This window comes from Cryptomeria japonica, chromosome 9, assembly GCF_030272615.1.
Source record: "Cryptomeria japonica chromosome 9, Sugi_1.0, whole genome shotgun sequence".
Lineage (NCBI taxonomy): Eukaryota > Viridiplantae > Streptophyta > Pinopsida > Cupressales > Cupressaceae > Cryptomeria > Cryptomeria japonica.
In genome coordinates, this window is record NC_081413.1 from 667,014,984 (window position 1) to 667,087,072 (window position 72,089).

The following is a 72,089-nucleotide window of genomic DNA, read 5'->3' on the forward strand; positions in this document are numbered from 1 at the left end:
CCTTCTGCTTAGAAAAGGAAAACTAGAAAAACATAAACCCTAAGACAAAGGAAAACGAAAAAAGAAGTAACATATACATAGAATAAACTATGGCAAAAATGAAGAGAGAAAATAAAGGTGAGTACCTTTAAAAGAAGCGACAAAGATGTAAAAACATACAAGGATCTCACTACTAGGAGAACATAGATGATGCCAAAGATCTAGAGAATACAAAAAAAATAGAGAGAAGAAAAGAAAAATAAATTAAAATGAGCTTAAACATCTGTAGCATCCTAAATTGTAAGTTCCCTTACAATTTTGTCCTCATTTGGGCCCTCACCTTGGCATTTGTCCTCTAAGGCCTGATTGGAGCCCTGATTCTACTCACACCATGCACCAAATTCAATATTTTCATAATATGCAGTTTCTACCCCAAAATATTGAGTCCCTAATTGGCCAAGACCAAAGCACCCACACCTTGGTCCTCCCAATTAGGGTCGCCCATTTTGGGGCCTCGTAACGGTAACTTGATATGGGCAGGAACCTAAATCCTGTGTTAGCTCATGCTCAAAATTTTATTTTTTTTCAACCAAGCATGTATAAAAGGAGGTCTATGATGAATACTAAGGGGGGGGGGGTGAATTAGTATGCCAAAAAACTCTGCACTTAAACACTTTGCAAGACTAATAGTAAACCATTAAAACAGTTTAGTAGACAAACTGGTTAACACACATGCAAACCAAATAGATAATAATGCATTCACCCACAAAAGAAAAAACACCATAACATAAGAGATTTTGATGTGGAAACCCAAATGGGAAAAACCATGGTGAGATGGAACTCACAAGTAACTATCTGCAGAATAGGAACTAGACCGGTTAAGGTCAGATCAGTTAAGGTCTTACAATGTTCTTTACCAGAATAGATCCTCTTAGGAATCTCAATCTCTATTAGGAGATAAGTCTGATTAAAGACTAATTTGCTAGAGGACTTTAGATCCACAGATGTGAACCACCTTGTTAGAGGATTTACAAAAGGCTTTTGGGCCTACCCAGTTAAGGGCTACAGACTTGTCAAAGATGTGAGTAATCAACAAGTGTTTGATCTAGCTATTAGCACAGACTGCTCGGTTAGATCCTTGATAGCTCGTTCCTAATGCACTCTAGCATTACTTCAGTCTTATACACATTCATATTCTCTCCAACTCCTCAACCACCTTAAACCCTAGCAACAACATAAACATTTTCTACAACCACATCAACAACCTAAAACCCTAGACATGATGTCCTTATAAAGGAATCTAATTTCATATCGGTCCAATAGGATTACATAACAATTTCCTAGGTTCAATGAACCTAGACATAATTGGTACCATGACACAAAAGGCACCATTTAGGTGTTGGCACTGTTAAACAATCGGTGGATGGTAACTCATCACAAAATGTCGGTTGGTAACTCATCACAGAGTATTATCGGTTCATATAAAATTCCGGTTGCCAGTTTGACAAAAATGAAGAGTGGTAAAAATGTGTTATGCTGCTTTAATCCCTCGTACCGCTTGGGATCCACGAACTGCTTGGGGTCAACATGCCGCTTCAGACTAGGAAACACATTCTGCAAAACACCAATAGTCTAAAGACTATTATACAACATACCGGTTGGAAAAAATGTCGGTTGTGCTCTAACTCATACATATAAAGGAGATCTCAATGCAAGTGTGTGTCCATCAATGACAATCACAACATAAACATCAAAAATGCCAACAATCTCCCCCTTTGGCATTGATGGCAACACTTAGGAAAATAAAACTTTGACATCAAAGTGTTTTACAACAAAATCATGCCATTAGCAAAGTTGCTCCCCCTAAGCATATACACTATCCCTTTAACAATACAATGTATACCACTTTTGCATATAGAGCATAAACATTGAGATATTCAAAGCATATATCAAAATTTTGATTACCAGATACTTCTCCCAAATAGAATTCTTCTCCCCCTTTGCCAACAATGACAAAGTATAGCTGCACAACCCTGTTTTCATTTGATATTAAAATAATAAAAGTTTATGACAATAAGGAATAATACTTGTCAAAAATAGATTTAAAGTCCTGCAAGAATTGTTTCATCGACAAAGACCAGGACTCAAGTAGGGAGGTGGCTACTTCTTTTTCTGTCTGCATCTAGGAGACCTGTTCTTCCATGGCATCAATTGTGCTCATCTCTTGTGTAACTGTTAAGGCATCCAAGTTCAGATAGCACTTTTGAAGAATTTGCAGTCATGGGAGTAGAACCAGTTGTAGCTCCTGCAAATCTCTAGACCTGGTGCTGATCTCTTGCTCCATTTTTGTTGACTAGATGTGAAACCGGTGAATGGTTTGCCCATAAGTTGTAAAGGAATCATAAGGTGGCTTGAATGTGCTCATGTAGGACTGCAAGTCTATTTGAAGCTTTTGCTTCTGAGCTAGCACATCATCATAGAATAGATGGGGTTGGCAGATCTTGCTGAGTAGTAGATTCCCCTCATCCAGAGTGTCCCTTATATCCTTTTGTTCTTTCTTCAGTTCAGACCGGAGCTCATTCAACTTCTTCACTAGATCAATATTAAGATTTTTTTGATGCTCTTTCTTGACATGTGCCTCTGCTGCCTCTTCTAGGCTTTGCACCTGATCATCCACTACTATGCATAGGAGCTTAAGTTTAGCTCGAGATGAATTGGTGTTGGGAAGATTTGTACCGGGTATCAAATCGGTAAGAGTGTCCATAGCCGCTTGAATTACATCCTGCTTCTTCTTTCTTCAAATAATTTCAAGGTGCTCTTGAGCAACCTTGATGCTCTACATTAGCTTTGTTTCACTTGCAGACTGGAGATCGATAGGACTGGTGAGATCAACTAGTTTGGCTTGACTCTCAGTTGCCTTTGGAGTCTCCATCTGGGTGCTCTTCTCCCCTTCTCCTGCCTTGTCCTCTTCCACATTCTTCTTCTCTACTTCTCTCCTCTTCTCCACTTCCTTATCCTCCTCTTCTTTTTTCTTCTCTGCTTCTTTCCTTTTCTCCTCTTCTTTGTCCTCCTCTTCCTTCTTCCTTTTCTCTTCTTCTCTCCTCTTCTCCTCTTCTTTTTCTTCCTCTTCCTTCTTCTTCTTCTTCTCTTCCTTCTCTTCCTCTTCTTTCTTTTTTTTTTCATCTTCTTGCTTCTTTTTCTCTTCTTCATCCTTCTTCTTCTTCTCCTCTTCATCTTTCTTCTTTTTCTCTTCTTCATCCTTTTTCTTCTTCTCTTCTTCATCCTTTTTCTTCTTCTCTTCTTTATCTTTTTTCCTCTGCTTGGCCTATTCCTTTGTCACTTGCTGTCTGTCCTTGGCTTGCTTATCAACCTATTCAGCCTATTTCTCCTGTCCTATTGCCTAATATGACATTTCTTGAGTAACATCTTCTACGTCTAGGGCATCGACATCAATAGTGTCGACCAGTTCACCAACTAGATTTCCTTCATCATCAAGTACTTCATCCGGTTTGGATGTAACCGGTTCTTTCTCAGCTTGTCAGTTGGCTTCAGCCACTCGATGCATCTTTAGAGCTTCTAGAGCATGAGTGTGTATATCCTTGAGCACTTCCTTACCCTTCCCTTCCAGTAACAGGAGTCTTCTTCTTCTCATGAAGAAAAGACCTTTGTATTTGTTCATTACGTCGAACAGTTCCGAATTTGATACATCAGGAAAATGTTTAGCAAAATTTTTTTCTCTCATTTCCTATTCCTGTTCTATGGTAATGCGCCATTTATTGTCTAAGGACTTATACAAAAAATCTGGTGTTTCAGATCTAATTTCTAAAGGCGACCGACCATTAACACATAAATACTAAATTATTTCCTATTCAACCGCTTCCTTTTCATCATCATTAAAGTCATCAAAATACTCAATTAAATCATGTAGCAATATTCTCCTAATATTTTTTATTGTTCTTTGATAATGTGTCAAAGGTTTATAGGAGGAGATATCAATATTTACCAGTGCAGATGATGCCGGTTCATTCTTTGTCTTCTTTCTTGTCTGTCTTGCCTTCCTGGGCTGCTCCTCAGACATAGTTTCCTCTGAGTCTAGTGTATTTATTTTTGTCTTCCTTTTCCTCTCAAAGACTTTAGCTAGTGCTACTTCCAGTTTCTTCTTGGCCGGTGACTGTTTGGTCACTTTTAGACTTGTTGTTGTAACCGGTGCTGATGCTGTAGGCACTGCCTTTGCCTTCTTCATTGTAGGTTCTTTTCCTTTCTTTGCAGAGGGTTCCTTGACCGATGTAACCCTTTCCAGATAGGTTCCAGTCCTCTTTGCCTTAGGATCAAGAGGTGAGGCAATAAGAGTAGAGGCATACCCTTCCAGCATATCGTACATCACCTCATAGCCCATTGGCTCCACTTCTTCCTGTCTAGGCTCAACAACCTTCATTATGCATTTATCCACTTGGATGGTGAAACAGATATCATCTTCAAATTTCTTGATGATGTCACCTGATATCCTCATTCTTTGGCTCATTTTCCATCTGAACTCATGAAAATACTTGTTCAGAACATCAAGGTAACCAGTTCCAATTGCTTGAATGCTTTCCTTGATTTGCTTGGTCATCGGTTAGTCAGCAAACCATTGGACATCTCCTACTCCTAGAAAGTAGCCTTGGAAATAGAAGAACAACCCAACCAGTAGTTGTCCAAACTTGAACCTTAGTGCATTATCCTATTTGATTGACTTCATATTCAACAAGAGTTGTTTCTATATACTGGTGCACAGGTCAAATGATGCATCCTCCTTTATCATCCAGTAAGCGGCATTTACCGCTGCAACAGATACAGAGTTAATTCTGCTGGCAGAGAATGTGTGGTAGCCTATCACCATGCAGGCATACTTAACCAGATCATCCTTAATAGAATTGACTGTCATGCCTCGTGAGTCGCTCACTGAATCAGTGAGCTTGGACATTTCAGTTTTACTTATCGTCCTTATGGCTGGCACTTCCCCTTTGTTGTAGAAATCGATGACTGCATGAATTGCCTGCGACGTGATATCATGTGTTCTCTCTAGGTACATCTTGTCACCATAGACACTTCTCAGAATGATCCTTATATGATCCTTTGTGAAATCGTCCAGGAAGTAAGTAGCATTGTGGAGCTTCTTCTTCTCCAAAATATTATACTCCAGTTTGATCTTCTTATCCTTTCCACAAAATAAACCTAACTGGGAGTGGATAGCTAGAGACCCTAGGTCTTCAATCTTGCAATCTATATAGTCAGAAATTCCCTCTTCTACTATCACACTAGCCAGAACTTGTGATAGGGCATTATACTTAGACTTTCATGAATAAAACTTGCAGACTCGACAGATGCACTAGAACTGGTATGAGATGCGAAAGCCATGATAGAAATTTTAAGAACTCAAGAAATACCTTTTGAAACACGTGAATCTAGGGCTTGCAGATTCTCCTTCACTTCACACTCTGTTGGTTGCTAAATCACTGCTTTGTGTTCTCCACTTGACCGTTTGCAGTTTGAATTTGAATTTCCTTCGTGGTTTCTCAATTTCTCAAAATCTCAACTCAAATCGCCTTTTCGTCGCTCTGCTCTTTGAAAACTTTTCTCCACTCAAAAACTGATAGTGAGAGATGATTTGAAAAATGCTTTTAAGCATATTCCTCACCTACCATCATTAATGCTCCTCCATTAGGGTGTAAACCCTAATTTTCCTTTTTATCATTTCTGATCTTCTACCAAATGACAGGTATCACATACCAGTTAAGGTCTTTTACCAGTGTAAACTGGGGGTTCAAAACATTGCGTCGTTTTCTCCCCCTAAGCTTTTCTGAAGCTTAGTTTGTGGGTTCCATGATTTCAACACTAGGTGCAGAAAACGGTTCCTCTTATAACACTGCTAGTTTCTTCTTCCAGGATTTGTTCATGTCCGCTTGAACAATGTCAACATCAATGTTTCCTTCCGGAGTGACCAGTGATAAGTTGATGCTTTGACATGTTTTTTATCATGACTCTTAGGTTTTTGGCATCTTTGGGGTTGCATTGTGATAGTAAAGTTTTGTGAATTGACCATATGTAATCCATGTTTTAAATTTGAACTTACGAAATCATGTTTGAACTTTGTCAGTTAATTCCTAAAGCCATGCCAATTTATTCCTGCAGCCAAATGATTTGTCCCTGTGATATGCGGATTATTTAGGATAATGTCATATGTGAGTTAATGAATGTATTAATTGAGTAAGATACATATGCATGTCCTTGTATGTTGTTTTTGTTTTAGTGCAGATAATAATTGATGTTGCGGTGGATGATTTTCTTTCACGCCTAAGGACTAGAGAATCACGTGTAGATAATTGGAGATCAAACTAAAGGAGATCCGAGCAAGCGTAATGTATGACATAATCGGAGCAGTTATACTTCACCATGGGAGTTTAACTCTAGTGCATATTGAATTCACAAAATATCACTTTAGCATGCAAAGACTGTGGTTCGGTTTCAGATCCACGGTTTCTATAGCCAAGCTCTCAGTTATCTCCTTCATCTGACAATCATCCACCTCCTCTTCTGGGCATGATTTGAGTTGTCCATTGTAGTTGATCTTTTCTTTATAATAAGCTCTTCCTTCTTTCTTAGAGTTAGACAAGATAGAAAGGAATTGAGCAAAGTTTTGACAAGCATTCTGAATTTTCTCTTTTAGAATATGTAATTATTTTTAGGAAGAAATGAATAAAGAATATGTTGTTCTAATCTGTTAAAAGTATTTTGCTGGAAGTTTGATATCACTCATCCAAGGGGGCCCACTTGGTGAGTGATCCAGTGTTTATGATCATTGAAGTTAGTTTTTCCTTAGTTGTAGTAGAAGTTCATGACTGGATTGTTCCTGCAACCACTGGAAATAGATCTACTGACTGTTCCTGTAGCCAAGATAGAACGGTGTTATTTCTGTTATTTTCATTAGATCATTCCAGCATTGTTTTGTGAAGCTTTCATGTAGCCTTTTATGATTTTCATTCTTGCCTTTCCTTTCTGCGTAATGTTAGTTACTGCAGTAATGTAAAATAATCATTTAAGGAGCTTAGTGCATATATATTGCAGACCCATTTCAAGTTTTACGTTCCTGGATTGATAACTAAATCAACACCAGCCATGAAAATAGTAAACTCTACCATATGAATGTCCAAACTTTAGATTGAGATTTCAATTAGAGATATTATTATCATTATAGTTGGGGTAGACATTTTTGGCACTGTTGCCAAGGATGGTGTCAAGCTAAGAACCTTTTATGATTATTTTAGTTTCTAGTTAATTGTTTGAAATTTCATGAATCTACATGCATAGTAGAAGAAGAGATGCCAGAGGTAGATTTCTACCCACTCATCCTACTCATGCAGAAGATAATTTTCCAGATATAAATCCTTTTGTTGAACTTTACCAAGCCCCACAAAATTTGAATCACCCCGAGTCTAAGTTTCTAGAAGGTAGCCTTCAGTTCCTTTTTGGTTCACAAGAAGAAGAATTCCCTATAATAACAACCCCCACAAGTCCAATGCAAGGGAATCCTCCTCCTAGTGGGAGTAATCCACCACCACCAAGTCCAACGTTTGAGTTTCCCATTTCTGACCAGCATAATAATGCTAACCTCAAGAACATTCTAGCATCTTCACTTCCTAAATTCTATGGGTTGGGGATAGAGGATCCGGATACAATTCTGTTTGAGTTTGATGTTCTTTGTAGGAGTTTTGACTATACTACAGATGCCCATAGACTCAAAATTTTTCTAGACACTTTGAAGGAGTCATCCTTGAGATGGTTTATGAGCTTGGGTACTAGCACAATCAACACATGGGATGAGATGAAATAGTTGTTTCTTGCAAAATACAAAGATTATTGTAGAGGTATTGATCGCCATGGGGATGATATCTTTAGAATGACACAAATTGAAGATGAGAGTCTTGAGGATTATCTGGAAAGGTTCCTGTTTAGTGTCAAGAAGTCCAAGCATAGTACTCTTAATGAAGATTCTCTCAAATTGATATTTTTGAGGGGCATCAGTGATGAATGCACCGATTCCTTAGATCTTATGGGAGGAGGTGACATTACACAATCTACTTGGGCTGAAATAGGACAAATTTGCAAGAAGTATTTCAGATCTACTTCTAAGAAGAATAGGAGATTTAAGCCAGGGGAACCATCATCAACATCTGGAACTGGAGTTTCTAGACTGGAACTGAGCCATCTATTAAAATATTTCAAGGAGGACATTATAAACAATATAGCTACTCAGTTGGATACATTGGCAACTAAGAAGAAGCATGAGGAAGATGATGCATTTCTTGTAGAATTATGTCCTCATTGTAAGCAGCAGAAGAAAGATTACAAGTGTAAGATGGTTGCAAATGTTGAAGTACCTGATTTCAAACCAATTCAAGGTGAGGATGAACAAGTCTTCTATGTTGCTCAAAGAAGATCAAATTTTCAAAGACAAGGTATGCCACCCGATCCACTTTCCTTTTTTGGTTATAGTGGTAATTCTTATCCACCAAATAACCAATGGCAACCACAGTATTCTCAAAATTTTGGTAACTATCTACATTGGTATGGGTCACAAAGACAAGGACAACAATTTTCTAATCAAGTCTCCCAGTGGCAACAACCACAGGGAAATGGGTATCCACCTCAGGGTCAAGGGAACCAGTTTCAAGGGAATTGGCAACCTACCTCTCAATGGAGGGGAAACCCATCATGACCATCCCAATCTTCTGGATATCAGCCCCCTGCTCAGTAGCCACAACCTCCTACTTTAATGCCTCCTCCTGCAGCTACAACTACACCTCCTAAGCCAACGCAGTTGCCTACTCAACTATTGCCTAATCCAAATATCAAATCTCAGCAACAACAACAAGCTTATTGAGCTGATACTAATCAATACCCAATCTATTCTTTATCACTAGATTATATTCACCTTCAATCTAGGACAACTCTACCTAATCCCTCTCATCCGATTATTACTGAGGTACAAGAAGAGAAATGAATCTCTGATCCTAAAGATACAATACCTTAGAATCAAATATTACCACCATTTCCCCATAGACTAAAAGACAAAGAAGTTTCCACTAAGAAATATCAAAGCTTTGATATTCTTGATCAACTAAAGCACATTTGTGTTAAAATTCTATTATTGCAAGCAATAAAGGATGTCCCTATATATGGTAAGGCATTGAGAGAAGCATGCCTAAAGAAACCTGGCAGAAAGAAAAAGGATCCACAAACAGTTCATGTTATGGGTCAATTGGCTGATATTATGTTAGGAAAAATTGCCATTCCAAAGTATTCTGATCCAGGTAGTCCTGTTGTGAGTATAGTCATTAATGGCAGTCAAATAAAAAATGTTTTAGTTGATCTAGGGACAACCATTAATGTAATGACAAGGGAGGTAATGAAACATCTAGAGATCGATAGTTTAAGGGCTACACCCACAGTTCTCCAACTTGCTGATGGCTCTGTAGTAAGACCTGATGGTATCATAGAATATATAGCAGTTATTCTAGATTCTTGGGAATATCCTATAGACTTTATGATTTTATCTCCAAAAGCAACATTAGGGGGATATCCAGTCATTTTGAGTAGACCATGGCTTGCCACAACTGATGCATATATTGGGTGTAGATCAGGAGACATGACTATTTCAAATGGTAGTTCCACAAAAACATTAGCCTTGTATTCTCTAGCACAACCTCAGCTTGAGAAGCAATAGGCTCTTTGGCCTATCTTGGGAGAGGAATCTAAAGAAATTGACTCTATTAATCACCTTATGATGATTAATCAAGGACCACTCATGCAGTTATATAATGAAGAATCAATTCTTTATAAGGTCCTGATAAATGGATTAATAGAAGATCAAGAATTGTAGGAATTGGTTCCAAATATCTTGGGTTTGGACTTTCCTGCAACCACTGATATCTTGCATACCTTGTTGCTGAAGGAATTGTCTTATTCTCATTTTTTTGATATAAATCAGATTGATCTTACTATCAAGATAGAGGTGGAATTGAATAAATATTTGAACATCAATAAGAATATATCAGATACTCAAAAGGATAGCCTAGTGGACTTGTTGAAACTCCATAGAAATGTTTTTGCATGGGATTACAAGGATATGAATGGAATTGATCTATTAGTTTGTAGTCATTGTATTTACATAAAGGATGAGTGTTTCCCCCTCAGACAACATCAAAGAAGAGTCAACCCTACCTTGAAGGAAATAGTTAAACAAAAATTATAGAAATTGTTGAAAGTTGGGTTTATCTTTCCTGTCTCTGACAGTCAATGGGTATCACCTTTGGTGATAGTTCCTAAAAAGGGAGGCAAATGGAGAATATGTGTTGATTATAGAGCCTTGAACTTAGCCACAAGGAAGGATCATTTCCACTGCCATTTGTGGATCAGGTATTGGATTCTCTTACTGGTAAGAGATATTTTTCATTCTTGAATGGATTTAGTGGCTATAATAAAATACAAATAGCTCCCGAGGATCAGGAGAAGACAACATTTACTTGCCCATGGGGCATGCATACATATTTTGTTCTTCCTTTTGGGTTGTGTAATGCTCCAACCACTTTTCAAAGGACAGTGATCAGTATTTTTTCTGATATTTCTCAAGATATTATGGAAATTTACATGGATGACTTTACAACTTATGGCTCTGAATTTGATCAAGCATTGAGTAATTTGAAGAAAGTTTTGCAGCGGTGTGAAGAGTTCCTGTAGTAGTTTGCTCCACATAATGAAATAAAAGTTCCTGCAGCAACTGCCAATGATTCAGTATCAATTCATGAGCTTCCTGTTGCATTTGGGTAGATTGATAAAGGTGATGTTCATGTAGTCTCTGTAGTGAACTTATTTACCATATCATAATAAAATATTTCCATGGGAATATTGTTCTCTGTACATAAAGTTCCATCCACTACATTCCATCCCACTTTCTTACCTATCACTTCATTTCATTTTGCCATCATTTTCACCCAATTGTAGGTACATGTATATTGTACTTTATTTTAATTATGCATTTATTGGTTCATTATGATTTTATCCTTTTTAAATCCACTCCAAACCCAAAATATCGTCAGCCTGTGTGGACACGTGTTAGGTTAAGTTGGGGGGGATACTTTATGGTCCTTTTTCTAATGAGATTTATTATCAGTTTTTTGATACCCCAAATTGATTTCCTAACTAACATTACTTATGATGATTATTATTTCACGCAAGTGAATAATAAAGTCTGCCACCAAAATTAAGATATGTATGTAGATTTTAGTTTTTTGCAAAACTGTCAAACATTTTGGTGAAGTTGCGGAAGTATCAGAGTAAAAGATGGGTGGTGATCTAATTCGCCATGAGCCAACGGTCCATGAAGGGTTGCTACAGGATGTTGTCTATGAGCATTATTTTTGAAACCATGGCTGGTTGGATTATTTCTTGAAAATCAAGGATTACAACAATGAAATTGCTGGAGAATTCATGCATTCCTTTGATGAAGGAAAAGCTACAGTTAAAGGGTTGAGGGTAATTGCTATGGAGAAATGAATTGAAGAGGTCACAGGGTTGCTGCAGGAAGGAGAACTCTTTCTAGAATCAAAAGACGTAAGGAGTGCCAGGGTAGAGTTCACAATTTCCACTAACAGACCCTTAATGGTGGATAGACAAGGGACTAGAAGGGTTTCTTTACTAGCACATTGGCCTCAGACAGCTTTGTATGTTATTAAATATATTACATGTGAAGGGCGGTATTCAAATCTGCATTCACCTCATTTTAAGTTACTTAGTCATCTGTGTTATGTTCGGCGAGTTAATGTCCCTAATTTCTTATACCATCTCATTTCTATAAGTGCTAAAGAGACTCAAAAGTATGGAAATCGCTCTGTTAGCCATCATGGACTGGTTAAGTTGCTTGTATGGTGGTCCTTGAGAGATGTTTCACAAATGGAATGGGGTGTATTTGAGGATATTCTGCAATTTAGAGTTGATGATGCCCCTGTTGCGAATAATCCGTTGGCTCAAGAAGAGATTGTTGCAGAAGATCCTTTTGGTGAAGATGAGGGTTTGCTTGTTGTTGAAGGAGCTGCAATTATTATAGAAGAAAATATTGAAGCAGAGTCAATTGAAGAACAACCTTCTACTTCTCTTCAAAGAGATTCACCCATTTTGCAAAGGGAAGGAAAAGAGTTGGAAAAGGATGAATCAGATGAAGAATTTGTTATCCGGCCATAGGTAACTTAGATTCCTCCTGCAGTTAAGAGGTGTTGAACAAAAACAAAAACTCCTGTAGCCATTTCAAAAGTGTATGTAAGGAGAACAAGAAGGAGGACACAGAAGACTCAACCTATGAGTAATCCAATAGAGGTTATTGCAGTAGAAACTTCGGAAGAAGAAGATGCTGCAGAGAAAGTAATTCAAGAACCCTATGGAGGAAAAAGATGCTACAGAGAAAGAAATGCAAGAAGATGTCATAGAGAAATCAATGCAAGAAAACCTTGCAGAAGAAGAAATCCAAGAGGAAATTCAGGAAGAGGTTGTAATGGATAAGCTAGCAAATCTTGCTTCTGTGGCATTGTAATGTGAAAAGATTGTTGATGACGTTCTACAGCAACCTGAAGAAAATGTGGGAGATATGTCAACTCAGAATGAGGAGTTTATTGAAGAAATTCCACGGTATAAGGTAGGACCTATTAGACCTCCTTCATCCCTAAGTAGTTTATCTATTGATTTAACATTTTATAGGCAATGGGAAATAGAGAAGGATAGGTTGCAAGGGATAATTAATAAGCAGCAAAAAGAGATTGAAAAGAGAGATAATAGAATTGAGGAATTAGAAGCTAAGGTAGAAGTGATTTATGGTATGGTTCCTAAGTTGATGCAGTATAGGGCACCCCTAAGAGTTTATGTAGTACATTTGAAAGAGCAGTATCTGAACTTCAGACTAAACCGCATTGTTAGGGACCTTAATCCATCCTTGGAAACACCTGAGGAATTCTATCATTCTTATCAAACCTCTCCACATGCTATGAGGAATTTGTTATGTGAATTATATTTACATAACTATGTTGTACCCCAAGACAGAGAATAGAATCCTTTATTGTATATTGGGGATATCCATCTCAGAGCTTTAATTTCATGGATCCAAAATGAGATTATCATAGGGCCACAAGCCAGGGAGTTTGAAAAATTAGAGCTTGACTGTCCATTATCATTGAGAAGGGAATTAGAATCACCAAGGGTTCTTTATTATTATTGGCAAAAGATGCTAATAAGAGATGATGTTAGTAAGATAGTACTTCCAATGAGAAAGGAAGTCTATCAAGCATATGAGCATTTGGTTCAAACCCAGAGGACAACCACACTAGAAGGGTTAACTCAACACTGGAATAATCTACCAGATCATTTAAAACTAGGAGAACCTTACTCATTACATAATTTTCATGCAGCCATACAAAGAGCCTCTAGAAACATAGAGTTAGGCAGGGAGAAAGCCAACAACTAGTTGCTATTGATCTTTCAGCCTCCGATCCTTATGTGGCCACTTTTGGTATGCCAATCAACATAATAGAATTATGATGCAGTTGCAGAAGAAACAACTAGATGGTCTAGGTTGGAAAAAATGAAAGGATTTTATTGGAATTTTCCTTCCAAGGGAACATGGCAGGACACTATTGGTGATTTTAGAGTTTCAGTGAAAATTAGAAATTTTCCTTTTGCTACAAGAGCAGCAAACCCTTAAAGTTGGGGGGCATGATAAGTTGATGCTTTGACATGTTTTTTATCATGACTCTTAGGTTTTTGGCATCTTTTGGGTTGCATTGTGATAGTAAAGTATTGTGAATTGACCATATGTAATCCATGTTTTAAATTTGAACTTATGAAATCATGTTTGAACTTTGTCGGTTAATTTTTGTAGCCATGCCAATTTATTCCTGCAGCCAAATGATTTGTCCTTGTGATATGCAGATTATTTAGGATAATGTCATATGTGAGTTAATGAATGTATTAATTGAGTAAGATACATATGCATGTCCTTGTATGTTATTTTTTTTTAGTGCAAATAATAATTGATGTTGCGGTGGATGATTTTCTTTCACGCCTAAGGACTAGAGAATCACATGCAGATAACTGGAGATCAAACTAAAGGGGATCTGAGCAAGCACAATGTATGGCATAATCGGAGCATTTATACTTCACCATGGGAGTTTAACTCTAGTGCATATTGAATTCACAAAATATCACTTTGGCATGCAAAGACTATGGTTCGGTTTCAGATCCACGGTTCCTGCAACCAAGCTCTCAGGTATCTCCTTCATCTGACAATCATCTGCCTCTTCTTCTAGGTGTGATTTGAGTTGTCCATTGTAGTTGATAGTGTCTTTATAATAAGCTCTTCCTTCTTGCTTAGAGTTAGACAAGATAGAAAGGAATTGAGCAGAGTTTTGACAAGCATTTTGAATTTTCCCTTTTAGAATATGTAACCATTTTTAGGAAGAAATGAATAAAGAATATGTTGTTGTTCTGATCTGTTAAAAGTATTTTGCTAGAAGTTTGATATCACTCATCCAAGGGAGCCCAGTTGGTGAGTGATCCTGTGTTTATGATCATTGAAGTTAGTTTTTACTTAGTTGCAGTAGAAGTTCATGACTGGATTGTTCCTGTAGCCACTGGGAATAGATCCACTGACTGCTCATGCAGCCAAGATAGAATGGTGTTATTTCTATTATTTTCATTAGATCATTCCAACATTGTTTTGTGAAGCTTTCATGTAGCCTTTTATGATTTCCATTCTTGCCTTTCCTTTCTGCATAATGTTAGATATTGTAGTAATGCAGAATAATCATTTAAGGAGCTTAGTGCATATATATTACAGACCCATTTCAAGTTTTACGTTCCTGGATTGATAACTAAATGAACACTAGCCATGAAAATAGTAAACTCTACCATATGAATATCCAAACTTTGGATTGAGATTTCAATTAAAGATATTATTATCATTATAGTTGGGGTAGAGAACCGGTATATCATCAGATATGTTTTTTCTTGATCTACAAAATCTGGCAATGTGACCTGGTTTGTTGCAGTGATAGCAGACCAATCGAAGTGCTCTCCAAGGTCCATTATTCATGTTTCCATTCTTCCTTCTGCATGTTGGAGCAGTGTGACCATGACAATGATAGACCATATAGTTTTCTCTCCATCCGGTTGCCGCTTGATAGCCACCGCTTCTTTGCTGATGATTGAAGGCATTTAACTAGTTTTGATTCCGGTTCACAAAAGGTTCAGGACCAGTTCCTTGGGTCCTGTGAGGATATCTATCAATGTTGTTCATAACTGACCTGCATTCAAATGCTTTATGTCCATACTTTTTACATGCATAACAATTACTGTTGAATCTATAGGATCTAGGCTTATCATTTAGGAAATAAGGAAAATTGTTGTAAGCCTTACTACTACACACATTTGCAGTATGTCCTTCTTTAAGACAATTGAAGCAAACAGGTTTAAACTTTTGCTTACCTTCATCCTTTAATGTTGGTTGTTTCTTTGATGTTCCCGCATTTGTGCCAGAGGTCTCACCTTCCTCATGACTGGAATAACCAACTCCAGTGGTGTTCTTGACTGGTTTGGCAGATTCAAGCTTTTGCTCTAGCTTGACAATACTCTTGTTGAACTTAGCATTTATTTCCTTTGACTCAGAGAGTTCTTTGGAAATAACAGCATTAGTTTCCAACAGGTTTTCATTCTTAGAGATGGCAATGTTCAGTTCTCCTTGCATGTCTTCCTTTTCCACTTTGCTTGCATGGAGTTGAGCAGTTAGGGCACCAATCTCTTGTTTCAGCTTGGAGATCTCATGATCTCTTCCTTTCACCAGATCTTTAGCTTTCCTCCGGTTCTCAAGCTCTTGACACATTTAGATAGTCAGTCCTTCCAACTCCTTTCTCAGGTTGGAGTTTGATTCATTCAACTTATTTACTTTTTCAATTAGGGCTTCCATGTCTACTTCATCTAAAGAACTATTTTCAAATATCTCCATCAGCTTTTCAGCATGTTCTCTTCTTTTTGCTTGAAATGCCTTGTATTTGACCATAAGATCATCATAGGCTTGCTCAGACTGAGTGAGCTGATGTGTAAGTTCCCTTATAAAGTATTCCCCCATATATCTTTCCAAGTGGTTAAACTTATAGAAAGGTAGGCTATGATACCAATTGATGAATACTAAGAGGGGGGGTGAATCATTATGCCAAAAATCTCTGCACTTAAACACTTTGCAAGACTAATAGTAAACTGGTAAAATAGTTTAGTAGAAAAACCAGTTAACACACATGCAAACCAAATAGATAATAATGCATTCACCCACAGAAGCAAAAACACCATAACACAAGAGATTTTAACGTGGAAACCAAAATGGGAAAAACCACGGTGAGATGGAACTCATAAGTAACTATCTGCAGAATAGGAACTAGACCGATTAAGGTCTTACAATGTTCTTTACAAGAATAGATCCTATTAGGAATCTCAATCTCTGTTAGGAGATAAGTCTGATTAAAGACTACCTTGCTAGAGGATTTTAGATCCACATATGTGAACCACCTTGTTAGAGTATTTACAAATGGCTTTTGGGCCTACCCAATTAAGGGCTACAGCCTTGTCAAAGATGTGAGTAATCAACAAGTGTTTGATCTAGCTAGTAACACAGACTACTCGGTGAGATCCTTGATAGCTCATTCCTAATGCACTCCAGTATTACTTCAGTCTTATACACATTCATATTCTCTCCAACTCCTCAACCACCTTAAACCCTAGCAGCAACATAAACTTTTTCTACAACCACATCAACAACCTAAAACCCTAGTCATGATGTCCTTATAAAGGAATCTGATTTCATGTTGGTCTAATAGGATTACATAGCAATTTCCTAGGTTCAATGAACCTGGACATACTTGGTACCATGACACAAAAAGAACTATTTAGGTGTCGGCACCATCAAAAAATCGGTGGATGGTAACTCATCACAAAATGCCGGTTGGTAACTCATCATAGAATATTACCGGTTCATATAAAATGCCGGTTGTTGGTTTGACAAAAATGAAGACTGGTAAAAATGTGTTATGCCGCTTTAATCCCTCGTACCACTTGGGATCCATGAACCACTTGGGGTCAACATGCCGCTTCAAACCAGGAAACACATTCTGCAAAACACCAATAGTCTAAAGACTATTATTCAACATACCGGTTGGAACAAGTGCTTGTTGTGCTCTAACTCATACATATAAAGGAGATCTCAATGCAAGTGTGTGTCCATCAATGACAATCACAACATAAACATAAAAAATGCCTACAGTCTACCCCTCTTCTTTTGATATACAGTCAATCAATCCAACATCTGATCAATCAAGCAATCGGTCTTTTTTCAAGAATTGGAGCATAAGTGAAGTCAAGATTCAAGCATTGGAGATGACATTCATGTTCTATGTTTTATGAGGACTACATGAAACCCTAATTACTTGTGAAGATAAACAAAAATTCATAAAAAGGTATATCATTAGTGTTTAAGACATTTTTATCATTTCCCTTAAAAGGAAATCATTTTCATTACAACAATTCATTAACATTTCAATTATATTTCATGGTTAATTCCAAAACCAGGGTTTGACCTAAGGCAAACCCCTATCCCCAACCATTTTCCCTTCTCTATTGTGTGGAAGAACAAGTACAGAGCTACAATTTTCAAGATCAGTTCATTGTTCGCAGAGACGAACAAATTCCCTTTTGGAGGGCAGAAAGTTTGGAGGACTAGAGCGATGGGCTTTCTAGTCTTGATAATTTAGGACAACCTTTTGGGAATAGATCCAAATAGTCACATATTGCTGATATCTAGGTCCATATCTCTATTTGACAATTTTAACTCATTATTTATGCACAATTGCTTCAATTTCAACAATATTAATAAAATCAATTCAATTCAAAGGGAAAGAAGACGCACATTTAGAACCCCTAGAATCTAATCAAAATCTAAATCCGTCAAGGCTAGATCTATCAAATTCTATTGTTCCCTAATGTAATGGTCCCTAAGCAAAAACTAGTGGAACTTTACTAAATCATTGGGTGAAACCCTAATTTTTCACCTACTACAACATAAAAAAATCTAACCCAAGTCATAATAAATGCCAAAACGTGTGCGAAGAAGAGTGCATTTCAAGTTTTAAAACTCAAAATTCATGAAGTTATGACAAAAAGATGAGTTGTAAACCCAAAGTACATAAAATTTGAAAAGAAAAATGTAATTTCGGGATAAAACTCTGAAAATACATAAAAACAGAAAAACTAACTTTTGCCAATTTTTCAAAAGATAAATTAAAGGATCCAAATGAGATGATTTCTTGATGAACTTGACTATGCACGAGAGGGTTTGACAATCACCTCAACATGTGTGTTTAGAGGTCGTGGACTACAAAATGGACAAATTTCATAGGGGTTATTCCATTATTCAAGCAAGACATAATTGATGATAACATATAAAAAAGATTCATTTATAATTTTGCCTTTTAAGATGTGTATGTTTCCAATAATAATATAATTTATAAGGATGGATTATCTTATTAGTTATGTTAAAAATATTCTCCAAAATTAAAATAAATGATAGAGTTTTTTTGTTGTATACATAATTCTAGATACCTCGACTTACTTATTGAATTCATTAGAATGCTTAATATTTTCTTGTTATCACAATCTATTTTACATAATTAAAATGTATTATATACAATATTGAATACATAAAAGTTGACCAAGAAATTTAAATAAATAGAAAAATACATATGATAACATGAAAATGCATTAATTCAAAACCATGCCTAATAAGAGATCATATTATAGTCAATTGTATGAATATAAAAATCTTATTTATATTTGGTTCACATAATTATATTTTTCATTAAGGGTAAAGAGGGAGTTTTAAAAGGGTCCTTGTTCCTTTTACAACTAGCAAAGCATACAAACCAGACATAAATCTAATATGAGATCATATCATAGTTAATTGTATGAATAGAAAAATCATATTAATAATCTTATTACATAATTATTATTTTAATTAAAGGTAAAGAGGGGGTTTTAAAAGGGTCCTTGTTCCTTTTACAACAAGCAAAGCATATAAACCAAACATTAATTTGAGATATGATCAAATAAGAAGATAGAGAAATAATAAATTGTTAACAACATTGCAACAAGACATCAAGACTATATTAAAGAAAAAGGCAATGACTACCAGTAAAACTATAGGGAAATCAAGAGAATTGTTACTTCCAAATCTTCTTTATGAACTCTAGGTTATTGTTCATAAATATTTCAATTATAATAAAAAATTAAAATCCCTTATCCTACTTTTGTCTACGGGTCCTTATGTTAGGCTCTTCTTGGGAAGGAAGCTTTGTAGGAACACTACTATCCATTGAGAGGGGGGGTGAATTAGTGGATCACACTAATCACAGTTTCTAAAACTTTAAAGAAAAATAAGCAAATTAAAACATTAAAGCATAGAAATGCAATAACCCAACCACAACACCAGATATAGCTGAGGAAACCCCAATGTGGGAGAAACCTTAGTGAGAATAGATGATAGGATACACTATCCTAATCTAGCCTCACAATGAAAATCTGATTATAATATTTATGAGCATCAACTCAAAGGAACACCAATCCCTAATATTTTATGGACACCAATCCGAAGCAGCACCAATTCCTGATTTAGAAGCTACAACTTCAAGGAACTACAATCCCTATTTTGAGAATTCACTCAAACTAAACATGCAATAAGAAATACATATGATTACCCAATTATCGATGTGTTCTACAACTCTGTTTGTTCTTCTCTTCAATTATGTTTGATGTATCAATTCAGCTCATACTCAACTTTGTTCTTCAAATTATGGATTTCTCCTCTTCATAGTATCATCAGTTTGTTATTTTCCAAAAGAGACTATGTTCTATATCAGTTTAAACACATTATATGTTATATACTTTCTCTTTCATATTGGCCAATACTATGTCTCTCCATACTTCATCACAAGTCAATAAATTAGTTAGTTTTATCATTATCGTGCAAAATGATCTGTACAACTCACTTTGTTTCATTTTGGATCATTCATCTATTCGATTTCTTATCCAAGATCATCAATTCTATAAATCATCACAAATTGACCAATAAAGTTCGAACAAGTTTCATAGTTCTTTGATCATATCGACATGTGCAATTTCCAAAGCTACCTTGTTTACATGCTAAAATGAATTTCTTTAGATCATTAAATCTGGATCATCAATTTTCTTGGTTTGAGCAAAATGATTTGGTCATTTTTGCCATTATGGTTGTTTTAGGCACCACAACACCTTACAGCTTGCACAATCTCCTTGTGTCTTCTATTGTATTTCACCCTAACCACTGTATTGAAGAGACTTGCAAAGTCTTCTTATCGATGAACAAATGTTTTACCAACATGGTTCTTCACATTCTTCATTACCTGTTAACTAGGTTCTCAAACCATATTGGAGAGACTTGGAAAGGTCTCTCTTTGATGAAGTCATGTCTCATCAACATCGTAATAACTTATTAGTGCACATTCAAAGGTATTACTTTGGGTCCCACTTACTAAATGATTAGAGAGACATGTTACAAACTCTCATCAATATCATTATGTCTTTGTAGTATCGGTCATGCGAATACTCTCACATCAAAAGTAGATAGATCCATGAGTTGTCATGCGATTAGCCAAACATGCATAATAAGGCTAACCATGTAAGCTCATGGTCTAAGTCCTCAACATTTCGACCCATGCATCTTGGCATTGATCAATTGACCAGATCAAAGCACGATTGCACAGCTGGAAAAAGATGTACATTAATTCCATGTACACAACCCTATCTTGCAAACTCTTAGCACTAATCGATCAAAGAAACTTAGTTGTATCAGTGAGGGGAGTCTAATACTCTTATGGATAGCATTATGTCTTATCGATATAACATTACCACCACTATGGATTTCACTTCACTTACCATATCAATGTGACTTCAATGCATCAATGAAATTGAAATTGATTTTCACCAAAATCACAAACTCTCATCGACATGACATGCTCAAGTCATTCTCTAAGTCGAGCGACAAAAGCATGTGATCTATATCTCACTTAACCAATTGTGTGTCGAGCTATATAAATAGTCGTTAACTTTATCACACTAACAATTTGGCATAATAACATTGATATCTGATGGTGTAATTATTTATTCTTATAAGATATAAATATACTTTACTTAAGTTGACTTAGGATAATGCATCTCATCATAGTTTGGATATGAGACACTTAGGGAAGTGTGCACATAGGGATGATGGTTGTAGGAGAAATTCCACTTTTTGTGGTCTTATCTTGCTGCTACATTTCACATTCAGTGGGTGATCCACCTCTTATGGAATATTATATTATTTCTCCTACCTGCCCCTACTTTTTCTTACCTACCCTTGTTTCTCATTGAGCCACATGTCATGATTGTGTATTCACATATCCATTTGGCCTTGCCTATATAAGCATGCCCATATTTATTGTATTGGTTAATACAGTTGATCACTTTTGCATATTGATGAGAATAAAGTTTTTTCTTGTCAAATTATTGTCTCTCTTTTGTGTGCTTTTCATTGTGCCCTTGATCTTGGAAAAATCAAACATGGTATCAGAGCCATTGGGGCTTCATTGATTGGTTTCTGGAGACATCTTGGAAGGCTTCTAATTTTGGATCTGAGGTACTGTGCATTTTGGAGGCATCCTAGAGCATTTTCAACCTTACCATTACATCCGAGGGGCCGTTTCCATAAAAAAGAAGTATAAACTCGACCTATTTTGGTGAAAGTCAAATTTTGAGTGTTGGAGGAAGTTTCTACCCAATTAGGGTAATACGGTACGGTTATTTTTTTTTAAATAATTTTTTTATTTTGTGAAAAAATTAATTTGAATTATTTCAAAATTCATAGATTTTTTTTTAAATTGTAAAAGTTTTTTTTTTAAATCATATATTATTATCGGTGGGGCCATTACCCCACCCCAACCCGTACTATCAAACCTATGATTGTAGGTCCCACAGATCGTGCCCATCAAATGAGCATCCTTTCAGCTCTCGGTGGTGGTGTTCACCTGACCTTCGACAGTTCTCAACCACCTGACAACCTTCGATAGCTCCTAGCCACCTGACGACCTCTGGTAGCTCCCATCGGCACCGTAGTCTTCATCGGCACCAGCAACTCCCACCAGCACTGCTGCTCTCCATCGGCGCCGATAGCCCCCACCATCCCAACTAAACTCATTACCGATCGAGCTCCTGCCGCCACCATTTGGTGCTGCTCTGTGTCACCCCACTGGACCTTCCTCCTGTAGGTGGCCCCTCCTTTGCCACGTGGCAATCCACATAGAGATGCCACGCAGACCTGATATGTAGCCGTATGGATTTCCTAGTCATCAATCCAAGTCACCTTCCACATAGTCATTTCCATGTCAACATGCAGTCATCAGTTCATACAGTGCCACATCACCCTATTTGTATGGTCAGCAAGGAGGTGTGATGGTTTTATGACAGCTGGATGACCGTCAAATTTAACATAGTGATTTGTGTTGGCAATATGGAGGAATTGATTATGTGTTGCATTGATGTTTTGTCATTGATGTCAACAGTAGCTATTATGGTTGGTTACCAACAGATAGGTTTTGGTTACCGATAGAAGAACTTGTGTTACCGGTAAGGGTTGAAGGTTTTACCAATAGAGCTTTTACTGAGAATCTTTGACAGGATGCACAAGTGGTGTTGGTGCAGCTTCTAGATGGAGTTTAGGATACAGAAGGTGATCCTTGATTGTACCTTGACTGATTGAAGACATTGCTTTGGCATGGTCGACCCAGGTTAGGTCTAGTGCCTATCTATGTTATGGACCAATATCATGTTAACATGTTCTCTACATGTTACCGAGATGATTTATGGATTGGTTAATGTTGTTTTGGTCTAAAGTCGACATGGCATATCATTGTAATATGGATGTATGTAATGATCTTATTGTAATATCTTTTAGGTGGCTGACCTAATTGGTTTAGGCCTTAGGGGTTGTATAAATTGATGTAAAATCTCATTGTAGATCATGTGTCATGGTCATGGAATGAAATATCATATGTGAAGGAAATCTGGTCAATCATAGGTGATCAAATTGGGTTTATGTAGGAGGTCAAAGGCCTTCAGTATTGAGCTTAATCGGGACTGTAATTAGGCATGGTAGATGCTATCACTGGTAGTTAATTCTTTTGGATTGTTGTCCAATTATATTGAGGTGGTTATAACCTCTTTGTAGTTAGTGAGACTCCTTTGTAATGAGCAGTACACTCTAGGTAGTGTGCCTTCCTGTATTTGCAGGCCCCTTATTGTATCACATAATTTCTGCAAAAGTATCATCTGACTGTTGGTAGGCTTCCCATCGTAGTTTATCTGTTTACTGGGTTTTCCACGTACAAATCATGGTTTTATGTGGTATGGTTTCATTGTGTTAATTCTCTGCTTCATTCTCAAGTTTTATTCCTTACCAGTATTTGTTTTTGCTATTTTGGTATTCAATGTTTATGTGCTTCGGTTAAAGGTTATAAAGTGATTTGATTAATATAATATGTTGACAACTAATTCCCCCCCTCCTCTCAGTTGTCCATCGGTTATCCTAACAATTGTTATTAGAGCTTTGGTCCTCTTTTGTAGAAGCTTAACTGCTTGAGGTAGATCCTATGGCAACTAATACTTTAAATCCACCACTAACTATTTTCGGAAGAGAAATCCCTAAGCTTGATGGAACAAATTATGGGATATGGAAAATCTGATTGGAGACTCATCTTATATGTCTTGGCAAGGATATTTGGGAGGTCGTTGAGAAATGATATACACCTTATGATCTGGCATCTGGCAATCCTGCTCTTGTAGACTTGGACAAGAATATTGAAAATGATTGCAGAGCTAGAGAAGCCCTCCTTTGTGCACTTACTGATCATAAAATCATGGGACTGACTAATAAATCATCTGCAAAGGTTATGTGGGACAAATTGCAAACTTTGAATGAAGGTGACCCCACTATCGAAATTGCTAAACTTGATGGTTATCGAGTAAGATATGAGAACTTGAAGATGGAAGATAATGAAAGAATTGCTACATTTATGGAAAGAGTAAATGAGATTGTCATGGGGATTCAATGTTGTGGAGGATCTCTGAGTGAAGATGAAATAGTTTCTAAAGTCTTGAGAGCCCTACCACCAATTTACAAGATGAAGGAAACTACAATTAATGAATTTAGAACAATGGCAAACACTTTAGTTAATAGAGACATTCTGATTGGGAAATTATCTTCTTTTGAGCTTGAAGAATTTGGACCCTTTAGAGCTGTAAAGTCTGAACCTACCTTTCATGCATCATCATCTACTGGTAAAAGTGATTGGAAATCCTTATATGCAAAAGAATTGGAAGATATGAGAAAAGAGGATGAAGAATTTGAGCAACTTGAAGCCTTATTTGCTAAAGAGTACCTAAAGGACCGACAGGATGTAAGTATGAAGGAAAAGCACCTTTTAAATGTTTTGCATGTAATAAGATTGGTCATTTTGCATCTAGATCTCCTAAAAGGATTGCAAGATTTGAAGAAAGAGTTAAGAAATCATTTAAGCCTAATCAGAACAAATATAGATCCAAGAAAAACAAATAATACTACATAGCAGATGAGGAAGGAGTAAGTGATGACTCTAAGGATGAACCGATAGGAGACTCGGCTATTGCATCCGACAATGGAAAGGAATGGGTGTTCTATGCTTTAAAGGAAGATGAACTGGAACTGGCTATCAAGAATGAAGAAAAGAACCTAGGAGAAAAAGTTGAAGACAAGGATGAATGGGTAATTGATAGTGGATGCTCACATCATATGACTAGAGATGAAAGAAAATTCCTATCCCTGCAGGAATACAATGGTAGTCAAGTCAGATTTGGGGATGACAAAGCATGTATGATCAAAGGCAAAGGTATTATTTCTCTAGATGGCAAGCATAATACTGAAAATGTCTATTATGTAGAAGGTTTAAAGCATAATATTTTAAGTGTTGGTCAATTGGTGGACAAGGGATTCCAACATTAGTTTAAAGATAGAAAATGCAAAATCATTAACAAAACTGGTTTGGAGATTGCAACTGGTACTCAGACTGGAGCTAATATCTTTCACTTGAACACTGGTAATAAGACATGTTTGATTGTTCATATTGATGAGAGTTGGTTATGGCATAAGAGGTTGTGTCATGTTAATTTTGATTGTATTGTTAAGATCAGTTCAACAAATGCAATTAGAGATATACCTAAGATTATAAAGCCTCATAATCTGGTATGCAAGGAATGTCAATTGGGAAAGAAAGGTAGAATTTATTTTAAGAGCATACATGATAAATCTAATTATGTTCTTGATTTGATTCATACTGACTTATGTGGTCCAGCAAGGACTAGAAGCTTTCAAGGTGATAGATACTTCATGCTGATAATTGATGATTATTCTAGAATGATGTGGGTGACTTTTCTAAGTGAGAAGTCTAAAGCCTTTGAGAAATTCAAGATCTTTAAAGAAAAGGTGGAAACAAAAAATGGATTGAAAATCAAATGTCTGAGATCAGATCAAGGTGATGAGTTCACTTCTCATGAATTTAATAGTTATTGTGAGACATGGAATTAGGAGACAGTTATCTGCACCCCAAACTCGTTAGCAGAATGTAGTAGTGGAAACAAAGAATAGAACCATTTTGGATGCAACATGATCCATGATGATGGAAGCCAAATTGGCTCACATCTACTGAAGAGAAGCAGTGAGTATAATAGTCTACACATTCAACAGAGTTCATATCAAAGGTGAAACCGGTAAGACTCCTTATGAATTATGGTTTGGACATACACCTATTGTTAAATATTTCAAAATTTTTGGAAGTAAATGTTATATCAAAAGGTATGATTCAATTGGGAAGTTTGATCCTAGATGTGATGAAAGAAAATTTCTTGGATATTTAGTTAAAAGCAAAGCATATATATATTATAACAAAAGATTGCAGAAAATTGTGGAGAGCACAAATGTGAAAATAGATGAGCAATACAAAAATCAATCAATATCATATGACAGGGAACAAACCATGGAAATGATCATAATTGAACCGACAATGCCTCAACTAGCACAAGACACTGAGAAAGTTACACCGACACAATCAGATAATTCAACTGTGATAGATGATCAGAACAGTGAACCTAAAGTTCAGAAGACACCAAGGTATGTAAGGTTAAATCATTCTAAATATCAAATCATTGGAGATAGGAACAAGAGAGTTATGACAAGAAGAAGATTGACAAATGAAGAGGTATCTCTTATTTCTCAAATCTAACTGACATCTATTATTGAAGCTTGTAAAGATAAACATTAGTTAAAGGCTATGGAAGATGAATTAGATTAGATAGAGAAGAATGAGACTTGGACTTTAGTTCCCCAACCTAAAAATAAGAATGTTATTGGAACTAAATGGGTTTTTAGATATAAACTAAATGAGGATGGTCAAGTTGTAAGAAATAAGGCTAGACTAGTTTGTAAAGGATATTCTCAAATGGAAGGAATTGATTATGGTGAGACATTTGCACCTGTAGCTAGAATTGAAGTTGTTAGACTATTTCTTGCCTATGCAGCATATAAGAACTATAAGGTCTATCAAATGGATGTTAAATGTGCATTTTTGAATGGTGAACTTGAGGAAGAAGTATACATTGAGAAGCCTGATGGATTTTCACTAACAGATGACAAAGATAGGGTTTGCAGGTTAAGGAAAGCATTATATGGATTGAAACAAGCTCCTAGAGCTTGGTATGCAAGGTTGGATAAATATCTTTTGAAAATTGGTTTTACTAAAGGTAGTATTGATAGTAATTTATATTATAAGATCATTGATAATGATATTCTGATTATTGAAGTATTTGTTGATGATATTATTTTTGGAGGTGAAGATAAATTATGCATGGAATTCTCTAATAATATGAAGAATGAATTTGAAATGTCCATGATTGGTGAGATGAGATTTTTCTTAGGTTTGCAGATTACTCAAACTGACAAAGGCATTTTTATTTGTCAAACTAAGTATCTAAGGGAATTGTTGAATAAGTTTGGTATGGATAATTCCAAACCGGTAAGTACTCTTATGGTGACAAGTGAGAAATTATCTATCAAAGACACATCTGCACCGATAAATTTGATAAGGTATAAGTCTATGATTGGTGGCTTGTTGTATCTAACTTAGACTAGACCAGATATTATGAATTCAGTAAGTATTGTTTCAAGATATTAAAGTAATCCTAAAGAAAATCATGAATGTGTAGTAAAGAGGATATTCTTGTATTTCAAGGAACAACAAAATATGGCTTATGGTATTCTAGAGATGGAAACTTCGCTTTATGTGCATATACAGATTCAGATTGGGCAGGAAATACTGATGATAGGAAGAGCACTTCTGGTGGAGCTTTCTTTCTTGGAAAGAAATTGGTTTCATTATCTACTGCAGAAGTTGAATATGTTGTAGCAGTAACTAATTGCACTCAAGTCTTGTGGATGAAGCAGATGTTGAAGGATATCAAGGTAAATTGTAGTGAATCAATAGTTATCTATTGTGATAACTCTGCAACTATTGACATGTCTAAGAATCTGATATTTCATTCTAAGACTAAGCACATATCAATAAAGTATAACTTTCTGAAGGACAAGGTGGAAGAAAAGGAAGTCAAATTGGTTTATGTGAACACTAAAGAATAGATTGCAGATAAATTCACTAAATTGTTGTCTAAGGAATCATTTGAGTATTTGAGAGACAGGTTAGGGGTATCTACCCCTCTAGTAGAAACTTAATTGATGGAGCATACCATCAGTTCAGTATGCATCATGAACTTTATCCTTTGCTCAAGGTTGATGTAGTGGTGCTAGTACTTAGGGGGAGTACTCAACTTTGAGATTCACAAAATTTTAATATCTATGTCATATCTTTGGCATTGATGTCAAAGGGGGAGAGTGATATGTGAAAAATAATATTTATAGGAGAAATTCAGATTAGTTTCAGATTGAACTACACTCCTTAGGGGGAGTTGCTTGGATTTTTTAGTTTTTCATTGTTATATCTTCTATGAGAAATGTTTGGCACTTCTTGGCACTTAGATGTTTTCTTTTTCACATTTAGTATTGCCATCAATGCCAAAGGGAGAGATTGTTGGCAATAGGGAGGAATTGATTATGTGTTGCATTGATGTCAACACTAGCTGTTATGGTTGGTTATTGGCAGACAAGTTTTGGTTACCAGTAGAAGAACTTGTGTTACCAGTAAGGGTTTAAGGTTTTACCGGTAGAGCTTTTACTGAGAATCTTTGACATGATGCATAAGTGGTGTTGGTGCAGCTTCTAGATGGAACTCGGGATGCAGAAGGTGATCCTTGATCATGCCTCGACTAATTGAAGACATCACTTTGGCATGGTGGACCCAGATTAGGTATGGTGCCTATCTAGGTTATGGATCGATATCATGTTAACGTGTTCTCTATATGTTACCTAGATGATTTATGGATTGGTTAATATTGTTTTGGTCTAAAGATGACATGGCATATCATTGTAATATGGATGTATGTAATGATCTTACTATAATTTCTTTTAGATGGATGACCTAATTGGTTTAGTCCTTAGGATTTGTATAAATTGATGTAAGATCTCATTGTAGATCATGAGTCATGGTTGTGGAATGAAATATCATATGAAAAGGAGATCTGGTCGACCATAGGTGATCGAATTGGGTTTATGTAAGAGGTCAAAGGCCTCTGGTATTGAGCTTAATCGAGACTGTAATCAGGCATGGTAGATGCTATCATTGGCAGTTCATTCTTCTCGATTGTTGTCCAATTATATTGAGGTGGTTATAACCTCTTTTTAGTTAGTGAGACTCCTTTGTAATGAGAAGTATGCTCTAGGTAGTGTGCCTTCCTGCATGTGCAGGCCCCTTATTATATCACATACTTTCTGCAAAAGTATCATTTGATTGTGGGTACACTTCCCACTGTGGTTTTTTCCTTTATCGGGTTTTCCATGTAAAAATCATGTTGTTATGTGGTATGGTTGCATTGTGTTAATTCTCTGCTTCATTCTTAAGTTTTATTGCTTATCGGTATTCATTTCTGCTATTTCCGTATTCAATGTTTATGTGCTCTGGTTAAAGGTTATAAAGTGGTTTTATTAATATAATCCACGATTTATCCTAACAAATTGCTGACATCAGCCTGCATCAACACTTTTAAAAAAATATTTAGACTCCTCACCATTGAGCAGTTTGAATTTTTAGGTCAACTTTGAAGGCCCATAACTTGCTCAATTTTGATCCTTTTAGGGTGCAATTTTTTTTTATTTGGGCTAATTTTTTGTGCTCTCCACAGTGGTGTGGTTATTTTCTGATTTTGGTAAACAAGTGTTTTAGAATTGTTTGATTCTCTTAGCTATACCTATCTAATCCTCAATTTTCTAACTTCAAAGGCTTCGTTTGGGCTCATATGACCTCCTTTTCAGGTGCCGTTTATTTTTTAAAGTGCATATTTTTTGTCTACTTTCATAATCTGTCAGTAGTTTGCAGATATTTTAAGTGGATATTATACTTTCAAAAAATTGATCTTTTTGGCTTACTTGGTACTTGTAATTTGCTTGGATCTTAGTTTAGATCTCTTGCATTATCATTTTGAGTCTCTTTTGGCCTATTTGAGGAAGTTGTAAAGTTGAAATCAGAAGTCCACTTTTCCATTTTTGCAAGTGGCCCATTGTACACGCACTGAGTATAAAGTGCCAAATCATTTGGGGGAGGGGGTTCTTTGATTGAGTGAATTTGGGGGGGTGTCTTGTGTGATTTTTCCTCTCTTTCCTTGTGCTCTTTAATTTTTTTTGCTAGGATTCCTCATAAATTTGCACCTTTAACTCCACATAACTATGCATCTTGGAAAATAAAAGCATGGAGCAAACTAATGGAAAAAGGACTCACGCATTACATAGATGGAACAATAGCAGCACCAGTAGATCCTAAGATTGATCCTAATTCTTAATTAGAATGGCTCACTAAAAATTGCATGGCTCTTGGAACTTTTCATAATTATGTATTAGATGACCTCATTTTTCACATTGAGAAGTGTACTAGAATCAAAGAGGCTTGGGATATCTTTCAGAAATTATATGGTCAAGTTGATGAAATCAGAGGCTACAAGATTGACAATGAGCTCACCAAATTGGATCCCAAGAGTTTTGATACAATTCAAGATTATGTCACCAAGATAAATGAGCTGAGAGAAAAGCTTAAGGATTGTGGAATTGACAAAAAGGATGCTCAATTGATATTCAACTTGTTGGACAAGCTTCCACCTGAATATTCAGCATTTGTTTCTAGCTTCCAAACCCATCACTTGACAGTGGGGAGTTCCTACACTATGCATTAATTTAATGCTTTCACATAAATATTGATGTTGGAACAATCTAAGTTGTTGAACATGGGTATTCTCAAGTCTTTAAAGTCCAAGGCTTTGGTGGCTATTCAAGGGAGTCAAGGGAGTCAAGGCAAAGATTCCAATAAGAAGAAGAAGAAATCTAAGTCAAAGCCACAGTAGGAAAAAGGACAATCATCCTCTTCCAAGAAGGGGAATCTACCTAAGAAGGAAAAACCAACTTGTGCTTATTGCAAGAAGTATGGTCATGATGAGCATCTATGCCACACTAAGTAAGTTGATGAGTTGAGAAATCTCCTTAAGAAGAACAAAATCAATTTGCCATCTGCCTACAAAAAGAAGGAATTATCTCCTTCCACTTCCTGACAATCTAAGGGAAAAGGGAAAGTATTTGTGGCTACAACAAGTTCTTCACAACAGTGGATACCTCACTTGGGTGCCTCTTATCACATGGGTTATACAAAGGATCAACTTTCTTCATTGGAGCCATCTAAGGTACCTCACATTTACATAGGTGATGATACACAAGTTGAGGTAGAAGGGAAAGGTTTGGTTGCCATGGATGAAGGAACATTTGAGAATGTTCTTTATGTTCCTAACTTGTCTACCAATCTTCTCTCTATCTACCAAATCACTCACTCTGGGAATGGGAAAAAGTTTGAGTTTACACCTAATTTAGTTGTGGTAAAAGAACTTGATAATGATGCCTTGGTAGCAGTGGGACAAGTCAATGATAATTCAAGAATTTATTCATTCTCCCACTTTGTGCCAAGATATCCTTCTATGGCCTTGCTTACTCATTCAAATTTAGAAAGTAAGCTATGGCATGAGTAGTTTGGTCACTTCAACTACCACTATCTTTAGCAGCTTAGCACTAAAGACATGGTTATAGGTCTACCTCAAATTAGTTTTTTAGAGGGTGTATGTTCACGATGTTCCATGGGCAAGCATCCCGAGGAGAAGTTTGATAAGGGGAAAGCTTGGAGAGCTTCGGAAGTTCTTCAACTTGTTCACAACAATGTAGTAGGTTCATTTCCATCACCTTCATTTAGTAGGGCCTACTATGTTCTCACCTTTATTGTGTTAGGGATCCCATAGATACTGAGAGGGGGGGGGGGGGGTGAATCAGTATCTAACTGGTGATAGGATTTTCTTAACTTAAAACATGCAGAATATAATATAACAGTGTATTGATATGCAAGAAATAATGCAATAAATAGAATCAAGAACATCCACATGAAAAGCACATCATAACACAATATTTTAACGAGGAAACCCAGTGTGGGAAAAACCTCGGTGGGATTTGTGACCCACAATATTCACTCACTGGCCAATAAGAGAATATTACTTACAATAGGGGCTTGCACATGCAGGAAGGCCAACTGCCTAGAGCTCACTGCTCAATGGGAAGTCACACTGACTTACAAATAAGGATTATACTAATCCAATAACTTGTACTACTTTACAATAGCATCTTCAATGCTAGATTCAGTACCAGTTCCTACTCTATTCTTTACATATACCCCTTGACCTATATTTCGCACATTAGGTGTGCCTAATATTTTCTTTTATGTTTCTACATCACTACTACAAAAGTCTACAATGATCTCCTTTATATATAAGAGTGATTTTACAATTTGCCAAGTCGGCTTACAATAATAAACAAAATATTGTATAACAAAATCCTGTCGGCCTCTGTGCCAGTGTGGAGTGTGATCTACTGATGCTGGTATAATGCCTTTGCTAGTTTCATAAGATTGAAAGGTTGCCATCAATGACAAAACCTTCAATCACATACAATGTCTCATTGGAGTGTGCATATGCCAACAATCTCCCCCTTTGGCATTGATGGCAACACTCATGAGAAATTTCAAAAAGTGTTCAAAAGTGTGCAGTCCAAAAATGTTACCAAAAATGTGAGAGCTCCCCCTGAGCATATGATTCCTGTGTTTTGAACTTTCTCATCCCACTACTCCCCCTTTGGCATCAATGACAAAGGTTGTCAAGATGTCAGTTCAGTTTGTAGTTTCAACTATCCATAACCTCAACCTTGTAGTTGGGTAGTTATAATATGAAAAAGATCTCCTAAAATCAAGTTTATACTATCCATAAATTTCTTACTATCCTTTATTGTTGTCTCAGTTCTCTTCACTGTACCGGTGAGATGCTGCAAATGCTCTGCCGGTGTTTTGCTTCCCTATATTAGTGCCTCAAAAATTTCCTTCCATAGAGATGCTAGATATTCCAATCTTGGACTTAGTTTAGATCTCAAATGTTTTGCCTTACTTATTATTCTTTCTTTCTCTCTTTCCAATTTGAGTAGTTCTTCCTCAAAATTTGTTATCTTTTCCTCAAAAGCTGATAGTGTATCAGGTGAGTTGACAAAGCTGTCTGCAAGTTTATTTATCTCATCCTGTACCTTGCTCAATTTCTTGTCAATATCTACAGTCAAAAAGTTTGTTTTACAGGTATCTTTGTACAAAGTTTTGTACTCTTTCAATAAATTATATAGTTCCAGTAGAAGTGTGTCAAAATCTCTATTACACTTCTTTATTTGCTCATCAAAGAATTTATGTTTCTCAATTTCTACTTTATCCTTTACTGACTCTTCCTTTATTTTCTCAATATTTTCAGAGATATATTTACACAATGTATCCAATTGTCCTAAAGAATCTTTGTTATCTATATTATAGTTGGGAGCAATTACCTTCAAAATTGGTATGGTTTCATCAATTGCTTTGTAAGCCTGTTTGCTGCAGTCAGTTATTTTCTTGATAGAATCAAGTAATACCTCAGTCACATTTGTTGATTTGTATGCTAATGATGATCCAACAATCTGAGTACCGGTGGAAGTTACCAAGCTTGTATTGACCTCTGGTAGGTCAGTTTGTGTTTGCATTTCTTTAAGCACTAGTTTTCCTACTTCACTGGTTGCCAGTGGCATTGTTTCCTTATGTACCTATTCCGGTTGTTGTTATTCTAGAGTCTTTTGCTTTGTTTGTTTTTCTGTAGGTTTTATTTCCTCAATCTGTGACTTAGTCTTTGCCTTTTTCTCTTTATCTTATACCAATTTCTTAGTTTCCTTAGCTACTGAAGGCTCACTAGCCATATCTAAATTATCAGTTGAATCTTTGTCTACTACTATGTTGATCTTCTGAGTATCAGCATCCATAGTATATAGGACTTTAGAATTAGGATTATTATCCTCTACATCCATACTCTCAACTGTCAATTGATCTTCAGTAGTTGTTGTTTTCACCGGTGGAGTATTTAAAGAAGGTGGGGGTAAGTTGTCTTTAACTTTGATGCTTGGTGGTCCACCAACTTTACCTTTCCCTTTGTCTCTGTCTTTCTGATAAACCTTTATAGGTTTGGGATTCTTGTACTCTTGTTTTTCTTTCTCAACCAGGAATATATCCCATCCATCTTTTGTTTCCTCTGTCACCTCATTAACTCTTCCTGCCATTAGTGAAATATGTCGGTGTGCAATAGAGAATACTGACCGGTTTGCTTAAGCAATCAAATCATCAATTTCTTTTGGAGAGTTTACCAGATATATAGCAAGTAGCTTCTCAATTTTTATTTTCTTATCCAATTCTGTCACTGCTTATCTTCTTGCCTCAAGTCTTTTGAATAATTCATCAGGAATTTCATTTACTACTTCCATAAAAAATTTATTGTACATGTCCGTATGTAATATAACACTATTTTGTATTTGTTCTTTCTCATCAGCTGTTAGAGTGTCATATATTTTCTCTATATTTTTTAGTTTACCTTCCTCTATGATTTCATTTAGCAGTATATCAAGACGGGCCAAGTCTCTGTTTGTCCTTTTCTTCTTTGGTGTGGCCTTTCTAACTGGAGATCTCACAACTTATTGATTTTTCCTTGTCCTCCTAGGTGAATGTGTGGTTTCCGGTGAAGGTTCTCTTTTTCTTACAACTCTTTTAAAAGTTGTAGGCATGTCACTTCCTGAAGAAGTACCTACTGGTGATAGGTGAGTTTCAGGCTATGGAGCTGCTAACTCATCCTCTGTTATGCAAGTTTTCTTCAATACATCTTCTTTGATGGCTTTTGCTTGTCTGGACCCTTTCCTTACTATTGCCTCAACCTTTTTCACCCTTTTCTTTGATTGAATCTATCTTTCAATATTCTCTACACTACCAAATATTTCTTCCTTTGGTTCTCTAGGGGCTTCCAGAAGTGCTTTAGCATACGTTTCAACTATGTGATCATCTGTTTCATATCCCATCTCTGTTACCCAGACTATCCTTGGGATGACCGCTTCCATCCATATTTCATCTTTCTTGATGACAAAGCATATATCATCTTTGTATTTGTCTACAATTTTCTAAGATAACCTTACTCTTTTCTTCATTTTGGTCTTTAGTGCTTGGAAAAAGTCATGAATATTGTTTTCCTTGTTCTCACCCATGTTATTGAATAGTTTAGTCAATTGTTTTCCTACCGGTATGTCATATCCAAGTTCTTTGTAACCTATACCAGGAACCTACTTTGTTATGTGTAGCATTAGGCATACTAATAGATTTCCAAATCTAAAAGTTCCTTTCTTGTCCTTTTTGTTCTTTCCAAGGTTGTCAATTAGTTCATCCTTTAACCATTCACATATGTCAATTTTTGCATTGTCTATGACCATGTCATAAGCACTCTTAATGCATAAACTTGAAATTGAATTAAGTTTATTACAATGAGTATCTTTATAACCTAATATCATATTGATGAATCTCACATTGACATCTTTTACATCATTAACCCTTAGAGACCTCTTGTCAAATGTTGCACCAGTTAGGTTTATAACTAGGTCATTGGAAACCTTCTTGGTTTTATTTGGTCTCTTACCGATGGTCGGTAACCCTGTGACAACTTTCACAGCTTCCTTGATGATCTTATGGATTGCATCTAACTAGAAAAATTCTCCATGTACCCTGCTTAAAACTATCCTAATTACATCCTTTGGAAATTCAGGAATGCTAAGGATTTCTGTAAATCCTAGGGTCTCAATGAATTTGTGTTCAACCTTTACATTGCCAGTATTATCACATATCATGGTTTTATACATAGTTCTGATTTGCTCATCTCCTAACTCTTCAATGTTACAGTGGATGTACATTCGGGGGTCTTCAGCATAAACAACTCCCTTAGGAATTTGAGAAAAAGCACCTAAGATATCATCCTTCTTTGCTATCTCGGAAACTAACTAAAATACAGGCCTAGGTCTTTTTATTACTTCAACAATAGTGGGGTTTGCTAAGTATTCAATTGCAGAGGTGGATGCCATGATTAAATACCTTTTACTTCCTTGGATGGATGATTGCTTGGAGTGTGCTTGCTTCTTGCTTGAAATGCCTTAGCTCGGAGTCTTCGTGCTCTATAAAAATTTGAAATCTCGGTGAAATGAAATGGAGCCAAAACCTTAACTTTATAGTGTCTTTTCACCATCTATCACATTAATTGCATGCCGGTTAAGTATTCACTTAACATTGTTTACCAGTAATAAGTAACTTTCAACTTCTTATCTCTAACCGAGGGAATAATAGCACATGTATCAATAAATTGCCAAACCCTCAAGGAAATTTTTCTTCAATTAGATGAAGAACTTCCTGCCGGTGGAGCACTGCTCTATCCTTCTGGTGAAGCATCACTCTATCCTGCCAGTGAAGCATTGGTTTGTTCTACCGGTGGAGGAGTATTCCCAATATTTAGATCAACTTTTCTAATCCATTGTTTTGAGAATTCTTGCTTAACCTCTTCAACCTTTTCTTTACCTTTCAAGCTAGAAATTTTGTTGTCTAATGGTGTTCCTTTACTTCTACAAAATTTAGCAATATGCCCAATCTTGTTACATGCATAACAAGTTACATTATTCTTCTGAATAGCTTTCCCATAACCTATGCCGGTTTGTGTTCTGCATTGGTTAGATAAATGTCCAAATCTTCCACAAACATAACATCTCACATTCATTCTACAGTTTTCAGAGTTGTGACCTATTTTGTTGCATTTAGAACATTGACCAGTGGGTGTGTTGGTATTCTGATAATTTCTAGATCTACATTCATTTTCTCTATGACCATACTTATTATAGTTAAAGCATTTACTATTGAATTTATAAGAATTAGGTTGTCTTACCGGTTTGCTGTGATCCTAAGTATTTGCAGTATCAGAGCTTTCACCAACTTCAAAGCCAATTCCAGAATTGTCACCTTTAGGTTTTTGACTCTTTAGCAAAGTGCCAAGTTCCTCTGAGCTTTTCTTGAATTTTTCTTTGTGTTGATTTGTAGTTTCTAGTTCTCTTTCTAAGATTTCTTTTTGTCTCATCGGTTCATTTGAGTCATTCTGAGTATGCATCAGATCTGTCTTCAACATGTCATTTTCATAGCTAAGTTTCATGTTCTCATTTGCTGCATCACTTAGTCTTCTGGTCAATTCTTCTTCATTCTTCTTCCTGTCCTCAATCTCTTTGCAAAATCTCATATTCATATCTTTCATTTCATTTTTTGTTGTCATGTTCTCTTGTTTCAACTTTCTTATTATATCATTAAGTGATTCCTTTTCAGCATTCTCATTTTGCAATTTTTCATAAAGTTCTCTTCTCTTATTTCTTGCAACAGTAAAATTTTCTTGAAGTGCCTAAATGATATCCTGAGCTGCTCTTAAATCATCTTCTATTTTGATATTTTTCAATTTCTCTACATCATAGTCTTTAAGAGCTCCTTCAAGTTGCTTCTTCAGATTTTCCATCTTTACCGATGTCAAGATCTTCCTCAAGCTGTTAGGCTTCTAAAAATAGAGGACCAGGCTCTGATACCAATTGTTAGGGGTCCCAAAGATACTGAGAGGGGGGGGGTGAATCAGTATCTAACTGGTGATAGGATTTTCTTAACTTAAAATATGCAGACCGTAATATTACAGTGTACTGATATGCAAGAAATAATGCAATAAACAGAATCAAAAACATCCACATGAAAAGCACACCATAACACAAGATTTTAATGAGGAAACCCGATGTGGGAAAAACCTCAGTGGGATTTGTGACCCATAATATTCACTCACTGGCCAATAAGAGAATATTACTTACAATAGGGGCTTGCACATGCAGGAAGGCCAACTACCTAGATCTCACTACTCAATGGGAAGTCACACTAACTTACAAACAAGGATTATACTAATCCAATAACTTGTACTTCTTTACAATAGCATCTTCAATGCCAGATTCAGTACCGGTTCCTGCTCTATTCTTTACATATACCCCTTGACCTATATTTTGCACATTAGGTTTGCCTAATATTTTCTTTTATGCTTCTACATCACTACTACAAAAGTCTACAATGATCTGCTTTATATATAAGAGTCATTTTACAATTTTCCAAGTCAGCTTACAATAAGAAACAAAATATTGTATAACAAAATCCCGTCGGCCTCTGTGCCGGTGTACTTCTTTTCTTCTGTGTCGGTGCCGGTGTAGAGTGTGATCTACTGATGCCAGTATAATGCCTTTGCTGGTGTCATAAGATTGCAAGGTTGCCATGAATGACAAAACATTCAATCAAATACAACGTCTCATTGGAGTGTGCATATGCCAACATATTGATGACTACTCCCACTTCACTTGGGTCTATTTTCTTGTTCATAAGAGTGAAGTATTTGACAAATTTCTAGCCTTCAAGGCTCATATGGAGAAGCAATTCGGGAAAGTGGTCAAGATCCTTTACACAGATAATGGAAGGGAATATGTGAATAAAAGACATGAGGATTTTTGTAGATTTGAGAGGATTGATCTTCAACATTTAGTTGCCTACACTACACAATAGAATGGAGTTGCAGAAAGAAAGAATGGAACTCTCAAGAAAATGGCTAGCTGTACGATACATGAACGTTGTCTTGATCCTGTCTTTTAGGAAGAGGCTATCAGTTGTGGTACACATCCAAAATTGGGTTTCTCACAAATCTTTGAAGGGTATCACTCCTTTTGAGGCTTGGGCTAGTAGGGAACTGATTGTGAGACATTTTACAGTCTTTGTGTGTCTGGCTAGCATGGGCTCGCATTCCTCCATAGAAACACAAGGTATTGAAAACTCAGAGTAGGCCTTGTATTTTTTTTGGATATTCTGAGGGTGTTAGGGCATATCAATTGATAGATCTAGAGACACATGAGTTGTTTATTGAGAGGAGTGTTCATTTTGAGGAAATCTCTCCAAGCTTAACCTCAATTCCTCCTCTACCTTCCTCCATTGTAGATAGTGATGAGAGTGATTCAGATGATGAGACTCCTTCAACTCCAACTCATAGGGTTACACCTTTTCTTAGTCCAGTAGTAGTTGAGGAGCCTTTTCCTCCACCTCCACCTAGACCTTGTTGGGCTTAACAGACACTTGAGTCAGCAGGTTCTCTTGTTGGGGATCCTTCAGATACATAGAGGACTCGATCATAGCTTCGAGACCTTCCACATGCATACATTACTACCACTTCCAATCTACAGACATTTCAGGAAGCATCAGGGGTTCTTGAGTGGGACAAAGCTATGGAGGAAGAGTATAGTTCCTTGATGAGGATCAACACTTGGGAGTTAGTCCCTCTCCCTAAGGGTACAAAGATGGTTCAATGTAAGTGGATCTATTAGACCAAGTTTACAATGGATGGTAGTGTGGATAAGTATAAGGCTTGACTTTTTGCAAAAGGTTTCTCATAGGTTCTAGGTGTTGACTATACTGAGACCTTCACACCCATAGCCAAGATGAACTCCATTTTCTTAACACATGCTATTGTTGTAGCTCATGGTTGGGTTGTCCATCAAATGGATGTGAAGAGTGCTTTTCTTCATGGGGATCTTGATGAGGAGATATATATGGAGAAACCATAGGGTTTCATCTATGATTCTTCATTGGTTTGCTGACTAAGAAAAACTCTCTATGGCCATAAACAGGCCCCTAGGGCTTGGTACACCAAGATGGATTCCTTCCTTCTCTCAGCAGGGTTCACTAGGTGTCATTCTAATCTGAATGTCTACATTTTGTGACAGGATGACTCACACTTGATACTTTTTTTCTATGTTGATGATTTGATCATTACAGGGAGCACCTGATTCATCATTAGCAGTGTCAAATATGCTTTGCATGACATATTTGCTATGAATGACTTGGGTCTTTTGTATTTCTTTATTGGGATAGAGATTTCACAATCACCTTCTGGGATTACACTTTTGCATCCCAAGTATGATCTTGATTTACTTGAACACTTTCATATGGCTGATTGTAAGCTTGCATCGAGTCCCTTTCTTTCAAGAGTCAAGCTTGAGGCTAAGTTCTCTTCTCTACTAGTTGATGCCACATTGTATTGTTAGCTTGTGGGTAGTCTCATCTACTTGACTCACACACACCCTGACATTTCATATGTGGTTGGCATAGTTTCTTGCTTTATGCAGGAACCACATGAGCTTCATTGGAAAGCCTCCAAACACATCCTACACTACATCTAGGGTACACATCATTATGGGATTCACTATGTAGCAGGCACAGGACTTCTCCTGGTTGGATACACAGACTCTGATTGAGTTGGCGATCTTGATGATCGTAAGTCTACATCTAGTTACAACTTTCACCTTGGTTTGGGCCCCATTTGTTGGTAGAGAAAGAAGCAGCATGCTATTTCTCTCTCTTCGATTGAGGTTGAGTATCAAGGTGTTGTTAACATAGAAACTGGGACTATTTGGCTTCATCATATTCTCATAGAGTTTAGGTTCTCCACTCCATGGCCAACAGTTCTGCATTGTGACAATTAGAGTGCTATTGCAATCTTGAAGAACTCGGTCCAGCATCAATGGACTAAACATGTCGAGATTCATATGCACTACATTCGAGAGCTGATTCAGGAGCAGGTAATTGATTTGCAGTATTGTCCTACAACGGAGAAGATTCAATACATATTCACCAAACCCTTCACTGATAGTAAGGTCTAGCAGTTGCGATCTCTCTTGGGGGTGCGAGATGTTTCATTAGGGGAGGTTAGCTGACTTCTCCTTCCTCTCTTATGGGGGGGACCTTTTCCTCTTTGAGGTTTTGTCCTTGTTTTTTGAGAGTCTCTTTGTACATTTATCTCTCTTTTTGGGGGTAGTTTTTTCCCACTAGGTTTTCTCCCTTTCTCAATTTGTGATAGATTGCATTGCATATCTTTTCTTGGATTTTCATATTTTACATGGGTACCTATCATGGCCTAGTAGCTAGGACCCATATTACATTGTTAACTTGAGTCTTCATTCCCCTAAGTTGCACTTAAGGGGAGTTGTTGGTGTAATTATTTACTCTTATAGGATATAATTACACTTTACTTAAGTTGACTAAGGATAATGCATCTCATCATAGTTTGGATATGAGACACTTAGGGAAGTGTGCACATAGGGATGATTCTTATAGGAGAAATTCCACCTTTTGTGGTCTTATCTTGATATTACATTCCACATTCGGTGGGTGATCCACCTCTTGTGGAATATTATATTATTTCTCCTCCCTACCCCTACTTTTTCTTACCTACCCTTGTTTCTCATTGAGCCACATGTCATGATTGTGTGCTCACATATCCATTTGGCCTTGCCTATATAAGCAGGCCCATATTCATTGTATTGGCTAATCTAGTTAATCACTTTTGTATATTGAAGGGAATACAGTTTGTTCTTGTCAAACTAATGTCTCTCTTTTGTGTGCATTTTTTTTTGTGCCCTTGATCTTGGTAAAATCTCACAATATCCATTCTACCTCAAAACTTCTCAACTTCTCTACTCTCTTTGACTATATTCATTGGCCCTAACTGAATGCATCTTTTCTCTAATCAAATGATCAACTTGTGACCAATTAGTTGATAGCAATTGCAACACACAATTCAACACAATGAGTTAAATGCATAATAATTTCCCAATCGAATTTCAAAAATCTCCTCCTTTGGCATTGATATCAACACACTATTTCATTCTTCCTAATTCATTCTCCCAATGTCAATATGTCAAACCAATTCAACCTTGTATCTGATCATCTATTTGTTCATCTCAATTATGTTCATCCTCCAACTAGTCACTCTTCAAGTGGTTATTCTCCCTCTTTGACATCAATGGCAAAGGGCCAATGCCAACACATTCAGTTGTTACTACTTACTAAGTTGCCATTAGTCTTATGTTCAAAGTTATACTAGTTGGTTATTACTACCAAATTATTCAGTCAGTAAGCACAGTGCAGTCGGTTATAGATTTAACTAGTCTCAGAGCCTAGTATTCACCAAGCTGTCTACTGAGTAACACTATATGTCTACCGAGCAACAAGAATGATATACCGAGTAAACACACACCGAGTAAAATGTGTTACCAGATTCATTGAACCTGGACATATGTGGGAAACGTGTTACAAAGATCAAGGAACAAGTAATCGTTATCACATTGGAAATTGCACTTAATGATTGTGTATGATTTTAAGGTCATCCAACCAATGAAATAATTTGTATGGTTATTCATTCGATAAATCATGTTTGTAAGATCGAAGCAATGAACCTAATCACTGACATAAGAGATCTATTTATACAGCATGGATTAAGGATAAAAGTATGACAGAGAGAGATATAGAGGTGTATGAAGCTAGACATGTATGATACATAAGAAAGCATTGAGTGTTATGACTGTTACAGAGACACAAAGGTCACTGAGAAGGATTTTAGAGAACAGTCAAGGAATAGAGTAAATAGAAGGGTTTACCGAGTTAATCTATGGATTACCGAGGTATGCTATAAGAAAGGTAATCTCATTTTGAGCACATAGAATCTGCTATAACAATCTAGATGTAAAGTTGCAGATATTTGTAAAGATTTTGATTGTAATATTTTAAGTTGTAAGAGAAACCTCTAACAGGGTAAAAGACTCTAACTAAGTCTATAAATTGTAAAGCCTCTAACTAGGTGCAACATTTAGAATAAGTTTTGTAAAATCATTTAGCAGGGTAGATCTAATAGATCTTGATACTCCTAATAGGGTAAGCTATCAAAAATAGTGAAACATGTAGCTCTAACCGAGCAACCTTTATTATTCCAGTAGTGAAGTTGTGGGTGCCATCCCCACTGTAGTTTTTCTCTCTAACCAAGAGTTTCTACGTCACCAAAATATATGTGTTATGGAGTGAATCATGTATGATTGTTATTTATTTATTTTAGCATTATATTATGTTAGAACAATATTTAGTTTATGCTTAATAGTAAAGTTATTGTTGAAGAAAAGTTGTGAAGTACTGATTCACCCCTCCCCTCTCAGTACATTGGCTTTCCATATTGGGCCTAACAATTGGTATCAGAGCTTGAATCTTGGAAAAGGGTTTAACTTCCTAAAGAGAAAGATCTTATCAATGGAAGGCTATAAACAATCTCAGAGAATTGTGTATCTACAAGAAGAGTTGGATCATGCTAATCAAGTGATTGCAGACATGCAAAGACAAATGCAAAAATCTCTGAAAGTTAGAAGAAGATTGTCTGATGATTTGCAGGACTCTCAAGAGCTGGTGGAACAAATTGAAACATCATCTGAGAATAGTATATCTAAAGAGACTGAAGAAATGATTGGAGTATTGAAAGAAAAGAACAAAGCACTGGCTGATCTGATAACTCAATGATTAACCACTAGAACCAAACCGGTACTGAGAGGGGGAAGGTGAATCAATACAAACACAAATATAGTCCAAAATCAGTTTGATAGAAAATACTCCAAATGACTGACAAACAAGGATACTGGTAAAACAGAGTGCAACCGGTAACATCCAGTACAGCTCAATCAGTCATGAACTTGTCACTCAACAAGCTTCCCTCTTAGCTTGATACTACGGTATCATTATATTCTCATGCATAAATAGGCAAACTTAATCATCTGATCTTCTCAACAATGAGTTCAATATGTTTTATAGACAAGCATAGAACATAGAACCTTCATATGCTTAACAGGCAAAACAAAGCATCACAAGACAAAAGCATTTGACATGACACACATATTTTTCACGTGGAAACCCAATTGGGAAAAACCACAGTGGGGATGAATACCCACAAGCTACTTTTTGAACTCTTTAGAAGTCCACTCTATTAGGAGCCTTGTCTAGTTAAAGACATTGCAATAGGTTCTACTAGGAACTGATCTTGTTAGGGATCACCCGGTTAAGGGATACCCGGTTAAGGGTTAAACCCGATAGGGTCACCTTGTTAGAGGATTTCAAGAACTCAATAGTTGAAAGGATCTCCTAAGCTCTATAGCTTCTCAGAACTCATTAACCTCGAGTTACCCAATTAAGGAATTTGAATCAAGCCTGTTAAGACCACTCGGTTAAGGGATTTTGAATCAAGCCTATTAAGGCTACCCTGTTAAGGGATTTTACAATTGTTGAAGTGGTTAGAGATCAACAGAAATTACAATGATCTATTAACAACACTCAATGCTAATGCAGATCCATTTAGGCTCTTCTTTACCTTCTGCACATTCACTTTGTAGGTATCACTTCTTTTGGTCTGGCAAGAACTACGTATCACTTCCCTTGGATACACATTCACAACTTTTGCCAACAACCTCAGAAAGAAACACAACATCGATCTTATAGGAAACATACAGGTCAGTAGCAAAAACCCTAAACCCTAAACCTGTTAGGTTAAGCAATTCAAACGGTTCGATCTTGACTATTAAATCATACTGCATTAAATGCAACAATCTTGAATCGATCTCAAGACATTCTCCATCATCCATTATCCATCGATTTCATGGAGGCTGATAACCCATCACACGTTATCACCGTTTGACAAACTTCACACATTCTCGAGGTAGACAGGAATAGTCTTCTTCATGCAAGATCCTTCATGCGCACAGAGCTTACATGGCAACACGATCTATCCTCCATCATACTGCTAACTCATCACACAAAGATCACCGATTGAGTCACATAGACTTGAGGTACTCCAATTGGAAATCCTAAAGTGGAAGCTACCTACCAACCAGTAGTCATACAATGCTTCCATGTGCCAGTTTCCATAACTACATGTTGGTTCACCTTGAACAAATATGCCACTTCACTTTGGCATATAAACCAGTTCATACATATGCTAGTTCCTCTCTCTCTTCTCCTCTCACATGTGCCGGTTCACACCATGTCTCATATTGACATCAATGACAATCATATAATATCATTATGTCTTAATGCTGGTTCACATAATGCCAACATGATCAACTAAAAGCAATGAAAAGAGAACATGAACATTTTAGCACACAGATGACTGAAAATCTTGATGCATTGAGGATAGCCAAGGATAAAGTAAGAGATCTAGAAAGAGAGAAACAACAACTTGAAGCATTAGTATCTGAAAAGAATGATGAAAACATAAGGTTGACTGGGATTCAACAAAATCTGTCAGATCAACTAGGTTATGCACATCATGAAGCAAATCTGAAAGATGATGAGAATCAAGCATTGAAACTTGAAGTATCAAGGTTGACCAATGAACTTGAGATAGAGAAGAAATCCAAGGAAACATTGAAGAAGAGTTATGAAGCATCAAGGATGTTGGATGAACAACTGAATACAAAAAGACCCAACAAAGATGTAGGACTCGGTTACAAAGGAAAAGACTCTACTGAGAAGGGAATCCACACTACTGAGAGAGGAGAATCATCAACAAAAGCTGGAAACAAGAAGCACATCAAAAGAAAGAAGCCCATTTGCAACTACTATGGAAATCAAGGTCATACTGCTAACATGTGCCAAATCAGAAAAGGTAAGCAACCAAATGTCACTAAGTCTAATGGTTATTGTTACAATTGCAATAAACATGGTCACACATTTAACCAATGTAGGATAAAGTCTGCTAGCAATTGTAAGAAGGCAAAATTCAAAGGGTTTTGTAAAAATTTTAATACATATGGACATAGTACCGAGAAGTGTTGGTTTAAGAAAAAGAACTATATGTGGTATGCACACCGAGCAAATACTAGAGGCTACCGAACGCACACAAATCCTTACCAAAAATATTCTGCAATACCATGGGATTACAATACAAGGATATGGTGTGAATGTTGTGGAAGATATGGACACATAAGTGTCAACTATTTTACAAGGTTTGGAATGAACAATCGAAGATCATGGAAAAATCCTGCTATGGCTTGTTTTCAGTGTCACAAAGTTGTACACTTGGCTGGAGATTGCAGAGATCAACCTAGAGGAGACAATGAAGAAATAAAAGACAAATTATAGATGATTTGGAGAAAGAAGGAAATTATGTCAAATGAAGAAAGAACCTTACCTATGTTGCTATTTTGGTATGGTTTTGTCATTGATGTCAACACCTAGTAATACACCTACTTTAGAGATCCATCAACATTCACCAACAAGCAAGTAAACTGTGCAACAGTTACTGGCATATGGTTCACTAGTAGGATATATTGTTCACTGGTACCTGGAATGATATGGAAGACACTTGGTAATGTCAAAGACATCATGTGGACATTTTATTTTGAAGAAATAATCATTGGTATATTCATATTTGCATATTTTCTTTTACCGACAAATAGGTCCAGGTTATCTAGGGTTACACCGACAGGTTTATCTTTTCCAGATCAGCATGGCATGCTATGGAGATGATTTATTATTGTTGTAAATGCATTAAGCCGACATGTTCAATTAGTTATTACATCGGATATTATATTGTTTGTAAAAATATTTTTATTGTAATATCTTGTAGAGCTGACCTACTAAAATTGGTCGTAGGGTATGGTATAAATGTAAGATCTTATTTGTAAGATCAAGTGTGGAATGCGAAAAGAATTAAGTGAAGGTATATGTGAGATCAAGCAGGGATATACACAAAGACATTATTTGAAGGTGAAGTTAGGTTTTTGTGGAAGCATATCAGCATTACACCGGTACTGAATCCAAAGTATGAAGATGCTATTTTGAGCAGTACATTCTTATTGGATTTAACCATCCAATTGTAGTCAGTGTGACTCCCATTTTGTGATTGAGCAGTAAGCTCTAGGCTGTTGGCCTTTTTGCATGTGCAAACCCCATTTATGTACACATACTATCTATAGTAGTATATCTGATTGTGGGTAAGGTTTCCCACCATGGTTTTTCCCCTTACAGGGTTTCCACGTACAAATATTGGTGTCATGTGTTGTGGATGACTTTATGTTTATGTTTCATGCATTAATCCTTACCAGTATAGCAATTTACTATTAACACTGCCTAATGGCATACTTAACTAGTTTACCGGTATTAAGCATTAAGTTGGTTAATAAGTTTTTGGTTCAAATTTATTTGACAACTGATTCACCCCCCCCCCCTCTCAGTTATCTTCGGGACCTAACAATTGGTATCAGAGCCTAGTTCTCTTTTGCAAATGTTTAACAACTTGAGGAGTTCCAATGTCTACTAATTATTTCAGGAAGGGCAGTCCTAAACTTGATGAAACCAAATATGGGATATGGAAGATCAGAATGGAGACACATCTGAATTGCATTGGTAAAGACATCTGGGAAGTTACTAAGAAAGGTTATACTACTACTGTAGCTAGTCAGACTGCTCCAACTACCTTAGCTAAAGATGAAGAAAATGATTACAAAGCAAGAGAAGCACTTTTGAGCACATTATCAGATCAACAAATCATGGGATTATCAGATAGGTCTACTACTAAAGCTATTTGGGATCATTTGGAAACACTGAATGAAGGAGATTCCACAGTCAAGATTGTGAAACTTGAAAGCTTCCGAGTCAGGTATGAACATCTGAAAATGGAAGAAGATGAAAGGATTTATGCTTTTATGGAAAGAGTAAATGAAATTGTTTTGGGTATTAAATGTTATGGAGGAACTCTGAGTGAGGATGAAATTGTTTCAAAAATCTTAAGAGGTTTTCCTAATACATGAGTAACTAGGGATACATTGATTGGAAAACTTTCAACCTTTGAAATTGAGGAATTTGGTCCTATTGCTATAAAGATTGATTTGGCCTTTAAAGAATCAACATCATCTGCTCCATCATTTGACAAATCAGACTGGAGAGCCTTTTATGCAAGAGAACTTGAAGAAACTAGAAAGGAGAATGAAGAGCTTGAAGAACTTGAAGCACTATTTGCAAGGAAAATGCCAAAAGGTCCAATTGGGAGTAAGTATGAAGTTAAAGCACCCTTTAAATGTTTTAACTGCAATAAGATTGGTCATATGGCTTCAAGATGCCCTAATAGACATGCTAGACTAAGAAAAGAAGCTAGAAGAACATACAAGCCTAATCCTAAATATCAGAGATATAGATTTAAAAGGAACAAAGACAAATCTTGTTACATTGCTGATGAAGGTGTGATTGATGATTCTGATGAGGATCCAATAGACAATGGATGGGTTTTTGTTGTTATAACAGAAGATCAATTGACACCTATTGCTCAACCAATAGAACAAGCCCTAGCAGCTAAAGTTGAAGCAAAGGATAAATAGATTATTGACTCAGGATGCTCACATCATATGACTGGAGACAAAGGTAAATTCTTGAACTTTCAAGAATTCAATGGAGGTTTAGTAAGATTTGGAGATGACAAATCCTATTCAATCAAAGGTAAGGGTTCAATATCTCTTAATGGTAAACATAACACTGACAATGTCTACTATGTTGAAGGATTAAAGCATAATCTTTTAAGTGTTGATCAATTAGTTGAGAAGGGATTTCAATTAAAATTTAAAAATGGAAAATGAAAAATCATGAATAGAACTGGTTTGGAAATTGCAACTGGTAATCAGACTAGAGGCAATATCTTTCATTTGAATAATAGAGAAAAGGCATGCTTAATTGCACACATAGATGAAAGTTGGTTATGACATAAGAGACTATGTCATGTAAACTTTGATTGCATGGTAAAAATCAGTACTTCTAAGGCAGTTAGAGATCTACCAAAAATTGTGAAACCTCGGAATACAATTTGTAAGGAATGTCAATTTGGAAAACAAGTTAGAGCTAGTTTCAAAAGTATTCTAGAAAAATCCAATAATGCTCTTGACTTAATTCACACTAATTTATGTGGTCCAGCTAGAACTAGAAGCTTACAAGGTGATAGATATTTCATGCTAATTATTGATGATTATTCTAGAATGTGTTGGGTTACTTTTCTTAGAGAGAAGTCAGAAGCACTTGGAAAGTTCAAACTATTCAAGGCAATGGTTGAAAATGAAACCGGTAAGAAAATCAAATGTTTAAGATCAAATCAAGGAGGAGAATTCACATCTAAGGACTTTAATACATTCTATGAAGTGAATGGAATTAGAAGACAGTTATCAGCACCTCAGACACCACAGCAGAATGGAATTGTTGAAAGGAAAAATAGAACTATCTTGGATGCAACTAGAAGTATGTTATCAGAAGCAAATCTACCACATGTGTATTGGAGAGAGGCAGTTAGCACTGCTGTCTATACATTCAACAAAGTTCACATCAAAGGTGAAACCGGTAAGACCCCTCATGAACTATGGTTTGGTAATACTCCTACTCTTAAGTATTTCAGAATTTTTGGAAGTAAATGTTATATTAGAAGAGATGAGTATATTGGCAAATTTGATCCTAGAAGTGATGAAGGAATATTTCTTGGTTATTCATCTAAGAGCAAGGCATATAGATGTTTTAATAAAAGATTGCAAAAAATTGTTGAGAGTACAAATGTAAAGATTGATGAACAATTTAGAGGAACTTCAAGGTATATAGACTCTGAACCGGCAACATAAATTTTGACAAATGAACCTATGCTGAATCCATGGGTACAAAATGAAGATCCAGTTACCCCGGTATCATCAGAAGATTCCACAATAATTGAAGAACAACAGCAAACTAAGACACCCCAGTATGTAAGATTGAATCATTTTGAAGATCAGATAATTGGAAACAAATTTAAAGGAGTTATGATAAGAGGAAGATTGGAAAATGAAGAGTTATGTATTATTTCTCAAATTGAACCGTCATCTATCAATGAGGCATGCGAAGATAAATTTTGGATTAAAGCTATGGAAGAAGAAATAGGACAAATTGAGAAAAATAATACTTGGACATTAGTTCCCCGGCCTAAAGATAAAAATGTAATTGGAACTAAATGGGTATTTAGAAACAAACTTAATGAAGATGGTAAGGTTGTTAGAAACAAAGCAAGACTAGTGTGTAAGGGATATTCTCAGAAAGAAGGAGTTGATTACAATGAAACCTTTGCACCAGTAGCTAGAATTGAGGCAGTTAGATTATTCTTGGCTTTTGCAGCTCACAAGGATTACAAAGTTTATCAAATGGATATTAAATGTGCATTTTTTAATGGAGATCTTGAAGAAGAAGTATATATTGAACAACCTGATGGATTTTCTTTGATAGATGACAATGATATGGTTTGCAGGTTAAGAAAAGCTTTGTATGGATTGAAACAAGCCCCAAGAGCTTGGTATGCAAGGTTGGATAAGTATCTTTTGAAGATTGGTTTTACTAAAGGAAATGCAGATAGCAATTTATACTACAAAGTAACTAATGATGACATCTTGATTATTGAAGTATTTGTTGATGATATAATCTTTGGAGGAGAAGATGGATTATGTAAGGAATTTTCTCTTGAAATGCAACAAGAATTTGAAATGTCTATGACTGGAGAAATAAAATTCTTTTTAGGTTTGCAAATTTCTCAGACTGATAAAGGTATATTTTTGAGTCAATCCAAGTACTTGAAAGAATTACTAAAAAAATTTGGGATGGAAAACTCTAAACCGGTAAGCACGCCCATGACTACAAATGACAAATTATCTCAAAGGGATGAATCTACACTTGTTAATCCAACTACATACAAATCTATGATAGGAGGTTTATTGTATCTGACACAAACCAGGCCTGATATTATGAATGTAGTATGTATAGTTTCTAGATTTCAGAGTAATCCTAGGGAAAATCATGAATCAACAGTGAAAAAGATTTTTCGGTACTTACAAGGCACATCAAATCTTGGATTATGGTATCCTAAGGATGAAAATTTTGATCTATGTGCATACACAGATGCAAATTGGGCAAGGGATATAGATGATAGAAAGAGCACCATTGGAGGAGCATTCTTTCTTGGAAAGAGATTAGTTTCTTGGTTGAGTAAGAAACAAAGTTGTACATCTTTATCAACAGCAGAATCAGAATATGTTGCAGCAATAACTAACTATATACAGGTATTATGGCTTAAGCAAATGTTGAAAGACATAAAGGTAAAATGCAAGGAACCTATTACTATATACTGTGATAACATTGTAGCAATTCATATATCTAAGAATCTGGTATTACACTCTAAAACAAACCATGTTTCTATTAAACTGAATTTTATAAGGGAAAAAGTTGAAGAAAAGGAGATAAAACTGGTTTATGTGAATACTAAAGATCAACTTGCATATATTTTCACAAAACCTTTGCCTAAGGAGACTTTTGAGTATCTCAGAGATTAGCTTGGAGTCATACCTCCACTGGTAGAGACCTAGATAGTTGATGATTGTCATCAATTGGCAGAATTAAAAGACAGATCTTTTATTCTGATATTTGATGAGGAAGCTACTTCTCAGGGGGAGTAGTTGGTATATTGAATTAGTTGGTATTTTGTATGAACTTGACCTTTTGTGACTTTGGCATTTGATGTCAAAGGAGGAGAGATATCTATGGAAAAACACATTATCTTTTTTTGGGAGAGATTTTAGGGGAGAGATTTTGAAAAACACATTTGAGAGATTGGTATTGTTACTCCTAGGGGGAGAAATAGAGATTGTTGGTTTTTGTATTTGGCATTTTTGTTTTGGCACTTTGATGGTTTTTCCATCTTGTGTTTCCATCAATGTGAAAGGGGGAGATTGTTGGTATTTTGGTATGGTTTTGTCATTGATGTCAACACCTACTAATACACCTTCTTTGGAGATCCAGCAACATTCATTGGCAAGCAAGTAAACTGTGCAACAATTACTAGTATATGGTTCACTGGCAGGATATATTGTTCATCGATACCTGGAATGATATGGAAGACACTTGGTAATGTCAAAGACATCGTGTGGACACTTTATTTTGAAGAAATAATCATTGGTATATTCATATTTGCATATTTTCTTTTACCGGCAAATAGGTCCAGGTTATCTAGGGTTACACCGATAGGTTTATCTTTTCTAGATCAGCATGGCACGCTATGGAGATGATTTATTATTGTTGTAAATGCATTAAGCTGACATGTTCAATCAGTTATTGCATCGAATATTATATTGTTTGTAAAATATTTTTATTGTAATATCTTGTAGAGCTGACCTACTAAAATTGGTCTTAGGGTATGGTATAAATGTAAGGATCTTATTTGTAAGATCAAGTGTGGAATGCGAAAAGTATTAAGTGAAGGTATATGCAAGATCAAGAAGGGATATACATGAAGACATCATTTGAAGGTGAAGTTAGGTTTTTGTAGAAGCATATCAGCATTACACCGGTACTAAATCGAGCATATGAAGATGCTATTTTGAGCAGTACATTCTTATTGGATTTAACCATCCAATTGTAGTCAGTGTGACTCCCATTTTGTGATTGAGTAGTAAGCTCTAGGCTGTTGGCCTTTCTGCATGTGCAAACCCCATTTATGTACACATACTATCTGCAGTAGTATCATCTGATTGTGGGTAAGGTTTCCCATCATGGTTTTTCCCCTTACAGGGTTTCCATGTACAAATATTGGTGTCATGTGTTGTGGATGACTTTATGTTTATGTTTCATGCATTAATCCTTACCGGTATAGCAATTTACTGTTAACACTATCTACCGGCATACTTAATTGGTTTATCGGTATTAAGCATTAAGATGGTTAATAAGTTTTTGGTTCAAATTTATTTGAGAACTGATTAACCCCCCCCTCTTAGTTGTCTCTGGGATCTAACAACCTACCAAGTTAGGTGCACCTATTCCAAATTAATTAGTAAAGGTATGAAGGGACTGCATTCTCTCAAGGTTCAATTTTAATAGTTCCTATTTTATTATGTACTTAATTCAAACTCTGCATAGCTAAGATGTATTAGTAAGTTTGAAATTCTATCAAAGTATTTTGGAACACTATACAAGAAGCCTGTCAAGTCGATAAATATAGGAAGCCTGTCAAGTTGATAAATGAAGGAAATCTGACTACTCGGTTAAAGCACAAAAAGGAAAGAACGTTCAGTGGAACCAAGTGCATTTAATGTTTTTCACCTAACCTGCAAGGAGCCCGATAAGGTATATTGTGTACTTAAAGCATTTACGTGGTCATTTTTACACATACCAAGTTTTCAAGAGAACAGAGAAAAGTGATTCAAAGGCAATCAAACCTCTTCTGAAGCAAAATTCAAGGTATTTACATCAATCTCAACACATTGTTAAGTTGGTTTACCAATCATATTAGGTGTGATTATCTATTTTACATTTGCTAAGTGTGAAGTGTCTACCGTTTGAAATTCTTCAAACCCTAAGAATCTTTTGTTAGTACTTATCCAAAATCTGCAATGGCACCTAAGATCCAAGAGCCCATTATTGTTAAGAATTTTGAAAAGCCCTCACTGAAATATTCTCTAACTCCCAAAGTAGCATCTAAACCAGATTACAAAACTGCATTATCACTCATTCTAGATAGAGTTTTGCTAGTTGAGGATGTCAGATTCTTCACCAAATGTCGAGTTGAAGAACTAGGTCATGTTGAAATCAAAGACACCTATGATGAATTGTGTACCGATGGAAAATTGGATAGAAAGTATGAGCACATTAAGATCAAGGGATTGACTGAAGCCCCAACCTATCCCCATGTCTTCAAACCCCAGTGGGTCAAGTTTGTTCTGAGGAGAGTTCACGATGACTTCATGAGGCTAGAAGAGCAATCGTTTAAAATTACCAAGGAAATCATTCATTTGATCATCGGTTACCCTATTTATGATCATGCCCAAGCTCAGAAAATAATATCACAAAAGGAATTGATCATTTTAACTAGAGTAGAATCCAATTGCAGAGGACTAAAATTGAACAATGTGATAGATGCAGAGCTAAAGTTTGCCATTAGAGTAATAGGTTATTGTTTCTTCCAATCAGCAAGGGAAAATAGTGTACCCTATGTAGCAGTCGACTTAGCATACAAAATTGTGATAAAGGGAATGAAAATTGATCTTTGTGAAGTATTATTGAAAATTTTGTTTGAGAATCTGAACACCATAAGGAAGCCAAAGAAGAACAACTCAGCCATTACACTGAAGTTTGGATCACTATTAGTATGCATGTTTTTCTATTTTGAAAAATTCTTTCCATCAGTTGGTAAAGTAGTTTGTGAGCTACACTGACCAAACACCCATCAAATCAATGACTTCATCAAACATCTAGGTGATAAATTTAATGATATTATGGATGACTATTTTAGTAAGTTTTAGGAAAAGATGCATAACAGGCATAGAATTCCACCCCAACTAGTGGAAAAATACAAGGATGACATTTGTTTTGAATTAGACACCGACTACTGTTATGTGAATGTTGTAGAACCAAGAACTCAATTTTTTCCACCTATGAGTTATGAGATTGATTTTGACATCACACAACAATAGATAGATGCTTTTCTGGCATTGCCAAGGCATGCTACCAAGCTAAGGTATGGAACATATGAAGAAGTGAAAGAAAAAGTAAAGATGAGCATTGTAGTACCAAAAGCTACAAGAAAAGCAACAAAAATGATCAAGGCATTATCGGAGAAATTTGGAGAAGGTTCTTCCTCCACACCTATCAAGGGCACTATAGCCATCACTAAGGAGGAATCTAAAGCCCAAGAGGCAGCTATAGCACTGAGCACTGAATTGCCCAAAGGGAAAGTTCTGAAGAGGAAGAAACAAGGCACATCAAAGGCATCACCAACTCCCTCAGTGAAGTGCCCAAACACAATATCATTTGCAGTGTCACTGAGTAAGAAACCAAAGAATGTTACTATTCCTAAGGTAACAAAAACTTACAATAAATCTACTCGGAGACTCATTTTGACTAAAGAATCTAGTGATACTGAATCCGAAGACAAAAATGAATTTTAGATTGTTAAGAGTACGAAGGACAATGTACATAGTGTTGAAATTTTTTGTGCAAATCTAAAGCAACATGGTGGATTTGGATCATTTAGATATGTTAAATGTGAATCTAGATCTGATGATGAAAAGAGAAAAATTGAAGAAGTTGTCATCTGCACACTTCTAAAATTTTGATTGGTCCCATTAGAAGTATCTAACTCTCTTCCAAAATAATTGTATTTGCATGTTGATAATAGGTGGAAATATGCAATGGACTCGGAAAAGCATATTAGAAAAATAAGTCTAGTACATCTTTTCCCAGACATGTTGGTAGATGAGATCAAAGAACATCTAATAAACTAACACAAAAACTTCCTAGTCAAGCAAAGAGCCTTAAAATTTATGAATGGCCTTTACTTGGATGTAGAGAATGAGACCAAAGAAAAATGGCAGGAAATCTTTCGAATCAAGAATGCTGGTGAGCAAACTAAAGTTGAAATAGTTGATGTCACCAAGCAAAATCCTGATATCACCGAGAAAGACCCTGCTGACACCATACAAGTTGATTAGGATATCATGGATACCGAGGCACCTGAATAGGAAATTATAGAAGGGAATGCATATGCCAAATTGGTATCCAGTGAATCAGTTTTGGAACAAGTTCAGCCCTATCCTCCCGTCACTTAGTCTGTTGCAACTGAGGCCCCTCAAGATACTGAATAAGGTGTAGAGGTTCACAAGTCCATAGAAGGAGAAGCTACTCCTTAGGCCACCAAGGAACAAACCTCTCAAGATCCTTCTAGCATTGAAAATGTTGCAACTGAGACAAAAAGCACAAAGGCACCAAAGGACACTATAGAGGCTAAAGAAACCAACAAAAGTGTTGCCTCTATCGAGCAACCTATAGAGAGTCAACAAACCTCTCAAGCCCTTGTCTTAGTTCCAATGGTGAAAGGTAAAGAAAAGAAAAGGAAAAAGCATAGTTTCAAAATAGATTTGTCAAAACCAATAGTGTTGCCAAATGTTGATTTATCCAAATTAAAAGGGCAAGCACTCATTGACTTCGGTGAACTATGCAAAGCCAAAGACGAACAAGAAAAACAAATGGCTATTCAAAAGAAAAATAAGGTACTTTAGAAGGTGAAAGCACTCTTAACCAATATGCTACCTGGAGCTACAGTGTCAACAGATGTAGCCATCCATACTCGACTGGATGAACTCCTCAATCAGATAGAGACATCTGGAGTAGATGCATTTGAATATTTGAGCAAGTTAAAGGATAAAGAGCTCACTGATAAAATGATTGAAAAGGTAAACAAAGCTATTACTATTGGCAAAGTTAAACTTGTCAAATTTATTGCTGAGTTGACCCCTCAACTCAAGCACATTCTTTATTTATTTCAGAAACTCTGTACATTTTCACTATTCATTAAGGACATCAAAAATAAAACTGAAGTGATTGAGAAAGAGATCACCGATCTCTCAAATAAGTTGACCACTGAGCCACATTCCATTCAGAATTTTTATACCAAGCTACAACAGCTCATGGCTCAACAATTGGAATTAAGGAATGAAGAGCACAAGATAAGGATGGACATAATGACTCTTCAAACATTATTCCTTCCTCATCTTTCATCCATCCAAGAATAGATCAACAAAGCTACCTCCCTATCCACTCAACAAGAGGGAAGCACCTTAGATGGACTAATTTCACTGTTAGCTGACATTACAGCTCAAAATTCACTTATGGACAGTGTTAAGGATGCCCTCTCTGCTGCCCTTACCGATGTAAAGACAAAGTACAAATCCATTTTTGACTAGTTGCCACCACTAAATGGTAACTAAGTTTTGATGTTTATCAAAAAGGGGGAGTGAGTATCATATCAAAGTATACAAGGGAATGTAGTATACAGGGGGAGCATATACCGAACATAAATAGAGTATTCAAATGCTGAATCAATTTTGACAGAAATCAGAGAACTGAGTAGTGAACCGAGCAGTTAACATAGAACATTGATCACTGAGCATGCAAAATCAGAGTTATGTATAGTATATTGATAAGGGGAGTATATCTAAAATATACTATTTCATTGACAAATGTATATACTATCAGTTTAGTAAAATTTTGCAAGTATATAGATTTTTGAGGTATAACTTTGAAAGTAGTTTTGTCAAACATCTCAACTAATGTCAAAAGGGGAGATTGTTACTACTTACTAAGTTGCCATTAGTCTTATGTTCAAAGTTATTCTAGTTGGTTATTAATACCAAATTATTTAGTCGGTAAGCACAGTGGAGTCGGTTATAGATGAAACTAGTCTCAGAGCCTAGTATTCACCGAACTGTAGCAACACTCTATGTCTACCGAGCAGCAAGAATGATATACTAAGTGAACACACACCAAGTAAAACATGTTACTAGATTCATTGAACCTAGACATATATGGGAAGTGTGTTACAAAGATCGAGGAACAAGTAATCGTTATCACATTGGAAACTGCACTTAAAGATTGTGTATGATTTTAAGGTCATCTAACCAATGAAATAATTTGTATGGTTATTCATTCAATAAATCATGTTTGTAAGATTGAAGCAATGAACCTGATCACTGACATAAGAGATCTATTTATACAGCATGGATTAAGGATAAAGTATGACAGAGAGAGATATAGAGGTGTATGAAGCTAGACATGTGTGATACATAAGAAAGCACTGAGTGTTATGACTGTTATAGAGACATAGAGGTCACCAAGAAGGATTTCAGAGAACAGTCAAGGAATAGAGTAAATAGAAGGGTTTATCAAGTTAATCTATGGATTACTGAGGTATGCTATAAGCAAGGTAATCTCATTTTGAGCACATAGAATCTGCTATAACATACCAGATGTAAAGTTGTAGATATTTGTAAAGATTTTGATTGTAATATTTTAAGTTGTAAGAGAAACCTCTAATAGGGTAAAAGACTCTAACTAAGTCTATAAATTGTAAAGCCTCTAACTAGGTGCAACATTTAGAATAAGTGTTGTAAAATCCTTTAGCAAGGTAGATCTAACAGATCTTGATACTCCTAACAGGGTAAGCTATCAGAAATAGCTGAATATGTAGCTCTAACCAAGCAACCTTTATTATTGCAGTGGTGAAGTTGTGGGTGCCATCCCCACCATAGTTTTTCTCTCTAACCAAGAGTTTCTGTGTAACCAAAATATATGTGTTATGGAGTGAATCATGTATGATTGTTATTTATTTGTTTTAGCATTATATTATGTTACAACAATATTTAGTTTATGCTTAATAGTAAAGTTATTGTTGAAGAAAAGTTTTGAAGTACTGATTCACCCCTCCCCTCTCAGTACATTAGCTTTCCATATTGGGCCTAACATCAATATCACACTTTGTTTGATACTAGTATTCCTCCAACATGCTTCTATCTGATTTCCAGGGAATAAGATAAATCAATTTTGAATACATACTAGTCAGACAATCTCTCTTGTGGAATTTAGAGAGAGGAGAGGGAGGTGACTCCAAGTTTCTACTTGATAAACTCAAAAGTCTCCTTGGGAAGTGTCTTAGTGAAGATATTAATGCCACTTGATCTCTTGTTTTCACATAATCTAATCTCACTTCTTGACTTGCAACCTTTTCCCTTAAAAAGTGATAATTGATTGATATATGTTTTGTTATAGAATGCATCACAAGATTCTTTGAAATATTGATTGTACATGTTATCACAAAAAATAGAGATGGGTTCTTCAAATTCCATCTTAATATCCTTTAATATTTGCTTCTTCCATAGAACATGTGTACAAGATGATGCAGTTGTAATGTATTCAGCTTGAACATTGGACATAGAAACTAATTCTTGTTTCTTACTCAGCCATGTTATCAATTTGTCTCCAAGGAAGAATGCACCACCATTAGTGCTATTTCTATCATTCACACAACCTTCCTAGTTTGCATCTGTGTATGCTTGCATGTTGAACTCATCATTTCTAGGATACCATAGTCCAAAATCCAATGTGCTTTGAAGATATCTAAAGATTCTTCTTACAATGTTGACATGTGATTGCTTAAGAGCTAAAAAATCTAGCGACGAGGCATACAAATTGCATAATATCTAGCCTAGATGTAGTAAGATCAAGTAAACTTCCAATCATGGATCTATACATAGTCTAATTAGCATCAGGTGATTCATCATTTTTTCTTAATTTTCATTATATCACCATGAGAGTACTATTGTTTTGAAATCATCCATTCTAAACTTCTTTAACATTTCTTTTGCATACTTAGTTTGTGATATGAATATACCTTTGTCAAATTGTGATATTTGCAATCCAAGGAAGCAGGATAATTCTCCTAGCATTGACATCTCAAACTCTAATTGTATCTAATAAACAAACTCTTTACATATTTGTTCTTTACTACCACCAAAGATTATATCATCAATATAGATAAAAATAACTATTATATGCTTACCTTCAAATTTGAAATTCGAGTTTCTATCAGCACATCCTTTGGTGAAGCCTTGTTTTTGCAAGTAATTATCTTGTCTTGAATATTAGGCCCTTGGGGCTTGTTTCAAGTCATACAGTTCTTTCTTAAATCTGCACACATAATCATTTTTCTTAGTTATCTAGAATCCTTCAGGTTTCTTAATATAAACTTCTTCTTCAAGATTTCCATTCAAGAATGTAGATTTAACATCCATTTGGTATACTTTAAAGTTCTTATAAACTAAATATGCCAAAAAAATTATCATAGCTTCAAGTCTTGCAACAGGTACAAAAGTTTCTTCAAAGTATATGCCTTCCACATGTACATATCCTTTACACACAAGCCTTTCCTTGTTTCTTACCACTTTTCCATCTTCATTCATTTTATTTTTGAATACCCATTTAGTTCCAATAAAATTCTTATCTTCAGGTCATGGTGCTAATTCCCAAGTGTTTTTTTTCTCAAACTATTGTAGTTCTTCTTGCATTGCCTTCACCCACTCTTCACTTTTGTTGGCCTCATTGTAGTTTTTGGGTTCCATTTCTACTAATAGGCAGAAATTTACTTGTTCACAATTTTATTCTAGTCAATATGCCTTAATCTTTGTTACCAATAATCTAATTTTGGGGATATTTTTCTACACATACCTACTAGGGGGCTTTTCAACTTCTTCTTCTTTAGATTTTTCTTCAGCTTATTGGTTGGTACTTTCTTGCTGATTAATATATTCTTACTGATATTCAAAGACTTGTTCTGATCTTTGAAATTCTTCATCTATCTTTATATTGATGCTTTCTACAATTTTTCTAAGTCTTTTGCTATAACATTTATCTACCTTGTTGTATGTGGAATATTCCTAAAATATGCCTTCATCACTTCTTGCTTCAAAATATCTTAGTCCATCACAATCTCTATGGTTATAACCTTTACTTCCAAATATTTTAAAGTACTTAACTGAGGGTGTTTTACCATACCAATTCTCATAAGGTATCTTCTTTATGTTTACTCTTAGATGAGCTCTATTAAGATTGTATAAAGTAGTATGTACTTCTTCTCTCCACTAGGTATCAGCTAGTTTGGCTTCATTAAGTAATTTTCTAGATGTCTCCTTAACAGTTTTGTTATTCCTTTCTACAAAATCATTCTATTGTGGTATTCTTGTTGTGGAATATTGTCTTTTTTATCAGCCATGTTTTTCACAATATTTTTCAAATTCATTAGAGGTTAACTCTCCACATTTGTTTGATATTAGGCATTTGATATTGTAACCACTTTCCTTTTCAACCATCTTTTTGAATATCTTGAATCTATCAAATGCTTTAGATTTCTCCTTCAAGAATGTGACCCAATTCATCCTTGAATAATAATTGATGAATAGCATGAAATATCTTTCTCTATTTAAATACCTCATGTTCTTGTAGGACCACTCAAATTAGTATGTACCAATTCAAGAGGCATCATAGCTGAATATTATTTGGATTTAAAGCTTACTCTTGCCTTCTTACCTTTCTAAAATTCCTTGCAAAAAACATTTCCAAGCTTTGTTAATCTAGGTAGATGTATCACATAGCCTTTAGTGCTTACTTTCACCAGATTGTCAAAGTTCAAGTGACCTAGTCTCTTATGACACAACCAACTCTCATCTACTTTTCCCATCATACATTGTGTTCTTTGAAAATATTTCAAAAAGGAAGACATCCCCATCTGTTCTTTTACCTTCCTTAACAATTCTTCATGTCTTTTCTTTTTTGATTCCACATCTTTTAGAATAAAAAATTACTTGATAACTATTTTCATACATTTGACTCGCACTTACAAGTTATGTTTAAACCCTTCTACATAGTACACATTGTGAGTTAGTAATTTTCCATCAATACTCAAAGTGCCTTTACCTTTCATCTTTATTAAATAATTATTTTCAAATCTCATAGATCCTCCATGAAAATTATCAAGTTTAGTAAAATTGCCTTTGTCTCATGTCATGTGATTGGAACAACCACTATCAATCACCCAATAATTTTTCTTTTGATCATGAAGTGCAATCTGTACCACAAGGTTTTTAAGCTTTTTCTTTTCCCTTTTCCTTCCAAACCTTCTTTGTTTCTCTCTTCTCATTAACAACAACATTTGATTTTGTGATCTTTTTAGAAGAAACATCTACATTCTTTTCCTACTTAACAAACTTAGCTCTACAATTCTTTGCAATGTGATCAAAATTATTATAGTTATAACAGACTAAGTTCATGTCACTCAATATTGCAAATAGATTTCTGTATATGGTGAAAATGGATAACAACAATGTTGAAAGACTAAATGAATTCAACCACAAAACCCTAGCCTAACAACAACAAAGATCCACCATAGCATATGAAGATTACCTAAGACAATGCAAATCAAATGAAATCACAAAGATTATACCATCACATGTCCAATAGGGTTTGAATCTTCATTCTTCCTATCTCCACTAATCTTGCTTGATATATTTTCTCTCAGATTTTATGTATGCACAAGAGCTCAACAAAGAATGGAAATGTGGTTGCAAGTAGGATCACATATGAAAGTGTAAAAGGCATCGTATAGTTGAGTGCACAATTGAGTTAGTTAGCATCTGATAATGAAGGAAACATCTCCTTATATAGAAGACACTATAAGAAATGGAGGGATAAGATTAAGAGGTGTAAAAGATAAATGGTCGGCTATGATTAAAGGGTAGGTAAAAGAAATAAGAAAATAATGAAAGGGTAGGTAGTGTAGGAATTAAGAGATGAATGACATGGGTCATGGATAGAAAAGGCTAATGAATTAATTAAATAAATAAAGATTTATTTAATTAATAGAGGAAGTGGGATCAATTAAATAAATAAAAGTATTTATTTAATTTAAGAAAAGGATAATTTAAATAAATAAATGTATTTATTTAAATGAGAAATAAGGCTAGAAGAGGATAAATGAATTAAGTAAATAAATAAAGATTTATTTAATTAATAGAAGAATTAGGCTAAAGTAATTAAATAAATAAAGATATTTATTTAATTAGACATGACAATTTTAGGTGTCTACATTTTTCCCCTCTTTGAGACAATGCGGCTTGTTGCGTTGTTTCAAAGAGGATAAGATGAACTGATACAGAGTTGCCCCAAGATGGGAATGATATGCCCCCTTGAGAGATTGGATGAAAATGTCTAAAAAAGATCGCAGACAATCTCTTGATAAGAAAAAAAGGGTAGAATGGACTGACTAGATAGGATAGAGTGACAAAGTCACGAGATAAAGAAGACTGACTTGGTGCCTTTGTGCAGTCTGTAAGCACATTTATGTCATGAAGCCACGTTTATGTCTTCAAGGTCAAATCGGTTGTTCTGTGATGAACATACGTTGTCGATTGGATAAGCTGCTGAGAGGATACACTTAAGCATGTCCTCTAGGGAAGACTGGGATAGCAGATAGGGCTAGGATTGACAATTTTGTGATAGAACATACATTGCTAATTAGGAAACTACTCAAGAGGATACACTGAAGTATAACCCCAGGATAGGATAGATCAAAGCACTTTGTGATGAACAGTGAGTACCAAGACATAGTACTTTGTGATGAATACGAAGTACCAATAGGAGCAGCACTTTATGATGAACAAGGAGTACAAATATGAGCAGCACTTTGTGATGAATGGGGAGTGCTAAAATGTAGTACTTTGTGATGAATAGGGAGTACCACTAGGATAAATAGCAACACTTTGTGATGAACAGTGAGTGTCACTAGGATAGATAGCAACACTTTGTGATAAACAATGAGTGTCACTTTGACTGACATGATTGATTTGCTTGACTACAGGAGTACTTACCTATGTTGGAGTCATGAGAGAGATTCGCATCGACTCAGAGGTTACGACTAGAGTTGACATTCGAGGACAGGGCTGCCATTGAGGTTATGGGTCTGCGATTTATTATGTATGTGCTTGAGTTTTGGGTGAACATGGGGTTGCTGAATGCATTAGCTGAGAGATGGCATTCAAAGACATGCACTTTTCATTTGCCTATGGGTGAGATGATAGTCACCTTAGAGGATGCATACAGGATACTGAGGGTACTGATCGATGGGGAGTATATACCCTATGATCAAGATGGAGATAGGGATGCATTGAGATGAGTTTTCCAGGATCTGGAACTAGAGATGAGGGCTGGACACTTGGCATGGGACATGATGATAGTGATAGGACTGACACTACTAGCAGTGCTAGGAGGAGTGATCAATGGGTTCCTATGTCCAGATAGGGTGACACGAGGGTTGGCTATGGGCTGGGGGAGTACCTTGGAGACACTAGTTACATAGTATACTAGATATGCCTGGGGACCGTGCATGCTGGCACACTTGTACTATGAGCTTCATCATTTTGTTTATCATGGATCCATAGGATTGGACTGCAGAGTTACATTGTTGTAGGTTTGGGCATATGAGCATCTGCCAGTCACATGACCGATACATTTCAGAGGCTGGGGTCATGGATGCAGTTTTGTTCATCTATATGATATGATTACCTCACAGCCAGGGATTGGCAAGTTGGAGCATTGACGTCGAGTGATCAATGAGATTTACACTGTGATATGGAGGCCATACCATGAGTACGACCAGTGGGAGGATGACGTAGTGGATCTGCCATACACATTCAAGAGTAGATATCTGATTGGGCGGATGCCCTATGTACTGGAGAGGCAGTTAGTGGACAGGGTATGCAAACAGTTTGGTAGGATCCAGTGGATTCCATGGGGTTCTGGTATGTATGCGTGGACAGTATGAGACCAGGCACACTTTGGACCACTATTATCATATGATCAGGCCGTGATGCAGCTGGTAGAGATGGTGCCCATGCCATGGGATATGTGGCCTGAGATTGAGGATGCAAGGATGGATGTAGAGTATATTGCATATTGGGTAGAGCATCCATTTCCATGCCTGACAGATCTATGTGAGTAGATAGATGGAGATGGTAGAGGGGATGAGGATGATGATGGATATGGTGGAGGTAGAGGCCAATGGAGGAGGTGGGGTGCATTTGGAGAGAGGAGAGTGGCTCCATAGAGAGAGGGTGGGGAGGAGAGATAGGCTTGGGTGGTGAGGGGTCGCGGTGGATTGCCATTACAGGTGCCAGTAGCATAGGGTCCTAGACAAGTGCAGTGGGATAGAGGCAAGTACAGGTATAGGCACAAGCACAACCACCAGTATAAGGGGAGCCATAGGTAGAGCCATAGGAATAGGGGGCTAAGGAGGAGGAGGATGAGCTATTGGAGTTGAGGGAGATCTTCCAAGGACAAATAGATGAGATCTAGGATCTAGAGAGAGAGATAGCTAGGCTCAGGAGATAGCTAAGGGATACTGAGCGGGAGCGAGATCAGGCTATCCAGCACTACACTGAGGCTGAGATAGCACTAAGGGATAGGAGGTAGGTGATAGAGGACACAGGGGTTGGATACGCCTATGTTCTATGAGTAGGGAAGGAGATAGGTTATTGGCGAGACCTATAATATGGGGTAGTGCCACCAGAGCAGTGGGTAAGGAGCTTCCACAGACCATCTCAGATGGTGACGACTACTAGAGGGAGTCAGAGGAGACAGGCATCTAGTGGTGGGGTTATGGGTCCTCCACCACCACCAGATAGAGGGGATAGGAGAGATGATCCTAGGGCAGGTCCTTCTAGGGCTTAGACTCCATCAAGGCTAGGCAGCTCCAAGGGAGGGAGTTCATCATATCCATAGAGGGCTCCCTATGTATCAGTTTTGTACCATTTTGTATTATGATGTAGACACCTTCGGGTGATTGTAGCCATATGATTTTGACATCATTGTATCATGACACTTTTGATTATATATATATGAGATGATTCATCTTTAGGGAAGCTATATGCATGTGTACCTATGTGATGAGATGTTTCAAGATGTATGTTTCTATGTGATGATTATGATATGGATGCAAATATGTACATAATGAAATGCAATATTTTTTATTCTTTATGTTTTTAATATGTTATGCATGATGCAAATGTGAATGTATGAAATGCAGATGAATATGATAATGCAAATGACTATTTACATGATGAGAATGTAAGATGTGCTAACATGTGTTGTGTGTAGGATGTGATGCAATTGTGATATCTATATGTATGTATGAAATGCTTAATATGTGGTAATGCAAGTGCAACTACATGAAATGCAAATATTTTTGGTGTGTCATTATACTCAGTCATGTGATAGTAGGCTACATAGGCTCAAGAAGGATAATGGAGGTCAATCAAGAATGAGGGATGGAAGATAGAAGATATGAAAGTGAAAGAGCTTCTTGTGCATTATCATCATTGAGCTTTATTATGGCAAAATAGGTTATGACAATCCAGGCATTTGTTTGACCTAGAAAGTCATTGTACCTATTTGCATGGAGATACGATAGTCGCAAAAAAGGAATGCTCTAGTTCATACTAGACTCACAGTGTCCTCATATCCTTGGACAACTCATAGCATTACTAAGAGACAATCCACAAATAGCAAAAGAAAAATAGGTGACGATACCCCATCCTCGCCTTTCTAGTCAAAGACATCTTGGAGATAAAAATATCTAGTCAGAGACATCCTAGAAAAGCTAAAAGACATGTGACCAAAAGATAAAATCAAAATGACACCAAGACTCGACACCAACATCCACTGTAGTCCTCAAGTTTAGTGTCTCTTATCACTTGTATAAGTCTTATTTGATTGTGTTCATAATGTTTACTTTCACAAAAAGGATAGATAGCACTGAACCATAATGTTGTCTGAGTCTGTTGAAAGATTTGATTTGTTGAAGCCCATTGCTGCTGTTGTGTCTCATCTGAAACTGATTGAATCCATGAAACTAATACTTTATTGCAGAGAAGATGAAACTTTATTGTGAATTGACGATGCAAGTGTTTCTTTATTGTGGATTGTGCGTGGATAGACTGAAGAAAATTTGGAAGAAACTATGCTCCTCGAAACATTTGATGTTCTCAGTTCCACACCCGTCACGAGACATAGGATTTGCCTTAGCCATAGATAGGAGCTGATTTATTATGGATGGAAAGGGATGAAAAGGAATGTTTATTATGAATGGCGAACCAATCTTGGGTAGATCAATAACAAGCCATGATGGGAATGAATAAGTTTATTATGGATGGATAGGTTGTGAGTGTGTGCAAAGTGAAAGGATGAAATGGAATCCTAAAGGAGGGAGGAGCAATGTCTCTACTCATGGCACTGATGACCCAGTTTTCACCATGGTACTTACCCAGGGCACCACCGAAGTGGTTTTCACTGTTGGATGAAATTTTTTTCTATTTTTCATTTTTTTTTGTGTCACATGGTGCCTGTTTGCTAGGTTTTCACCAAGTAACAATTTTTTTTTATTATGATTTTTTTATTTTTTTATTCTTTTTCTTAATTTTAATTTTTTTTTTTGAATTTTTTGAATTTTTTGATTTTTTTGTCTTTTTGAATTAGGATACTCTAAAGAGCTATGTGTGAAACCTGTGAAGGTGCATGTTGTTGATAGGATCCTCCAAAGGTTCACCCTCTATGGTTGAGAGCTGATATGCACCAGATCCATATGCTGTTGTGATGATGTAAGGACCAAGCCAGTTCAGTTCGAACTTGCCCTTCTTCTCTCTGTCTTGCTGAGTTTTAGGATTTTCTCTGAGAACTAAGTCACCCACCTCAAATGTATGAGGCTTCACTTTGTGATTGTAGGTGCAACTCATTCGTTGTTGATAAGCCTTGAGATGATTAAAAGTAGTTTTTCTTCGTTCATCCAATAGTTCAAGTTCTTGTAAGTGAGAGACCCTGTAGTCTTCATCACTGATAATGTTTTGCAAAGAGACTCATAAAGAGGGTAACTCGACCTCAATAGGAAAGATAGCTTCAGTGTCGTAGACAAGTGAATAGGTTGTAGCTCTTGTAGGTGTGTGGATGCTTGTGCGGTAAGCCCAAAGTGTGGCCAACATCGTCGACTATCTTTTTCAAGATTTTAAGGATTGTTTTATTAGATGCCTCAGCTTGAATATTACCTTGGGGGTAATATGGTGTGGAGAAACAATGGGTAATATGGAAGCTATCACAGAGTTCATGAACATCCTGATTTTTTAAGGGACGACCGTTATCAATGATGATGGAAATAGGAATGCCGTATTAACAAATGATATAGTTGAGAATGAATGTAGCAATTTTTTTTCTAGTTACTTGCATGAGAGGAATGGCTTCAATCCATTTTGTGAAATACTTTGTGGTAGTGATAGTGAATTTATGACCGTTGGAAGAAGGAGGGTGATTCTTGCCTATGAGATCAAGTCCCCACTAACAAAAGGGCCAAGGAGTCGCAATTGGTTGAAGTTCTTGCGCTGGCACATGGATGAGGTCTCCATGAAGTTGACAATGCTTACATTTCTTGACAAACTGATATGAATCTTTTTCCATATTTGGCCAGTAATATCCAGTCCTAATGAGTTTCTTGGCTAAGGTAGGACCACTAGAATGTGGACCACATATCCCTTCATGTACTTCACATAACAGAATCTGAGCTTCGTCGCTTTCTAAACATCTAATAAGAGTGCCATCTAGACCACGACGGTATAGGATATTAGCTAAAATTACATATCGAGAAGATTGGCGAATGAAAGTGCAACATTGGTTATTGGATAGGTCAGGAGGTAGGATATTGTCATGAAGGTATGTGAAAATGGCACCATATAACTAGGACTCATGACTGACAATACATATCATCTCAGTAGGAGTGATTTCATATGAATGAACCAAAAGGTTATCCACCAAGAACTCATATCGGTTCTCATTTGGTGGTAGATCAATTAGTGAAGCAATTGTAGCCTTGGCATCGACAGCTTGATTCTACTCTCTTGGTATCTGCTCAAAGTCTATCTTCGTGAACTATTGTTTCAATTCATCCACCATTCTTTTATAGGGCATTAATTTCTTGCCCTTTGTTTGGTAGTCATTAGTTTCTTGATGAATTACAAGTTGAGAGTCTCCAAAAACATGAAGTTCCTGGATCTTCCATTGAACTGCAATCTATAATCTAGTTGTTAATGCCTCATATTTCGCTATGTTATTAGTGCAGGGAAATAATAATCAATATGATTTTGGTATAGAATCCTCTTGAGGAGTTATGAAGAGGATGCCAGCTCCTACCCCATGCTGTGTGTATGAGCCGTCAAAGTATAGTTGCCAAGGCTTTGCATGTGACTCTGTTAAAATGGATTCATCTAGAAATTCTGAAATTAGAGGAACATCATCTAACATGGGAGCATCTACTAACTAGTCTGTGATAACTTTCCCTTTTATTGCTTTTCTATCCACATACTCGATGTCAAATTCACTTAGGAGCATCACCCATTTGGCTAGTCGCCCAGTAAGTGTTGCTTTATTGAGAAGGTATTTCAATGGATCGATCCTTACAACCAACTTAGTCTTATGAGTTAGCATGTAATGTCATAATTTCTATGAAGCAAAGACCATAGTGAGACATGCACGCTCAATTTGTGTGTAATTTAGCTCATATCCCACCAATGTGCGACTGATGTAGTAGATTGCCTTTTCTTTGCCCTCATCAACTTGTTGTGCTAAGAGTGCCCCCAGTGCTATTGAAGTAGGTGATATGTATACTAATAGAGGTTGATCTTGAACTGGTGGCATCAAAACTAGTGGATTCAGAAGATAATCTTTAAGTATCTGGAAAGCCTATTGATAGTTATCATCCCATTTGAATTTGATGCTTTTTATGTAGCAAGTGCTGAAAAGGATTACACTTATCTGCAAGTTGTGCTATGAATCTTCGTATGGACTAGAGTCTCCCTTGCAAAGATCAAAGTTGACTGATATTTCTTGGTGGTTGCAACTCTAGGATGGCCTTGACTTTTGCTGGATTGGGTTCGATTCCTCTTTTTGAGACAATGAATCCCAGGAGCTTCCCGGAGGTTACTCCAAAGACACATTTCTTGGGGTTTAATCTTACTTTGTATTTTTCCAACTGATCAAAGATGACTAAAAGTATGTCCAAATGTGTATCTTTGTCTACTGATTTACCCAAGAGGTCATCAAAATAATCTTCCACGATAACGTGCATGAGATCATGAAAGATAGTAGTCATGGCTCTTTGATATGTAGCGCTTGCAGTTTTTAGCCCAAAGGGCATGAAATTCCAGCAGAAAGTTCCCCAAGGACAAGTAAATGATGTTTTGTGCTAATCCTCGGATGCAATTTTTATTTGATTATAACCAAAGAATCCATCCATCAAAGATAACATCGCATGACCTGCTGTGAGATCGACAATCAAGTCAATATTTGGTAATAGAAAATCGTCCTTAGGACAAGCTTTGTTGATGTCTCTAAAATTTGTACATATTCTGATACTACGATCTAGTTTACTGACAGGCACTAAGTTGGATATCCATTCGGGATAATCAATTGGGTGTATGAATCTGACATCTAATAATTTCTCAAGCTCTGCTTTGACTAATAATGCCACTTGTGGATGCATCTTTCTTAATTTCCGTTTCACTGGTTTTACCCTCAGTTTAACTATCAAATGATGCATTACCAAATCTGGATCCAATCTAGGTATATCAGCGTATGACCATGCAAAGTTGATTTGTCATTTTGTGAAGAAACTTATGAATTTTGACCTTTCTAACTCTGTCAAAGATTGAGCCAAGAATATGTTGTGTGGAACTTCTTTTGTGCCAATGCTTGTTTTGATAGTCTCCTCTACCAACATGGATGACTTTTCCTCATATGATGCTAGGAGATTGTTGAGCCTTCTATCTTCGGGTGCCTCAGAGAGGTTTTTGCCCTTAGATACATCCTTTCTTTTTACTTTTTTGGGGCCAGACAATGCCACAATGTGGTTTTCACCATAAGACCCTTGATTTGTTTTTATTTTTATATTTTTGCCACTAGAAGGCCTGACACCCTCACCAAAATATGCCACGCTTTTGAGTTCTATAGTGTATCCCTCATTATGGTCCCCAGGGGGAAGATCATCTCGTATGCCAAGATAGTCAATAAAAGCTTCATCATTTTGGAATGTGTTGAAATGTGTAGGTCCTTCATGGTCCCAGTCAATAAGTTGGTGGTGAACAAGGGGAAGGCCTTTGATGTCTTCGAAGTTAGCAGGGCTAAGAGTGAAAATGCAGCTATACTCAGGTATGTTAAGGCAGTTATCGAGGTCATCGTTGGTACTCTCCTCATTAGTCTTGATTGTGAACGAATCCAAATTATCATCACTAGTAGCACATTCTGGGACAGGTGTTCTCATTCTATGTGATTTCAACCTGGAACCTAGAGGCAAGGACTGTTTGGGATCCTCTGAGATTGTTTCTTGACCAACTTTGAATTTTCTATAAAATTCCTCTTCTTCTGTAGGTTCACCTGATTCTCTAAATGTCTCGACGAGCTCATAGTCACTGGAGGATTTGTTTGAACCCCATTCCCATTCATTGGAGTCTGTGGAATAGCGATCGCTTGTTGAATTTTGGTAGCTTTGATTTGTAATGCTTCTTTTGTCTTTTGAGTATGGACCTTGGAAGTCACGAAACCAAGTCCCTTCAAGCATTCCTTTTTGAATGTTAATTCGGGTTGTAAAGGTTCAATGATGCCTTCCTTTCTTAAGCCAAGAGGGCTTTTGCCATCATACCCAAATTTTTGTAGGATCTTGAACCCTTTGCCATACTTTTCACATGGTATGCTGATGTGATCTTGTGTATCATTTTCAGGGTCTTTGTAAAGCATTTTGTATAAGTCTTCCTCTTCCAGTTCACCCCATCTTTGAAAGATAGTAGGGTTTCATTTGAGTATAATGATAGATACCTGCTTATTAGGATGTGGTCTTCCATATTCTTTTGGTGAACTCATAACTTGTTGTAAGCACATGGTTTGATTCAAAGTGTATTCACCCATGCCCTTGTCCTAAAATTTCCCTTTAAGCTCACCTTGTTTTGAGGTCAAAGGTTTTAATGATTCAGGATCAATGTATGCAGAAGAAGGGACAACTTCCCTATTATTTGGAATAATAGTCTTAGTTTTCGGTCTCAAGTTATTGCAGTATATGAATGGATTAGGATCACCATTAACTATTATCTCAACTCCATTGTGAGGAAACTTAATGCATTGGTGATATGTAGATGGGACTTCCCTCATTGCATGAATCTAAGGACATCCTAGTAATATATTGTATGTGAGATCTAGGTCTAGGACTTGACAAACCACATCCTTCATAATTGGCCCAACTCTGAGAGGTAAGGTGACTGTGCCCTTGGATGAACATTCTTCATCATCATATGCCTTGATGGTAATTTTGTTTGTAGAATTCATAGCTTTATCAGAATATCCCAATTGTTTAATAGTGCTCAATGTACAAATGTTTAGACCTACTCCTCCATCTATCAGGACTTGTTTTATTTTATGTTTGTGTATGAAGGCTTCAATGTGTAGTGGCGCATTATGTGGCTGACTTATGGAGGCATCATCAACTTCTGTGAATGTAAGGGAGTGTGGAATGGATAGGTATCCCACCATGGCTTGAAACTGGTCCACATTCAGATCAGTAGGGACATCAATGTCTCTCAATATTTTGTCAGGGATAGCTTTAGGCACGGGGGATATGCGTAAGAGCTCAAGCATGGAGATGAGCACGGATGTTTTCCCTAACTGTTCTACAAGGTCATACTCAGGCTTGGTTGATGAAGAAGTGGTGTGTTTAGTGGGATCACCTTGCAAAGTGAATTTACCTTGATGAGTTGTGACATTACATTCAGACGTAGGTCTAGAAGAAGATCCAATGCCTTTTAGGACAATCTTGGGTCTTTGGGTAGAATTCTCAGGCATTTTGTCCTTGATGATAATGGTAGAGACATAATTTTC